Below are 72,089 nucleotides of genomic sequence, written 5' to 3'. Positions count from 1 at the left end.
TTTTGTTGTGGTCAATTCAAGTCTAATATTTTATTAATTTATTTAATTTTATTTTGACATATGAAATATTTGATACCTCAACTGTTATGAAAATTGGTTGTGTTTTAACACAATTGAAATTTTTTTAAAGTAAATTTCCATCTCCACGTGTCCCACTCCAGGAGGCAAAAAAAAAAAAAAAAAAAAAAAAATTTCTAGACCTTTTTTCTCATCCACACGTTTCTTCCCCCATTCACATCAAATATCTTTTCTTTTCTTTTCCTCCACTCACTAGTCACTCTCTTGTCTCTTCTCTTCTTTAAGTCTTCGTCCTCACCCAAAATACACAGAGAAAGCAACCAAAACACAAACACACACACACACACACAGAAAAAAGAAAACACTGAGAGAGCGAGAGAGATTTGGGGACGAAATCAATGAAAGAGCCATTGGAGAAGACGAAGGTGGTGGTACGGCACCTCCCTCCATCACTCACACACTCCGATCTCTTCGTCAACGTCGACGAAAAATTCTACGGCCGTGTGATTCTACTGTGCTTGATCTTTGCTGCGTGATTTTATTGTGCTTGATCTTCCTCCAGAACATTCCAGTTTCATTCAGCAGAGCTCTTTCTTTTTTCTTTTTTTTCTTCTTCTTCCTGTGTGATTCTACTGCTTGATCTCTTCTGATTTTGCTATATTCTGATTTTTTTTTCTTTTTTTTTTGCATTTTGAGGAATCCTAATTTGCAAGGGATGGATTTTTTATTTTCCTTAGCTGATTTGGGAATTTGTTATAGATTTTTTTGTGTTTGGATTTGAAAATTTGTTATTGAGAGGTTAGAGGGCAGAGCAGAGAGATAAGAGGAATGAGGAATGGTGTGAAAGGGTAATTTGGTAATTGCCTTGTGAGTCCAACGGATAGATTCAAACGCGCACCAGCTTTTTCCAAAATGGAGCTCTGAGCTCCTTTCAGGATATGCGCGTTTTTTCACAAATATAAAATGCAACTTTTTTCAAAAAGTTGCATTTTGTGCTGAACCAAACGCACATAAAGGGCTGGCCTTTTGAGCTCAAAACGTTGAAACAAACGGGCACTTAAAAGGGAATCAACTTTCATTTCACTTAGAGAAGATGGCAGTCAAGAGAAAGGGATTCATTGTGTCATTGTGCTGATCGGGAATAAAAACTTCTTGCAAATGCTCCTCAAAGATGGTTACATATACTGGAGATTGAAACCTGTTTTTGAACATATAAGGGTATTAAGGATGGATTTTGGTAATATACTTAAATATGTAGATAGAGAATACTGGAATGGATGGTTAAATTAGCTTCAAATGCGTTAGATTAAGTAAATGTAGCTTGATTGGGGCATATTTTGTTTGTAATTGTTAGGTTCTAAAAGATTAGAACAATTGACAAACCCTGAGCACAAACTTGTCTAGATATAGATTCTTAAATCTATAGGTTTGATTAGACAATACTCAAGATGTTACAAGTCAAAATACAAGAACATTCAAGCTGCACAAAGGAAAATTCAAATTCAGTGGAATCCGACTGATCGAAAATTTGATTCGATTGATCGAAAATCGCCGACATGAAATTTCTGTAGAATTCTATTTCAGCCCAAACTGTGCTTAAACGTTTTGGGTTTCAAGTGAAACACTTCTAGTATATAAGGAAAACCATAACTACATTTTTAGAGCTCTTAGAGAGAAAAGAGTGCATCATGTGCCTCAAATTGTAGATCTAGAGTTTTTGTACCCAAACCTCTCTAAAGTCTTCTACCAGTAATATTCCTTGAAGAATCTCAAGATTTGGTGTTGTAGAAGTTGCTGCATACAAGATTAACAAGTGAAGGTGATCGGAAACCTTTGTGTGGGATCTTAAAATCACAAACAAGGCAGCTTTTGTTGGTGTAAATCCAAGAAAAGAAGGAGTCCGTGAATTTGGAGCTTGCACGTGGTCGTGTCAGTAAGTTACTACTAAAGGTAGCAATAGATTTAGGGTTAAATCTGATTGTAAAAATTTCAATTCTCTTATGGTGGATTTACTTTACCTTGAGGATAATTAGGTCAAATCCTTTCTAAGTTTTTACCTTGAAACGGTTTGTTTCATCGGTTTTTCTAGATCATCATATCGTGTGTTATTTACTTTTCCACATCTTTGCATGATATGATATATTTTTGTTTAACCTATATTTAAATAATTAATCTAAGTAATTACTTGGTTAATATATTAGGTTAAACAATCTAATTTAAGAGGTCTAAACGAACAAACAGTAATGTTAATGTATATACCTTGTATAATACAATAATTACTTTTCTAAAGGACTCCCCTTATTTATAAAATATTGTTCTTGCCCTACTCCTCAATAACCCAACATGTACGAGATTTTCCGCCCACTTTACCTTCTAACTTTTTCTAGATAGCTCAGCTATATCAGATTATAAAAAATTTTGGAACTATTTGGTATACATAAAACACAGCGATATCAATGCAGATGTCCCAACCATGTTACCATTGGCACCTAGGCCTAGTGATTAAGAGCTATGGGCATATGGTTAAAAAATAGAATTCACAAGAGAGGAATTGGTTTGGCAAGCAATCCCACATGTACAAGGAGTCGCTGGTGCTAGAAAATGTAAATTCTTAACCAAAATAGGAGGGACTCTTTTTCTATAGGCTCATTGATGGAGAAGTTAAGTGTTGCATGACACCTTGAGCTTTCTTTAATTTGCTTATCCAGTCATTCTTGTAAGATTTATTTTTTGTAGTTTTCATCATATATTGGATTATTAGTTTTTTATAAATTATAGCCTCGATTCTAATTCATGCAAGGTTTGAGGTCTCATGCAAAATAGTCCAAATGAGAGAATGGTGCTAAAGAGAGAGACTAAATGTTAGCTAATTTCATCGTGAGCCTATTGATGACTTTGTTCCTCAACTAAATGTTGAGTTCTGTCCAAACTTTAAATTTTTTCTTATATTCACTTGATTGATCATAAGTTCGTTTGATCAAAATTTGTAAATGTGTAAAGTTGAGTGAACAACATACTTTTGACTTCATCGTCAATTAATTACACTGAGTGATTACAAATAAAAGTTCTTAAACAAAATACAATGAAACTTTTCATTACAAAGAAATTTCTATCTTGGAATTTAGCTTTCACAAAAACCCAAACAGATTACTTAAGGCTATAACAACTTGTGGCTGGAGAATGGATTTGGATTTGGACTTTCGATTGTCTGTGTGGTGGTTTGTCATGAAGCATCAAGTTATGACTAATAATACATGCAGAGTATGACCAAAATTGTAACGCTGCTTTCTGGTACAATTTGCAACAAAACTCCAATTAGTATCAATTAAGAATTTTAGGTTATTGGTAAGATTAAGATTGCTCCCTGATGAGTATTTGGTTCAACTTTGGTGGCCTTTCTTTGAAGGTACTTGAAATTCCCCCTTTTAATTCCAAATGTGAATTTTCTCCTCTACTCATGATATGAATTACGGAGAGTTAACAATCCACTTAAAATGGATTTAGGCCAATTGCTTATTGTTATGTAAATATATCATGATTAGCAAAGACTTAGTTCTAGTTTATTTTAGAGGTAATTTTAGTTAAAAGATACATGTGCTTACTATACTCTTATTTGTTGATGTAGGTTAAGATTCTCCTGAATACTCTCTTACTGCAAGTTATGAGTCTCTGGAATAGCATATGGGGATGATAAAAGGTGAGAAAATCTTAATGTATTTTAATTCCAAATTAACAATAACATCAAGAAACTATTCCACTATCTTTATGTTTTTTTTTTTGGAGATTATGTACTATTTGATTTTTATAGAAGAAATCTGAGATGGAATATATGAATTGATAGTCACTTGTTCAATGATTCTATTGACAGAGAAGAAAATCAAGATGTAGAAAGCAATGCAGGTATTTGAGGCCAAAGAAGAGTACGTCATCGGCAATGGAGCAATCTTACTAGAGAAGCAAATCTCTTGCAACCAAGGTAGAGATATAGAGACGATCAGGGTTTTCTTTGCCAAGGACATCAAACAAGCTACAAATAACCATGATCCTGATCTAATACTTGGTACTGAAATTGCAACTGTCTACAAAGGAAAACTAGATGATAGGAAAGTTGCTATTAAAGTTAAAGGCCCTCTTAGCCTTTGGTCCTTTGAGAAGACAATAGATTTCTTCTTAAATCAAGTCACAATAAAACAATTGATCAGCCACAAGAATGTTTTGAGACTCTATGGTTGCTGCCTAGAAACTGAAATTCCTATCCTGGTTTTTGAGCTCATCTCCACCAGCACTCTCGTATATAATCTCCATGGTAAAGGCAAATGGGTTTCTAGCCTGATCTTGTGACTTGACTGCGTGAGAATTTTTGTGGAGACTTCCTATGCTATTTGTTACTGTGGTAGGTCAAGGCCAATAATACATTTGAATAACAAATCTTCAAAAAGTATATTTTTGGATGAGTATTTCACTGCCAAACTATCTAATTTTGGTTTTGTGCTTCAGTTGCACCTGGAGAAGACTTTTTTCAAGGTAATTCAGTTGAGGGAACCTTTGGATATGTTGACCCTGAATATTAAGAGACATTACGAGTTGCAAATATGTGTGATGTTTATAGTTTTGGAGTTGTACTCATGGAAGTCTTAACTGGTCAAAATCCCTCAGAAATGTTAATGAGGCATATGAATTTGGTTGATGACTTTGTTTTGTCAATGGAAGAGAACTGTGTATTGCAAAATTTTGACAATGTGGTGCTAAGCGAAGGAAGCAATGAAGACATTCAAGTATTCGCAGATCTTGCGTTGAGATGTGTCAAGAATAAGGGAGATGAGAGACCGACCGTAAAAGAAGTAACACTATAGCTTATGCGAATACAACATCTTGTAAGGTCAAAAGCAGAATAATGGAACATTCAGCAAAAAAGAACAAGCAGAATAATGGAACAATTACAACAATATGTCAGTATCAGCTCAAACATGGTTGGTAAAAGTAATGTCAAGTTAAGTAGTTACTAAATTGTCGTTGGTGGCATAAAGAACCCAACATGTGAGAATTTCCACTTTGAAAGCTCAATTAGTATGAAAATACTAATGCTTGTTTAGATTTCCAATTTTACTTGCTTACTTATTTTCTCTCTGAAAAGGATTCCTTACAATTTCATGAGTAATGAGGGTATGTATAGTGTGTGTAAAGAATTTAGGAAAACACTCTTTATTTTTGCCAAATAGAAAGTTTCATAGGTATCTCGTGAGATGACCTTTCTCGCGAAGTACTCGTGAAATGACAGACTAGTATGACTCTTCAGTATTTAGTCATGTGCTTCTCACGTGGCCTTTTCGCGAGTTTCTTTACCCGTGAGCTACTCGTGAAACTACATTGATCTTCATAGCAATCTCGATTTTTCACCAATCTCTCACACTCATCCCTTACAATTAAACCTACATAAATACAGGGAAATGATTGATTGAATTACTACCAAATTTGGCATGGGACTAAAGCCAACAAAGGCTAGTTGGAAATCACAACTTTACACACTTATTTCACCTTCTAAGTTTTGAAGTTAGCTATATCATATTATTAAATATTTTGGTACAAATTGTTTTACATGGAACAAAACCATATCAATGCAGATGTCCGAACCATGTTACCATTGGCACTTTAGCTAGGCCCAGGGAAAAGGCACACATGGGGCTCAAGAGCATGCTAGACATCTTGAAAAGATGGTTGAGAGCTATAAGCATATATGGATAGAAAAAGAGAATTCACAATAGGGGAATTGCGCTGGCAAGCAATCCCACATGTACAGGGAGTTGCTGGCACTAGAAATCGTAAATTCTTGCCAAAATAGGAGGGACACTAATTCTATATAGGGTCATTGATGGAGAAGTTAAGTATTGCATGACCACAAGAGCTTTCTTTAATTTGCACAAATAAGTAACACAAATCACTGAACCAAAATGACCCGTCGCAACCAAAGAAACTACAAATAAGAAGAAAGACAATGAGTTACAGGTAATCAATATTATATATATATATATATATATATATATATATATATATATATATATATATATATATATGGGGTGGCAACGGGCAGGTTGTGTCATAAATAGTTTGGGTGTGTAATTACCCATTTATCAATTTATGACCTGTTTATATATAAATTAATTATCCATTACCAACCAAACTTATTTAATTAGTAACCCACCCATTTAACCCAATATGACCCAAATACCTCTAAACTACTTGAATCCCCTCTTAACCTCCAAAATTATCAAAATACCCTTAAATACCTAAAATGATGCAAATACCCCTACACTTTCAAAATTACCAATATACCCTTGGACATCCAAAATTATCCCAAAAATCTCTAAAATGAGGAAAATATTGCCAAAATTTCTAAAATGAGCAAAATACACATGAAACCTTTAAAATAACCAAAATACCCCTGATATCTCTAAAATTACCAAATATGCTCAAAAACCATTAAAATGACCAAAATATCCCCAAAATCTCTAAAATGAGCAAAATACCCCCGATATCTCTAAAATCACAAAATATGCTAAAAAAACCACTAAAATGACCAAAATACCTCAAAAATCTCTAAAATAACCAAAACACCACCTAAAATCCAAAAAATAACCAAAATACCCCCAAAACCCAAAAAATGACGAAAATACCCCCGAAACCAAAAAATTAACAAAATACCCCCAAAACCTAAAAAATGACCAAAATACCTCCAAAACCTAAAAATTACCAAAATACCCTAAAAACCTAAAAAATGACCAAAAAATGACCAAAATACCCCTGAAACTCAAAAAATGACCAAAATACCCACGAAACCCAAAAATGACCAAAATACCCTCAAAACCAAAAAATGACCAAAATACCCCCTGAAACCCAAAAAATGACCAAAATAATCCAAAACCCAAAAAATGACCAAAGTACCCTCGAAACCCAAAAATGACCAAAATACCCTTGGAACCCAAAAAATGACCAAAATACCCTCGAAACCAAAAAATTACCAAAATACTCCCGAAACCCAAAAAATGACCAAAATACCCCTGAAACCTAAAAATCACCAAAATACTTCCACAACCCAAAAAATGACCAAAATATCCCTGAAACGTAAAATGACCAAAATACCCCCCTGAAACCCAAAAAATTATCAAAATGCCCCTGAAACCCAAAAAATGACCAAAATACCCTCGAAACCCAAAAAAATGACCAAAATACCCTCGAAACCTAAAAATGACCAAAATACTCCCGAAATGTAAAAAATTACCAAGATTCCCTTGAAACCTAAAAAATTACTAGAATTCCCTCGAAACCTAAAAAATGAATAAAAGACTCTTAGAACCTTTAATTTGTCAAAACAATCCTCTAAACATCCAAAATACCCTAAACCGCTATTTCGGTAATTTTAGATGTTTCAGGTGTATTTTGGTCATCTTACATGTTTAGGGGTATTTTGGTCATAATTTGGGTTTCAGGGGTTTTTATCAATCATTTTTTTTTAGGTTTTGGGGTTATTTTGGTCATTTTTTAGATTTTAAGGGTATTTAGATCATTTTTTAAGTTTTAGGGTATTTTGGTAATTTTTTTAGGTTTCAGGGGTATTTCAGTTATTTTTTAGGTTTTGGAGGTATTTCAATCATTCTTTAGGTTTAGGGAGTATTTTGGTAATTTTTTAGGTTTAGGGTGTATTTTGGTAATTTTTAGGTTTTAGGAGTATTTCGGTCATTTTCTTAAGTTTTGAGAGTATTTTGGTCAATTTAGGTTTTGGGGTTATTTTAGTCATTTTTTAGGTCTTGGGGTATTTTGATCATTTTTTAGGTTTTAGGGTATTTTGGTAATTTTTTAGGTTTCAGGGTATTTTAGTCATTTTTTAGGTTTAGGGGGTATTTTGGTAATTCTTAAGTTTCGAGTGTATTTCGGTCATTTTTTAGGTTTTGGGAGTATTTTGGTAATTTTATGGGTTTTAGAGGTATTTCAGTCATTTTTTAGGTTACGGGGTAATTTGGTATATTTTTCAGATTTCGGGGATATTTTAGTCATTTATAAGTTTCAGAGTTATTTTGATCATTTTTTAGGATTCAAGGGTATTTTTAATAATTTTAAGGTTTTAGAGGTATTTTGGTCATTTTTAAGATTTATGGGGTATTTCGGTCATTTTTTAGATTTATGGGGCATTTTGGTCATTTTTTGAGTTTTGGTGGTATTTTTAATTTTTGGGTTTTGGGGATATTTTGGACATTTTATGGGTTTTGGTGGGTATTTTTTGGTCATTTTATGGGTTTTGGGGGTATTTTGGTAATTTTCTGAGTTTTGGGAGAATTTGGTCATTTTTTGGAGTATTTTGGTCATTTTTTGGGTTTCTGGGGTATTTTGGTCATTTTTATGTTTCGAGGGTATTTTTAATAATTTTAAGGTTTCAGAGGTATTTCGGTCATTTTTAAGGCTCAGGGGGTATTTCGGTCATTTTTTAGGTTTAGGGGGCATTTTGGTCATTTTTTGAGTTTTGGTGGTATTTTTAATTTTTGGGTTTTGGGGATATTTTGGACATTTTAGAGGTTTTGGGGGGTATTTTGCTCATTTTATGGGCTTTGGAGGTATTTTGGTCATTTTATGGGTTTTGGTGGGTCTTTTTGGGTTTTGGGGGGTATTTTGGTCATTTTTTGTGTTTTGAGAGTTTTTTGGTAATTTTTTTTTTTTTTGTGTTTTTGGGATATTTTGGTCATTTTTTGGGTTTTGTGTGTATTTTGGTAATTTTTTGGTTTTGAGGGTATTTTGGTCGTTTTTTAGGTTTTGGGGATATTTTGGTCATTTTTAGGGTTTTAGGGGTATTTTGGTCATTTTTTACGTTTCGGGGGGTAATTTGGTCATTTTTTGGGTTTCGGTGTATTTTGGTCATTTTATGGATTTTGGGGGTATTTTGGTCATTTTTAGATTTTGAAGGATATTTTGGTCATTTTTTAGGTTTTGGAGGGTATTTTGGTAGTTTTTTGGGTTTTGGGAGTATTTTGGTCATTTTTTGAGTTTTGGGAGTATTTTGGTCATTTTTTAGGTTTTTGGGGTATTTTCATTTTCTTGAAATTTAGATTTTTTGTTGTTCATTTAAATTTTAGATGGGTTTAATGGGTATTAGTGGATTTATCTATTTATACCCATCTAATTAAATAAGCAAATGGGTCTTTACCCATTTAACCCAAATATTCAAATGGTTTGGGTTAAGACTTATCCAAATAAGGTGGATAATGGGTGGGTTCGTGGATATGAATAAAAATTGCCACCCCTAATATATATATGTGTATATATATATATATATATATATATATATATATATATTGAGTATTGTACGTTGAAAAAATTAAATGCCCCAATTTTCCCTTTTACTCCTTTTAGTTTACCACCTGGTCTTGTGCTATGATCGATCGAGGGGCAAATTCGTCCATAGTAACCGCTCTAAACCAAAATAGGCTCCACCAGTTTAAACTCTCACTTCAACCCATCAAAGGGTAGAGCCGGGAGCCCATTGGACATGAAAAACTATCTAAACAAACTACTATCTTCTCCTTAATAAAAAATAGTATTACTGTTGAAAAAATTATTTTCATCATCTAACTTACCTTTTTTTAATGACAAAAGTTTTTTTTTATATATATAAAATTTAATAATAAAAGGTAGGTAATACATTTTATGTTATAACAATTTTTTTTTGATAGAATGTTATAATATTTTGATTAAATGTAAATATTACAATATAAATTAAGGAGAAAGTTTAGTTACAAAATTAGATATAGCTTAAGTTATAACTTTATTCTATATCTTTTTGCTGGATGTGAATTTTGATAAATCCACTATTGGATTACATCTTCTTCTTATATCCTCTATGCTTGCATAGTTTCTAGAAAATTAAAGATCAATAGTTATGTCATAATAAATCGTTTAAATTGCAAGTTTTTGTAGTTTAAAATATAAGCTCATAAATCATATAGTAAACAAGTATCCAATTGACACAAAATTTGACATGTGCATTAAAAGTGTAGAGAACATGCAATTTAACGGTTAGATTTTTAAAATTTGTAGTAATGATTATTTTATTGAGTTACAACCAGTTTTGTAACTAAACTTTATTCTTAAATAAATGTAATCGTAAGTGTGTTTTCATCATATGACTTGCTATGAAACACTTTAAAATCATTTTAAAATTTTGATCTAAAAAATATTTTCCATATATATTTTTTTTAATTTAGCAAAAGTTGATGGAAATGCCGTAATTGATTAAATCTAAACCTTAGAGGATTAAAATGAATAAAAGCAAATTTAGAGTACTGAAATGAATTCTGGAGAAACTTAAAGGATGAGCTTTGCATTTTAGCCTCTTTTTTTTTTATATATAAATTTAAAAAAACAAAAACACAAGCCAAAGAATCCAAAACAAATGTAAGCAGAAAAAGAGAAAAAAATAAAATAAAACGAAGGAAAAATACAGGAAAAGGGAAAAAAAAAACAAAGAAAAAGAAAGAGAAATCAATTTGATATAATAAAAATAAGAAAAAGCCATGCACATAGGTTTTCTTTAGTCAACCTCTTTCTCCCCGGTTGATCTAAAAGCCATGCACATTTCGGTTGATCTAGGTCCCACCAACATTCCCTCATTTACTCTTTCCAACCAACTACTAAAAAAAAAAAAAAAATACTACATTCTTTTCACTTTTTTTTTCTTTTGCTTTTCATTTTCCATCCCCTTTAAATATGATTGTATGGTGTAGCTTTCTATTGGTGAGTTCTAGTCTAGTTGTTGGGAAATTATCATGTTTGCTTTTGCTTAAATAATTAAGAAGAAGAAGTTTCTTAATTGGACTTTCTTGTCCACTTGTTGGGTAATTATAACGTTTAGCTTTTGCTTAAATAATTAGGACAAGAAGAAGAAGTTTCATAATTGGACCTCCTAGTCCACTACGGAACTTTCTCTTTCTTCTCTTTTATTTTGTTATTATAGCGCTAATTAAGTTGTTCCCACGTAACACGTTTAAAGAAACCAAGAAAGCAAAGTCAAGAGTCTATTTGCTGTGTACATACTTGGTTTGCATTTGTTAAAAAGGTCAAAGATAAATGCAATTGTGTACATACTTTGAAAAGAACCAAATCCAATGTAATCCGATCTGTTCACTTTTTAATTCATGAAAAATCTAGAAGTTTAGCTCTAAAGATTCAGAAATCAACTATTGATCACGGGTGAAGAATTAGCAGATTTGGAATCATAAACTTATTACTTATTAAGAAGGTAAGGTACCAATTAAGTTGGTACTACAAGAGTCTATATGCTGAACACGCATAAGTTGGCTTGTTCAATTTTTCTAAGAAAAAATGGGTGTTTGGAGCAAGGAAGTCAATACCGTACCGGAGGCTATACCGGTTTGGCCACCGGTACGATATATTTCGGATACCGGTTAATACCGGTGTACCGTTTCGGGTTTACCGCTATTTTATATATATATATATATATATACACACACACACACCAAAATCTTTAGAACCATGTTTATAAACATATAATATTTCACTTATATTATAGTAAATATAAAAGTTTATTATAAAACATTACCTCAATTTAGAACAAATTATTTATAGTTTTAGACTTTAGTATCAAATAAAAGAAAAAAAAAACATAATATAAAAAATAGAAAGCTTAGTTGTTCATTGCATACTAAGAAAACAAATAATACTAAGAAGTTAATGTAAATAAGTTACCATTATGCCTTTACAAAAATTCAAAAATTACAAAACTAAAAAATAAAAATAAAAAAAAAACTTTTTTTTTTTGTACCGGCCGGTACTGGCCGGTATTGCCCGAAATTGGCCGATATGACCGGTACGCAGCCGGTACAGCCGGTATTTTTTCCGGTACAATATAGAAGTGTACTGGTACCGGTGCATTGGCCGGTACGGTATGTACCGGCCAGTACGGCCGGTACCGGTACGGTATCGGCCACACTGGTTTGGAGATTGATCTCCTTTTGCTTCATCTAATTCCTACAATTAAAAAAGCATAGTTGTTAGTTTGATCATTGGTATAAATACATGGTATAATTGATCTCACAAAGAGATTTTCTATGAATGTGTTTTTCTTCCTGCTCTTATTTTCAGTGGTTTTTCCTAGAAGATGTCAAGAAGAGAGATGACCACTTGCATACCTACTCCATTAAAAAATTTCTTGGTTCTTTGTTGTTTCCTTTTTTATTTTTATAAATAAATTTGATTACTTCTAGTCTTACTTTTGAGTTAAAAAAAAAACAATTTATTGACTTGACTCATAATAGGTAAACAACCAATTATTGTTTTGTGTCTGTAAGCTTTCTCAAAAACAAATTCTATGTGATTTATTAGTCATTTTGCATCTTAATATATCATATCACATTTATCATGCATGTAAAAAGTTCTTCAATGAGGTATGAATTTTACGCTATATAGAACTAGTGTGGCTTACTCTATTCGCAAGCACCATCATGAACAAGAACATAGAGGTGTGGTTTGCAACATAAAAATGAAAACCACAGATTTTGATAGATCTGGTAATTGGTTTGCATTATCAATGACCATATACAGAACTTTCTCCAAAAAAAAAAAAAAAAAAAACCCCATATACATAATGCTTATTTTGATGGATCGTTGAAAAGTAGCACACAATTTTCTAATGAGTCATTTGGTAATAAAAGGCTGGCCATATATAAGTCTAGAGATTATTAAATAATGCAACAACTCGGTTATTATAGCTCAAGAATTAGTGTAATTAAACCACAGCAACCATTTTTTTTAAAAAAAACTAAGCTATCGGGTTTTTTTTTTTTTTAAAGATACTGAACTGAATGAAATCAGTTAATCAAGTCTAGAAAAACTTGATTAAACTGAGATTAAATCTTGATGACAGGAATTTTGAGATCGCTCATGATGTGTAATACTCCAATGGAATCTTGGGAAATGGAGGGATCTATCATCTATTTGAGCTTCTAATCATGAATATGATAATTGGGATACAAGGCCACAAGCAGCCCCCAAAATGAAAGCACAAGCTAACTTCAACTATTCTGAAAAACTACAGATTTTATTTTCTCAACTGGTTTTCCTTAATTTCGCCACAAAAATGGTATTAGTGTGACTTCAAGAACAATTTTCTAACTTGGTTTCCTAATATGTAAGCCAGCAGTACCCCAAGAAATAAGCAAGATCAGTTTAATTGTAGAGATCAACCAAACTGTAAAGAAACTTGTTATAGTTTTGTATCGCTCAATATTTGTGCATTGATTTATTACCACCAAAGAAATAGTAGCATTTTCATTGGAATATGAGATACTACAAGCATTTTAAGATTGCCAGTATTAACATAATGTGAGAGGAATAAGAAGAGTAAAAAGGAAGCAAGATGACGGGTGTATTGTAATGATACTTCCTAAGGTATAATAATTTTGAGAGTGGTAAGGCATAACATATGCATTTACTAAGACGATCAATCCTGTGCACCAATTGCCATTCAACTTTGCAATAATCCCTCGGTGTCACACCCTTGAGTCGTCCTTGGTAGCAGATGTGCTCCCTCCTTTGCTTGTACTAGTGAACTGGATTTGGTCGGCAGTCATCGCTTCAGGGGCATAATAATACGATGTCAGAGGCATTTTGGACGGAAGGGAAGGCAATGATGTTTCATAATTAAGAACCCTGATTGCTTGCCTTATAGAAGGTCTTGAAGTGTGATCTGGATGAGCACACCATAGCCCAATAATCATCAAACATTGCATCTCATCCATGTCATAATCCCCATTTAGTGTCTCATCCACTGCTTCTAAAAGCCTTCCCTCTCCATATAGCACCCACACCCATTCGAGTAAATTAATCTTTGATTCTTCTACCTTTAGCTCCACTGCTCTCCTCCCACATGCAATCTCTAGTGCCACCATCCCAAAACTAAAAACATCTGATTCCTTACTAAACTTGCTTGTATTAAAACACTCTGGAGCAATGTAGCCTTTGGTTCCGACCAAATCCGTTGTTTGTGAGCTAAGTCCGTGGTCCACAAACCTCGCTAGACCGAAGTCACCAAGTTTTGCGTTGAAGTTTGAATCTAACATCACGTTGCTAGATTTGATATCTCTATGCACTACACATTGCCCCCATTCCTCATGGAGATAGAGTAATCCAGATGCTAACCCGTGAACAATTTTGGACCTCTCTGGCCACAAGAGGTGACTTTTCTTGCCAAATAAATGTGAATCTAGACTTCCATTGGGCATGTACTCATAAACCACTACAAACTCCTGTTCGTGGCTCCAACCAACGAGTTGAACCAAATTGCGGTGTCTCAAACGACTTATAGTTCTCACCTCGGAAGTGTACTCCTTTTTTCCTTGCTTAGAGTTGCTTGATATCTTCTTCACTGCAATTTCCATGTTCGTTTTTGCCAAGAAACCTTTGTAGACGCTTCCAAAACCTCCTTGCCCTAGCTTCCCTTCCTCTGAAAAGTTATTAGTTGCCACAACTAAGTCCTTGTAGGCAAACATTTTTGGTCCAGTTACTTCTATTAGTTCTTCATCTTCTTCTACTACTTTTCTTTTGGAATTTCTCCACAAAATGTAAGAGCCAAAACTTAACCCAACAACCAAAAGTAGTACCAGTCCTATTATTAATCCTATCAACCACATCTTAAAGCTCCCTTTCCCTCCATTTTGGGTCGAACCCAAATCCAAAGTTGAACTGAAATTCCAACTTCTGATCGCTTGGACTGGAACTCCTCCTCCAGTTGCTGCAGAGAAGCCCATCATCACTTTTTCTGGGAGAACATCTCTCAACTTTACATTATGAGTAAGATTCAAGGGTAGGTTTGGAAGATTCAAGTATTTCAAAAATACACTGAGAATCTCGGAGGTTCCATCATAGGAGACTGTTGCTACCAAAATGTCCCCGGAGGTTAGATTCCAAGTACTGTTAGCCTTGGAGACAAGGGAGTTCACATCAATACCAACATGGTTGTCACTAGGAGCATCCCCCCACGCTTGATCTTGCCAGGTATCAAACTCCACCGCTACCATCTTGCTTGATGATTTGCCCTCAGTTGTGCCATTGAAGAGACCCATGTAACTTCCTCCGGAATCCGTAGGAGCATCAACGGAATCTTCTGAAGTGATAAAGAATGCAATTCCACCACCAGAGCTATTGTACGATGACTCCCGTTACGAGTTCTGATTACAAACTCAAAAGTAGTTGTGAAATTTGTTGTGGCATTTGTAATGAAATCCCATAGTGGGATGGGTTTGTAATAGTATGCTCGGCCTATGGCAGAATATTTATTGTCACTTAAGTCATCCAAGTTATCGGTGAGTCGTATTGATGGGTGCTTATCAACTTGAGCTTTCGAGGCTGTACCAGAAACTATGATGTTGTTATCATTGGGTAAGAAGTCCGGGAAAGAAAAGCTTATCGTGGAGGTGGTGTAAGGAAAGCAACAAAAGAAGAAGACACAAAGGAAGGGAAGAGAATATAAGGATTGAGAATCCATGCGGTGAATCAGTGAGGAAGAGGCAGGTCCCTATCAAAAAAAAATGAGGAAAACGAAGATAGCTATAATAATTGTGATTGGAGGTATATATAAATATAGGAGAAAGCTCAACGTGCATGGTACGGTTTAAATAATTTGACATTTTCATTGTTGTATATCATTTCGATAATTTTAATGAGCATGTCAAATTTCATCCAACTTTATTTTTTTTATGATTTAAAAACTTATTTTTTATGTATAATTTTAAATTACGAAAATTTGAACTTTAAATATTTGATTGATAAAATAGTTATTAATATTTTATCTTTCTGAAATTTTTGCAAGCATAAAAAATATATAAAAATAATATAATTTAATGGTCAATTTGTTAAAAATTCGCATCTAATAAAAAAATATTAAATAATGTAATATTCTTAAAGTTACACAATATTTTTTTTTCCTTTTATGAGTTTCAACATGTTCGCTTTTAATGATTGTTCTTTATCATTAAACAAAAACACCAATCAATTTTATTGCTCTGAAGTATTTGACGATAGATTGTTCGAGTACCATACGTTGAAAAAATTAAATGCCCCAATTTTCCCTTTTACCACTTTTAGTTGCCACCTGGTCCTATGCTATGATCCAGGGGCAGATTCGTCCATAAGAACGGCTTTAAACCAAAATAGGCTCCACCACTTTAAACTCTCACTTCGGCCCATCAAAGGGTAGAGAGCCGGGAGCCCATTGGAGATGAAAATCTACCTAAACAAACTAGTATCTTCTCCTAAAAAAAAATAGTATTACTGTTGAAAAAATTATTTTCATCGTCTAACTTACCTTTTTTTTAATGACAAGGTTTTTTTTATATAGAAAATTTAATAATAAAATGTAGGTAATACATTTTATGTTATAACATTGTTTTTTGATAGAATGTTGTAACATTTTAATTAAATGTAAATATTACAATATAAATTAATGAGAAAATTTAGTTACAAAATTAGTTATAGCCTTAGGTTACAACTTTATTCCATATGTTACTGGATGTGAATTTTGATGAATTTGTTATTAGATTACATCTTCTTCTTATATCCTCTATGCTTGCATAGTTTCTAGAAAATTAAAGATCAATAGCTATGTCATCAATAAATCGTTTAAATTGCAAGCTTTTGTTGTTTAAAATATAAGCTCATAAATCATAAAGTAAATAAGTATCCAATTGATACAAAATTTGACATGTGCATTAAGAGCGTAAAGAACATGCAATTTAACGGTTAGATTTTTAAAATATATAGTAATGTTTATTTTATTGAGTTACAACCAATTTTGTAACTAAACTTTATTCTTAAATAAATGTAATCGTGAGTGTGTTTTCATCATATGACTTGCTATGAAACACATTAAAATCATTTTAAATTTTTGATCTAAAACATATTTTCCAGATTTTTTTTTAATTGAGCAAAAGTTGACGGAAATGCCATAATTGATTAAATCTAAAACTTAAAAAAATAAAATGAACAAAAGCAAACTTAGATGACTGAAATGAATTCTGGAGAAACTTAAAGGATAAATTTTGCATTTTAGCATTTTTTTTATAAATTAAAAAAAAAAAAAACTCAAGCCAAAGAATCCAAAAAAAAATGTAAGTAGAAAAAGAGAAAAAAAAAAAAAAAACGAATGAAAAATACTGGAAAAGAAAAAAAAAAAACAAAGAAAAAGAAAGAGAAAATCAATTTTGTATAATAAAAATAAGAAAAAGCCATGCACATAGGTTTTTTTTAGTCAACCTCTTTCGACCCGGTATTCTTTCGGTAAAAACATTTCGGTTGATCTAGGTCCCACCAATATTCCCTCATTTTCCATCCCCTTTAAATATGACTTTTAAAGTGTAGCTTTCTATTGGTGAGTTCTAGTCTAGTTGTTGGGTAATTACCATGATCTGCTTTTGCTTAAATAATTAAGAAGAAGAAGTTTCTTAATTGGACTTTCTTGTCCATTTGTTGGGTAATTATAAAGTTTAGCTTTTGCTTAAATAATTAGGACAAGAAGAAGTTTCATAATTAGCTTTCTTGTCCACTACGGAACTTTCTCTTTCTTCTCTTTTATTTTTTTTAATATAGCACTAATTAAGTTCTTCCCATGTAACACGTTTAAAGAAACTAAGAAAGCAAATTCAAGAGTTTATTTGCTGTGTACATACTTGGTTTGGCATTTGTTCGAAAGGTCAAAGATAAATGCAATTGTGTACATACTTTGAAAAGAACCAAATCCAATATAATCATATCTGTTCACTTTTTAATTCATAAAAAATCTAGAAGTTTAGCTCTAAAGATTCAGAAATCAACTATTGATCGCGGGTGAAGAATTGAAAGATTTGGAATCATAAACTTATTACTTATTCAGAAGGTAAGGTACCAATTAAGTTGGTACTACAAGAGTCTATATGCTGAACACGCATAAGTTGGCTTGTTCAATTTTTTTAAGAAAAAAATGGTGTTTGGAGATTGATCCCCTTTCGCTTCATCTGATTCCTACCTTTAAAAAAACGTAGTTTTTAATTTGAATTGCATAATTGATCTCACAAAGAGGCTTTCTATGAATGTGTTTTTCTCCTAGCTCTTATTTTCAATGGTTTTTCCTAGAAGATGCTAGGACGAGAGAGATGACCATTTACATACCTACTCTATTAAAGAATAAAAATTTTCTTGGTTCTTTGTTCTTTCCTTTTTCTTTTTATAAATAAATTTGATTACTTCCACTCTTACTTTTGAGTAAAAAAAAAAAAAAAAAAAAAAATTATTGACTTGACTCATAATAGTTAAACAACCGATTATTTGGGGAAGGGTTTATATATATATATATATATATATATATATATATATATATATATATATATATATATATATATATATACATTACAATTAAAAAAGAAAATCATCGACCAGGACGCTTCTTGGAAGAGTGTTATAGAAATACCAGATTATCTTTGTGGGGAATAAAAATTTGATAAGGATGCATTGCCATGTGTCATACCTAAGGCTGAGGAGGCCACTGCAGTTCTGAGGAGGTCACACCCTCAGACAGTAGGGCCACATCAATGGCACGTTATCAGAGGAGGTCATACTATAGAGAAAGAGCTTCAAAGAAAGGGTTAACATTGACATGACCGAAGGGATGATGGTTGCCACCGCATTTAATGCGTCCCACCAAACCTTCTGGTTGCATTTATGCGAAGAAGACCCCTGAACAGTGCTACCTTAGTTGCCGCAACTTACAAGGAGTTTGAGAAGGTGTCTAATGAGACAATCACTCAAGTAGTGGCCTGGACAATCAACAGATGGAGGGCCAAGATCATCTAAATAGAGCTTTATAATGAGAGAGACCTCCAAGGAAAGGGGATCGAGAGTTCTAGGGAGGGAACACTATAGCATGAGAAACTAAAAACTGTAATCAAGTCTTGGAGGGATATATTTAAGAACTACTTTTCTCAGACTTTGCTGAGGAGGAATTTTTTTGCAAAAGATTTGTTTTATTTTGTTCGTCTTTGCTTTCTTATTATCTTTGGTCCTTTGTAAGCGTTGTCCAATCCTTGAAAGTCTAGTTTTTCAGCCCACTCTCTAGAAATTCATTGTGTTAGGCTCCTTAGGCCTAGGTCCTTCCCTTGTTTGGGCTTAGGAACCAAAGCCTGCCCTTACAATTGGCGTTGTCTATGGAAATTACTTGAGCTTCGGTGAGTTTAACGACCAACAATGGTAGGTTCTGGGCCAAACTGGGAAGAGTTCGTCAGTTCCCAACGTCATGACCAGTTCCTCAACCTTAAACGAAGGATGGACTGAGAGGCTAGTATGCATACCACGCATACTAACAAGAGTCAGTCTCGATGTAGAAGTCATCTCTCTCATGAAAGAACACTAGAAGCATGCAGTTGGAGATTGATCGCTTATGTAGGAGGTTGTGCCGTGAGCGACTGAGAAGGACTCCTTCATACTCTGACCCTTCTTTCGATGAGGATAGGGACGATAGCTACAGGCTTAGGTTTAGGACTCCTTCTAGTGAGTCTTTTTCATACCAGGAAGATCACCATTATGAGCGCAGAAATAAGAGCCTGTCTCGCAAAGGTCTGGGAAACGATGCTATAAGTAGAGCATTGAATCAAATTTCCAGGTCGCCTTTTACTCGCAAAATTGAAGGAGGAAAACTTTCTCATCGATTTACTCAACCAACGTTCACCATGTATAATGGCAGAACTGACCCTGTGGAGCATGTGAGTCACTTCAACCAGAGAATGGTCGTTCACTCCAAAAACGAGGCCTTGATATGCAAGGCGTTCCCATCCATTTTAGGACTTGTAGCAATGAGGTGGTTTGATGGCCTGAGGGAAGGCTCTATTAATTCCTTGAAGGAGCTTACTCGGGCGTTTGGAGCTCGATTCATTACTTGCAGTAAGGTTCCTCGACCTTTGGATTCTCTACTATCCATGGCCATGAGGGAGGGGGAGATCCTGAAAACGTACTCGAACAGATATTGGGAGATATTTAACGAGATAGATGGGAACTTTGATGACGTGGCCATAGGAACTTTTAAGGTCGGCTTGCTTGTCGAGCATGACTTAAGGAAGTCCCTGACTAGAAAACCGGCTAGGAGTGTGCGTCAGCTCATGGATCGTATTGATGAGTATAAGCAGGTTAAGGAGGACCAATAGTAGGGGAAGGGAAAGGCTAAGGTAGTTCTGCAAGATCAGGAGGGATTTCAGGTCAGACAGGTATAACAACAGTTGACCTCAGAGGGATATTGCTGGACAATCTGGTCTAGCTGCAGCTTAGGTGGTCGGCACCATATTTCGAGAGCCCGTGCACCAGATTCTGGAAAAGATTAAGAGCGGGCCATACTTTAAATGGCCAAACAAGATGGGAGGAGACCCCACGAAACGCAATCAGAGCCTTCACTCCCAATACCACCAGGAATGAGGGTATACTACCAAGGATTGCAGGACTTTGTGAGGTCACCTAGAGCAATTGGTCAAGATAGGGAAGTTGAAACAATTTTTGTGCCATCCTAATGCGCAAGGTGGCCAAGCCGAGTTAGGAACGTCGAGAGATGCTTCTTCAAGGCCCCCATTAGGCACAATCAGTGTTATTCTTGTTGTTCCAAGGAGAACCAGATCCATACCTTTAGAGTGATGTCCGTAGATCGCTCATCTACCGAGAACTTAACCCCTCATCTGAAGAGGAGCAGGGTGGAGGTCTGACCAACCTTGAGCTTTTCTAAAGAGGACAAAATTGGGACTGTGCAACCACATGAAGACGCCCTTGTGGTTACCCTGAGGATAGGGGATACGATGTGAAGAGGGTGCTAGTAGATCAAGGTAGCGGGGCCGAGATCATGTACCCTGATTTGTACAAAGGGCTTAAGTTGAAACCTAAGGACCTGAATCCTTATAGTTCCCCTTTGGTAGGTATTGATGGGAAAACTATTATCTTAAAGGGCCAAATTAGACTACCTGTTTAGGCAGGATTAGAAGTAATAAAGGTGGACTTTATTGTGGTGGATGCTTACTCCCCTTACATAGCCATTGTGGCAAGACCCTAGCTTCATGCCTTGGGGGCCGTTTCTTCCACCTTGCACCTGAAGGTGAAGTATCCATTCGAGGATCGGGTTGAAGAGCTGGTTGAGAGCCAGTATATAGCCAGGCAGTGCTTGGTGGCAGCAATTAGACATCAAACTAGAGGCGAGTCCTTGGCCTCTGTTGGGCAGGATTTATAACAATCAAAGGTGCTAGTGCTATCGGCGATTTTAGTGTCAAGTGTGGCAGAGTGTGAACAATTGGAGAAAGTTATTATTGGTAGTGATGAGGAGAAGTTTTTTCAGGATGGAATTTAGCTACATCCTCGGGAAAAGGAAGAGCTGGTGAATTTTCTTAGGAAAAATATGGATGTATTTGCGTGGAGTGCCTACGAGGCTCCCGAGGTGGATCCCAGTTTCATTTGCAATCATTTGAACGTCAATCCATCTGTCATCCCCAGAAGACAACCATCTCAGCGTTCATCTATGGAACATTCTAATGCCGTCAGGGAGGAGATGCTCAAGCTTAAGCGAGCTGGGGCTATAAAAGAGGTCTTTTACTCTAAGTGGCTGGCCAACATAATAGTAGTTAAAAAGAATAATAGGAAGTGGCGAGTATGTGTAGACTTCACAGATCTAAATAAAACTTGCCCAAAAACCCTTTTCCCCTACCCGCAATTGTAGGCCATCCTTGGATAAGCTTCTTAGTTGCCTTTCAGGTCTACCATCAGATACTATTAGCGCTAGACAATCAGGAAAAGACTGCTTTTCTTACACCTACCGGGAATTACCACTACAAAATAATGCCCTTTGGGTTGAAAAATGCAGGGTCTACCTATCAAAGGATGATGACTAGGATGTTCAAGCCTTAGTTGAGCAAAACTATTGAAGTATATATAGATGATATGGTGGTGAAGAGAAAAATAGAGTCTGAGCACATGGATGACCTCAGGAATATCTTTGAGATACTCAGGAATCATGAATTGCGTCTCAATGCCGCTAAGTGCTCTTTTGGCATCGGCTCAGGCAAGTTTTTGGGTTATATGGTTACCCATCGCGGAAATGAGGTCGACCCTAATCCGATTAGAGCAATCAATAACCTACAGCCTTCTTGGAATCCCAAAGAAGTCCAGAAGTTGACAGGAATGACGACCGCTTTGAAAAGCAATCCACTATAGTAAAGAGAAGTTTCAGATCTAGTACAAAACCTTTGTCCCTAGACTCCACAATCTCCGTAGATGAATTCACAGCGGAAACCTTCTACCGCTTCAGAACCTCTGAACTCTTCAATATATGAACGCCACCCTTTTTGATGCACGGATCCCAGTACGTGACTAACTCATTTGTACGAATCCCAGTACGCAACTTTAATCACCAACTTGAGAAAAATGTTGGTTGCAAAGTTCTTCAGTTCATCCACACGATAAAGATCAAGAAGATGCTTGGTTGCAAAACCCTATGGTGCACAAACACAGCAGCTTTTTCACATTAGAGATGAACTAGGGCAAACTTTGTCTTCGGTCACAAATAGCTTGAACAGACTTTGTTTAATGCTTGTACAACTTGTGTTCTCAGCTATGCAACTAGATACGGTCCTTAAAATAATCCTTTTATATGTCTAGGGTTATGAGAAAAGAAGGCCCAAAGACATATCCATGGATTGGAATCAAAACAGATCTGAAATTCTGTTTTTCTTAAATCTCGACAGATAGCAGGTGTCGAGATGCTGTTGAGTAGTTGTCGAGCCACGGGGTTGGAATAGCTTCTTAAGCTCGATAGATGCTATTTGTCGAGCTTTAATGACAGACACTTCTTCAGCTTGTTTCTTGGACAGACTTGCATGGCTTTAATACTTGATCTTGAAACCTTGTTTCTTGGAGTATTAAAAACATTCTAGATCCACCTAAATACAAGCAAAGTGTGTTTTGTTAAAGGATTAGCCAATTACATAAAAGAATGACATATGTTCTTAACAAGTGAACCACATATGTCCTAACAATCTCCCCCTTTGGCAATCCGTGACAAAACTACAACAAACAAATGAACATATGAGAGAAGTCATAAAACACTCAACTCATGCTCACTTGTTAAATACAATAAAATCTATTCTAACATAAACTCTTGAAAAATTTTGCAAGAAGAGAGTTTATGACAAGTAGACTTTGACAACTTGTATTTTTGAAACACTTTAAACAAAACACATCAAGGCATTTTTGTGTGAAGCAGAAATAATAGATTGCATACAAAAATAAGAAACATGTGTATAAAAAAAGAGAAGAAACAACACATGTAGAGATAGGTGAAGAAAACATACATCATCACATATATATCAAAGATAAGCACAATGTATGTAAACATGGTCACAAGACAGTTGTACAAGAAGAAGAAGCTAAAAATAGCTCCTACAACAACAAGGAGGTAAACACTCCCCCTAACAAGATGAAACACATCTCCCCCTTACAAGGGTATGTATTTCTCCCCCTAATTTGTAGAATCTTAAAAGGAAACCACAATTTTTCCAATTTCTCCCCCTTTTTGTCAAGATTGACAAAGGGTACAAGAAACTATAAAGCCTCACCCGAGAAACATAAAGATGATAAAAAATGATCAAGGGGGCACAAGGAATCCATAAAAATGCATGAATGTAATGAAACAAGATGCTATGAATGAAAAAATAGAAGAAAGATGCAAAATATGTAAAAAAACAATGCATGCAAGAGAATCTCGATCGATCGAGAGGTGTCGAGAAGCTATTGAGCCAATCTCAATGGATCGAGAAGGTGTCGAAGATCTATCAAGTAGACAAAAATTTTCTCGATGGATCGAGAAGCTATCGATGAGCTATCGAGATTGCGATAAGAAAAGTTAAAGAGCTCGATAGATAGCCTAGCTGTCGAAAGGTGTCGAGGAGCTATCGAGATTGCTTAAAAACAATTTTTCAAGAAAAGAAAAACACAGATATGAATGCAATCAAACATGCAACTTAATCAAGGATCCAAATAACATTTTGATCTCTCAAAAACATGTCTCAACAAGAAAAATATCATGCATTTTGATCCCGAAACACACACACACACACACTAAACACGTCTAACCAATTTTATATTTCAAAAACAAGTTAAGGCAGTTTAGTGAGCATACATCAACACATGTAAACCTTGTGATGACCAAATCACATTGTACCTGCACATGTATCAAGAGTAGCACAGAATATTGCGTGTTGTGTGTGACAAACATTGCAAGATTGCATAAGTGTCTTAATGTTATGATGATTTGAGATATGAGAAAATTACTTTAACTCACACATAATCATAACTGTTTGATGGGGACTATCACCTTCAAGGTACATCCTATAACTCTCACATCTTTTAGAAAACACGCTTGTAATCATGTTTTAAAACATTTTGTTCTTTTTACTTTTATTTTATTTGCATATTTTTCTTTTACTAAGCATATCATGCATGGGTATATAAAAGAGAGAAAAGAGATACCCAATTATGTTAAGATTTTTAACATTGCACTTTTGCTATGCCGAATCATACGGATGTCATTGACATTGCACTTTTGCTATGCTGAAGCATACAGATGTCATGTCATAATTGGAGGGTAATAGTGGTGAGATGGTTATTTATGCCTTTCTCTTAGGATTTTCTAGTCCTTCCGGTCAAAAAGAGTGATACGAGTGTTAAGTATAAAAGATCACTTAACCTTACTCATCACAAACAAAGAGCCACAAAGCTCACTTGCTTAGTTGTGCATAGAGATGCTCATTTAAGTTACAAAAGATAAAAAATTTAGAAAACTCTGTTTTAATGGCCATTTTAAGGTTCACAAGAACCAATGTACACAAACACACACTGTTTTTGTATTTTTCTGATTTTTTTTTATTTAAAAAAAAATAAAATAAACAACCAAACAAAAATAGACAAACCACATGAAAGCATGAAAGAAAGATGCATATGCATGAAAGCATGATAGAAAGGTGTAGATGCATGAATGCATGATTCCAAAAGCAGATAAGAAATCAAGCAAAGAGATTCCTACTTTAGATAGAAAGAATTAAAGTAGAGTGCAAACAAAAAAGACAATTAAATCTTAGGCTCCTTTCTCACCCACACAACACGAGTCTTTGGCCGTGAAGATGAAAATACACGTGTTCTAGTATATCTACTAAAGGACATAGAAGAATTAAGATCCTCCTGAAATTGAGTTAAAAAGCTTAAAGCTTGTAATAACTCTCCAAACAAAGGTATCGATCCTTGAGAGGAAACCTGTGACCGTTTGGACACTTGCTTTTGAAGATACAACTTAAAGCAATTAGGATGAATGTGTCCAGAAACACCACAATGGTGACAAACATGAGGTCTAACAAAGGATTTAGAATTAGGCAAAACAGTTTTGGATTTCATACCTTTATTACCTTTCTTAGATTGGGGCACAATGACAGTCCTTGATCCAGAAGCTGTGGAAGAGGAGGGGCCGGAGGAGATAGCATATCCTAAGCCAGTCTTATCTGAACTGGGCTTTTTAGCACTCAAGACCTCTTTAAGCTTTGCACTAGACATCCTCTCTACTTGAGTTCTAGCTTGACTAAGCTCTTCCTTAAGATTCTTAATCTTCTCTTCTAATGAGGTGTTCTCTACAACAAGAGTCTCAACTAACCTTGTAGTCTCATCCAGTTTGACTAATAAATCAGCTTTTTCAATTTTTATCTCATTAAGCTCTTTTCTACAAAGATGAGAAGTCTTTTAAGATTTTATGAATGCAGTGCATAGCTTATCATAGGCTTCCTAAAGGGTCAACTTCTTGGGTACTTTCTCATCAGAAGAATCCTCACTATCACTAGCACTCTCCACAATCACCTTATCGGTTGAGGCAGCAAAGGCCATAACATGACTATATTCATTTACATACTCATTAAAAGAGTAATTATTAGTGTCACTCCAAGTAGCAACCAACCCTTTATCTTCTGACTTCTTGACCTTTTCCCTTATAAGGTAGTTTGAGCACTCTATCCTCATATGAACAAAACCCTTGCACTCATGGCATTGGATGATGGGTTTCTCATTCTTACCCTTTCTAGAGGATTTAGATTTCCTAGAAGATTTGCCTTTATCATTTTTCCTAAATTGAAGAAGTTTGATAATCTCTTCAGTTATGAAGGTTAGATCCTCATCCTCATCCTTATCATCATCCTCATCCTCATCCTCATCATCATCTTCATCTTCATCTTCAGAGTCCTCAATCTCTTCCTTTAAACCCTTAGAGCCAAAATTTTACTTTTTTCACCTTTTTCCATTGAGTCTAATCCTATCTCATAGGTTTGAAGGTTCCTTACAAGCTCAGACCAAGGAAGTTAATTAATGTCCTTCACTTCTTCAATGACAGAGATCTTGGGATGGAATCTTTTAGGTAATGACCTAAGGATTTTTCTAAAAATTTTGGATTTTGCTATAGATTCTCCAAGGTTGAAGGCAAAATTCACAATATTCTTGAGTTTCGCATAGAACTCATCAAAGGTCTAATCCTTCTCCATCCTTATTTCTTCAAAGCTACAAGTGAGTCTTTGAAACTTCACAGTTTTTACTACCTTGGTACCTTCATAGGTGGTCTCAAGGATGGTCCATGCTTCCTTGGCAACTTCTGTGGAAGATATTTTCTTGAATTCCTCATTAATTACCCCACAAAACAAAGCATTCAAGGCCCTATTGTTGAAATTTGCTGCTATGATTGTTTCATTATCCCAATCCATCAGCGATTTCTTTAGCTTAATCCTGTCAACTTCAACAGCTTGCCATACCTGTTCACCAAGAGCCTGCAAAAAAACTTTTATACGAACTTTCCAGTACGCATAATTAGTGTCATCAAATAAAGGAGAAATCAAAAGAGATTGTCCATGATCCATGACAATGGGGGTCAAGGATCACACTCAAGAAATTAATACAATCAGAGTGTACTTGCTCTGGTACCACTTGTTGAGAAATTTAGACCCTAGTTGATAGGATTAACAAGTTTTAAACCCAAGTTGTTAATTAGATTTATTATGAATAAAACTTTGTTGAAACAAACAAACATCAATATTATGTCAAAATCATATGCAGCGAAAAAGTAAATAAGACAAGATATGGTGACCCAAGAAAATCAATGAAACAAACTAGTTTCACAGTAAAAAACCTAGGGGGAAACCTTCCCGAAAAGCAATCCACTATAGTAAAGAGAATTTTCAGATCTAGTACAAAACCTTTGTCCCTAGATTTTACAATCTCCGTAGATGAATTCACAGCAGAAACCTTCTGCCGCTTCAGAACCTCTGAACTTTTCAATATATGAACGCCACACTTTTTGATGCACGGATCCTAGTACGTGACTAACTCTTTTGCACGAATCCCAGTACGCGACTTCAATCACCAACTTGAGAAAGATGTTGGCTACAAAGTTCTTCAGTTCATCAGCACGATGAAGATCAAGAACATGCTTGGTTACAAAACCCTATAGTGCACAAACACAACAGCTTCTTCACATTAGAGATGAATTAGTGCAAACTTTGTCTCCGGTCACTAATTGCTTGAACAGACTTTGCTTAATACTTGTACAACTTGTGTTCTTAGCTGTGCAACCAGATACGACTCTTAAAATAATCATTTTATATGTCTAGGATTATAAGAAAAGAAGGCCCAAAGACATATCCACAGATTGAAAACAAAACAGATCTGAAATTCAGTTTTTCTTAAACCTTGACAGATAGCAAGTGTCGAGATGCTGTCGAGCAGCTGTCGAGCCACGGGGCTGGAACAGCTTCTTAAGCTCAATAAATGCTAGTTGTCAAGCTTTAATGATAGGCACTTCTTTAGCTTGTTTCTTGAACAGACTTGCATGACTTTAACACTTGATCTTGAAACCATATTTCTTGGAGTATTTAAAACATCCTAGATCTACCCAAATACAAGCAAAGTGCGTTTTGTCAAAGGATTAGCCAATTATATAAAAGAATGACATATGTTCTTAACAAGTGAACCACATATGTCCTAACAAGAGGAATGTTCCTTGGCCTTCCAGCAGCTAAAGGAATATCTTTCTCGATCGCCTATTATGTCCAAGCCCGAGGGGGAAGATATCCTATTTGCTTACGTTGTTGTAGCCCCTCATGCAGTGAGTCTGGTACTGATACGGGTAGATGATGGGGTGCAAAGACCAGTTTATTATGTGAGCAAATCATTACACAAGATGGTTCATTACTTACCACTAGAGAAGGCTAACCTGGCAATGGTACATGCTATGCAGAAGCTCACTCATTACTTTCAGGCTCACACTATTTTGGTTCTAACCTAGCTCCTTCTTCAATCACTCCTTCAGAAATCTGACTACACCAGGAGGATTACAAAATGGGAAACGATCCTAGGAGCTTTCGATATTAAATATATGCCTCGCACTTCTATAAAGGCCAGGTCTTTGCAGATTTGGTGGCCAAGTTTGCTGACCCATTATTAGAAGAAGGTGATGAAAGCTAGAACATGGATGGAAAATCAGTTGGGATGATTTCCTTATAGGAGCCTTTATCTTGGGAGGTATACGTTGACGACATAGCAAATCAAAGGGGGTTTGGAGTGGGGCTAGTTATAGCGATCCCTGAAAGGATCACTATTGAGAAATCCTTAAGGCTAGGCTTTTTAGCCACGAATAATGAGGCTAAGTATGAAACTTTGTTGGTGGGAATGGCTATGATCCAGAAAATGGAAGCGACAACAATGGAGATATTTTCCAATTCGAGATTGGTTGTAGGCCAAGTAAAGGGAGAATTGGAGGCCAAGGATGTGAGAATGTAGGACTATTTGAGCCAAGTTAGGCGTTTGCAATCGGGGTTTGAATCCTTCTCCTTACAACAAATCCCAAGGAGCAGAAACACGCATGTTGACTCTCTTGCCACTCTTGCAACCTCCTCGGTGCAGGGTTTACCCCCGGGTTATCCTGGTTGAAGATCTATGCAAACCTACTGAAATGAAGGAGGAGAGGATCATTATTCACCAAATTAGGGTGGGGCCTAGTTTGATGGATCTCATTGTGCTGTTTCTTAAGGATGACATCTTGCTTGAGGAGAAAGGGGAGGCTGATAAAGTGCGAAGAAAGGCCTTTCGGTTTTGGCTGTCTGAGGATCAGAATTTATACAAGCGCTCTTTTTCTAGGCTGTACTTGTTATGCATTCACCCCAAGGCAGTGGACCCACTCTTAGAGAAGCTACATGAAGGAATTTGTGGAAGTCATACTAGGGTTTGGTTGCTGTCTCACATGGCTGTCACCCAAGGATATTAGTGGTCAAATATGCAAAGGGATGCACAGGACTACATGAAAAAATGTGACCAATGTCAGAGATATGCCCCGAATATTCATCAGCTAGGGGGTGTTCTCAATCCTATGTCTAGCCCTTGGCCTATTGCTCAGTAAGGCCTAGACATTGTGGGGCTTTTTCCCAAGGTAGCAGGAAACTGTTGGTCGGCACTGACTACTTCACCAAATGGATGGAAGCCCCCTATCAAATATCAGAGATGTGGATGCTAGAAATTTGTATGGAAAAATATTGTTACTCGGTTTGGGATCCCTCATACCCTCATCTCGGACAATGAGCTTCAATTTGATAGCAAAGCATTCAGAAGGTACTATGGTGAATTGGGTATCACAAATAGGTACTCGACTCCGGCCTATCCACAAGGGAATGGGCAGGCCGAGGCTGTCAATAAAGTCATAGTGAATAGACTCAAGAAGAGGTTGGATGATTCAAAGGGTAAGTGGGTGGAAGGACTGCCCTATGTCCTTTGGATGTATCAGACCACTCCTCGTAGGTCCACAGGAGAAACCTCCTTTTCAATGACTTATAGGGCCGAGGCTATGATCCCTCTGGAAACGGATTGCCAACACTGAGGACAAGCTCATTCGCTCCGGACAGCAATGACCACTTGCTAGAGAAGAGCTTGGATCTAGTTAAAGAACGGAGGGAAAATGTCATAGTTCAGCTCGCATACTATCAGCAAAAGCTCAAACAGGAGTATGATTCAAGTGTGAAGTTAAAGTTGTTATCCCTAAACGACTTGGTATTAAGAATGGTAGTGGGCACTGCAAAAAACCCAACATGGGGGAAGCTAGGTCCCAACTGGAAAGGGTCGTACCGTATCACCTCGGTAGCTAGTATAGGTGTATACTTTCTAGAAGACTTAGATGAAAACACTATACCACGACCCTGGAATGGAAATAACCTACGAATGTACTATTATTAATGAAAGGAAGCTTCGCCATGTTTTTGTTTATGAAATTATACGTTGTGTTCATTACTTGTTTGAATATTAAACAGAACCTTGTTCATGCTTGGTTCCTCGGACCACATACCTTGGGTAAATTAATATTCCTTATCACTCGTTTGAATGTTAAACAGAACCTAGGTCATGCCTGGCTCCTCAAACCACATATCTTGGGTAAATTAATATTCCTTATCACTCATTGGAATGTTAAATAGAACCTTGGTCATGCTTGGGTAAATTAATATTCCTTATCACTTGTTTAAATATTAAACAGAACCTTGGTTATACCTAGTTCCTTGGACCACATACCTTGGGTAAATTAATATTCCTTATCACTTGTTTAAATATTAAACAGAACCTTGGTTATACCTGGTTCCTTGGGCCATATACCTTGGGTAAATTAATATTCCTTATCACTTGTTTAAATATTAAACAGAACCTTGGTCATGCATGGTTCCTCGGACCACATACTTTTGGTAAATTAATATTCATTGTCACTTGTTTGAATATTAAACAGAACCTTGGTTATGTCTGGTTCCTCGGACCACATACATTGGGTAAATTAATATTTCTCATTACTTCTCTAAGTATTAAATAGAATCTTGGTCATGTTTGGATCCTCGGACCACATGCCTTGTGTAAATTAATACTTCTCATTATTTCCTTAAGTGTTAAATAGAACCTTGGTAATGTTGGGTCCCTCAAACCATATGCTTTTGGTAAACTAACACTTATAATTATACAATCCTACTGAGGAATAGAGTACTAAGTGAGATTCTAAGTATGATGGTTTTCTTGGATTATGAACCCTGGATAGACATGAACTTCACTATCATTTGAGGTGAAGAAGAAATTCCAAAAGTACACTTCATCCTTTAAGCTATTCATCTGAGGTACACAGAGTGTGTTTATAAAGTTGAGTTACTAGATGCCAAGTGCCACGGACAAGGTTAAGTTGTCCAACTACACTGCTAATCACGTGAAAGGTAATAGTCGGACCATTAATTGCATGAGTTACTGTTAACTTTAGGGGTCAGAATATATATCTTGGTCAAGGTGATGGTCATTCTTCTCACGGTTTACATGGCCATAATTCCCTCGGATCAACAAACAAATCATTACTATTAGCTTTTGTTAATGTATGGGTGTTCACCTTTAGAAGCATCATCAATTTAACCTTTCAGCAAAGGATAACATAGTAACTACAGCCAATTAGACATAAGTATAGCAGGAAAAACAAAGGTTCATAAAGCAAAAGCTGATATCTTTTCATTAAACAAAAGGGAAGTACATTTTAAACAGGGCAAATTTCCACAACAAAGGCAAATTACATAAATAAAAAAAAACACAAACACAAAAAAAGAAGAAGGGTCCTAAACTGGGCCTTGGTTAGAGGAAGATCCACTTTGCCGTTTGGCTGGGAGATGAGGGGGAGGGGGGGTCAGCTACCATGGGGACAACATCTCTGGCCTTGGGTACAACATCCTTAGCCTTGGAAGCAACCTTAGGGCCCTTGGTCTCTAGCAGGGGCTTGGCCTCCTTACCCTTACCCTTGTCCTCTAGCCGAGAGCCACCCTGGCCAAGTCCCTTTCCCTTAGCCATCTCTTCTCCTTGGCCTTGGTCACTAGCCTTACCAGGCCTTTTGGAAGTCTTAGGAGGAGGAAGAGAGACCTGGGTAGTAAGGGGCTGCTCAGATGGGGTAGGCATAGTGGTAGTAGGAGGAGGAAGTGCTGGTGGGGCCTCACGGATGTCTAGGGGATAGTAGACGTTCTCAACCGTCCTCCATTTCGAAGTAGTAGGGACTTCTGCCAGATTAAATGCCTCTATCCGCACTTGCTGGCAGTAATCCCTGTAGACCTCGGCCAACTCATTCGCTAGGCAAACCTCAGTCTTTTACACCTAGAAGTTGTAGCCTTTCTGTTCTGAAGCCTCTGCCAATTCCTTGGCCGCCTGAGCAGCCTCCTTGGCCTTCCCTAACTTGGCCTTTAAGTCCACGACCTGCTGCTTAGTCGTGGCTAGCTCTATCTCAGTATGATATAGCTTCTTGCATTGCTCCTCAGCCTAGTCTTCAGCGTTCTTGAGGCTGGCCTTAGCACTCTTCCTTTCCCTCTCCTCTACGACCAGCTTCAGCGTAAGCTTCTGGTTCTTCTGCTCAGCTGTGGCCAAGGCCTTCCTGGTCTCAGCACAAAGGCTGTCCTCGACCCTAGCTTCATTGCGGGTGCAACTTTCACCCACTTCTCAGCCATGAATACCTCTTGAATGGCTTGCACAAGAACAACAGAGGAATATGTTATCAAATTTTTAAAAAAAAGAGATAAAATAAAATAATAACTTAGTGAGATATCAGTAAAGCGTGCCAAGAAACTCACCAAGGCCAAGTCCCTCTTTAGGGACAGAAAAAGATCTTGCTGCCTCATAGTCTGCAGTGCAGCCATATCTTTGGGCAGCAGCAGGGGCTGTTCTAGGGCTTCGGCCAGGTAATGGGTGTGCCCTTTCTAGAACTCCCTGATGAAGGAGCTCCGCGATATGGCTACCCCCTCCAACTTCAGCTGAGGATCCCATATCGAGTTTTGGGGGCGCACCTCAGCCATGTTAGGGTCTTCCTTGCTCTTGACCGAAGAGGCCCTCCCCTTACCCTTTGTTGTCTTTTGCCGCTTAGGCCCCTTTTTAGGGACTAACTCCCCCTCCTCGACCACCTCCTTCTCCTTCCTCTTCTTTTGCAGGTTGGCCACAGTGAATGTGTTGACTAGAGGAGGAGGAGGAGGAGGAAGGGGGGCGGTAGAGTAGGAAGGGATTGAGACCCCCAGTCATCCACAGGTGTCGTCCCCTGGTTCCTACCCTTGAGAAGCTCACATAGCCCCTTTTTCTTGTTGTCCAATGGCATTTCATCCTCTTCTTCCGAGCTGCTGTCCACGCGTTCAATAATAAGTCTAGGGGAACGGACGATGGAAAATCTGTCAAGCTCTCCTTCGGAGTCCGAGACTTGGATCATAGGCTCTCCCTGTTCCTCCCTATCCTCCTCAAGCTGAAACTGGTCTATCTCCGCCTTGAGCGACAACTATGAGGAAGTTGTCTCTTCTCTTGGAACTGCAGCTTCACGAGGAGGGCGACAAAAGGGCAGGTCAACTTGCACGATATCTTTTTGGGCTAGGAATCCTTGCACCGTAACGTCAATCTGAGCTTACCGGGGATCACCTGCCCTGATCGCGTGGCCTACATCCTAGAACTTGTCGGACAAGGGCTCGAAGTCGAGAATGTGGTAGGCAACTCTTAATTGCCTATCATCACTTACGAACACTTCGGACCTTAGAACTCTGTTAAGGTTTGGAACATTGACAAAATTAAGGTTGGGCATCACGTATCTTTTATTTGCAAAAATAGCCGAGAAGCGAGACCACGGTCAGAATAATGAAACCTTCAATCGAGAAAAGATTGAATATTAAAAGAGAGAAGAAAGTAGCAAAGCCACGAAACTAATGCCCATGTTAAAATGCCTAAACCTAGGGTACTCCATCTGTCTCTCCCTCTTGGACTGGGTAGTGGAGGCCATCATGCCAGTCACCCAAGACAATTAGAAAGTCATTTTTCATACCCTTGTTGGATTTAGGGTGGCATGAGATGAACCTAACAATGGAAGACCTAGACTTGAGGTAGTAGCCTGAATTTGCGAGTAGATGACACTCATACATCCAGACAACATCATGTCAGGTGAGCCCTAACCCCATTTACTCGTTGAGAGTGTCTACACTACCTAAAACTCTAAATAGGTTAGGCGCGCACTGGTGAGGGCAAAGCCTATGGGCTATCAAGTAGTCGCTAGTCACCCACCCTATGGGTAGCCTCATCCCCCCTTTTATGAAGGCAATCATGGAGATAACTACTTTTCCCTCCCTCCTAAGGTTGATCCATCCACGTAGAGGGCAGTACTATAGGGAAACGCCCCGGGGAATCTGATATAGGGCCCTAAATCCCTCCATACCCGCGAGGGTATCAACTAAATGAGCGAACCTACCCATCGGAGTGAACTAAAGAAAAGTGAAAGAAGCATTTGCGATGAAGAAGTAAAAAGTAGAAGGCTGAGGAGACTAGCCGAGGAAAAAGAAACCTAAGAATGGAGGGACTTACGAGAATAAGCACAAGAGCAACTTTAGGAGCTTCTTGAAGATTTGAAGATTCGAAAAATGGGAAAAATGAAGCCCCTCTGGCTCTTCATATAAGAGGCAGTGTTGGGTGGGAGTTACCCCACCCAAAATTTGAGGAAAAATGACAACCGTAGGATCTCCATCTCGCCATAGGATATGGGGAACAAAGCGCCGCCTAGAGAATTTAATGAAGCATTGTGGACTTTGAAGCGTCAGGGACGGTTACGTGACACATGAAGCGACGTTCTCACGTGGAAATAATAGGGAAACATGCGGAGCTCATCACCTAGGGCCAAAACTCCAGTTTTTTGCCTCAGACAGAAGGGAAATTCAGAATTTTGAGGGGCTATTGTGGGGAATATAAATTTGATAAGGATGCATGGCCACGTGTCATACCTGAGGCCGAAGAGGCCACTGCAATTCCGAGGAGGTCACACCCTTAGACAGTAAAGTCATATTAGTGGCACGTTACCAGAGGAGGTCATACTGTAGACAAAGAACTTCAAAGAAAGGGTTGGCCCTGACATGACCAAAGGGATGATGGCTGCCACTGCATTTAATGCCTCCCACCAAACCTTCTACCTGCATTTATGTGGAGAAGACCCCTGAACAGTGCTTTCTTGGTTGCCGCAACTCACAAGGAGTTTAGGAAGGTGTTTGATAGGACAAGCACTTAAGTAGTGGCCTAGGCGATCAACAAATGGAGGGCCAAGATCATCTAAAGGAAGCTATATAATGGGAGAGACCCTCTAGGGAAAGGGGATCGGGAATTCTAGGGAGGAAACACTGTAGCATGAGAAACTGAAAACTGTAATCAAGTCTTGGAGGGATATATTTAAGAACCACTCTTCTTGGACTTTGCTGAGGAGGGATTTCTTTGCAAAAGATTTGTTTTCTTTTGTTCATCTTTGCTTTCTTATTATCTTTGGTCCATTGTAAGCATTTTCCAATCCATGGAAGTCTAGTTTTTTAGCCCACTCTCTAAAAATTCATTGTGTTGGACTCCTTGGGCCTGAGTCCTTCCCTCGTTTGGGCTTAGGAACCAAAGCCTGCCCTTACAATTTTCTTTTCTTAGTGGAAAATTATGATTACTTGCGATCAAGAATAATCTTTTGGGAGGAAGGCCACATTGTTTCAAGCAGATTTTGTGCTTTACCACCACTGCTGCTAGTCAATTTCGTCAATCTTAAAAATAATTAGCTAATTAAAAAAAAAAAATTGTTGTTGCCTTACTCCTCAATAACCCAACATATCCGAAAATTTCCACCCACTTTACCTTCTAATAAGTTTTTCAAGTTAGCTCAGCTATATCTGATTATAAAATTTTTTGGAACTATTTGGTATACATGGAACTCAACGATATCAATGCAAATGACCAACCATGTTACTATTGGCACTTTAGGCCTAGTGAAAAGGTACAGATGGACTCAAGAGCATGCTAGTCAAAATCTTGAATAGATGATCGAGAGCTATATATCCCGTTGGAGCATTTTTGTTCAATTTACTCTTAGTATAGACCACAAATTTTTTTTTTTGGGATAAATATTTCTTTTTTCCTGAGAATCTTTTGAGAAATTTTCACATGGCATTTGATAATAATATACACTTTGTACAAGTTATGCTTGTCGCTTAAGCATAATTTAAAGGCATCTTTTGTTTTGTTCTGTTTTTTTTTTAGAAAGACAAAGGCGTCTTTTGGAACATTTTCTAATTAAAAAATGATTTAAATGAATTAATTAAAAAAAATAAGTTGAAAAATTAAATGAGATAAGTTTCTTGTGGCTAATAAGTCTTAGAGTGAGAAGTTAGTATTTTTGTAAAAAAGAATTGAATCACGAATTAACAAGGAGAAAGAGTCCTTATTAATTAATAAGTTTTTTTTTAGATGAATTGATAAGTATTTTACATTATTAGTAAGTAGGAGAATGAGGCCTTGTTTGGATTTAGTGTTTTCAATCACTCATCATCCTATTTTCATCACTCATCACTCAAAAACTATGGATCCCATGCATGCACCCCTTGTTTGGATGAGTTTTCACCTTCTGTTTCCATCGCTCATATCTCAACAAATTGAGTTATGAGTGTTAGAGAACGAAAAAAAAAAAAAAAACTGTTTTTGAGTTATAAAAAACAGAGTTATGGTAGCACAATGGTAATTTTCCTCACATAATGGGACCCACCGTCATAGTGTTGCCATGGTCATTTTCTTTTTTTCAGCTCCCAAACCCGTTGCTCTGCTCCCTCCCATTCCGATCTAAGACTCCATCTGAAGGAGAAGTTTGGTGCTGGTCAATTTGTTCATCTAGCGTCCTCTACTCTTCTACATAGATAAATTGAGTATGCTTCAGACGTATACCAACGAAAATGAAGAGTTACAATCAAATGCTTGAAGGTTCAAAGAAATGCTTAAAAGTTGGAACCAATACCAAATTAAAGAACATAGTAAAGAGCATCCATAGTAAAGTTACAAACTAGAATCTACAGTGCAATTAACTCATCACACTACAAACCTGCTTGATACAGAACAAGTAGTGAAATTCAACTCAATAATCAACTTAATTCCTTTGCCATATTCTCACCCTTTTATTTCCTCACCAACAACACCACATGGCAAATTCCAATCTCTACCCAATATTCCTAGCCAACATGAAATCCCAATCGAATCATTACAATTTGAAACCAATACCACATCAAAAAAAAAAAAAAAAAAAAAACCCATGTATACTAGTATCCATTCCTCATTTCATTGATCAACACAAACACAAACAACAACAACAACAATAAAGAAATAAACTCTATTGAATACCATGACATACCCAGAAAAATAAGCTCATTTTTTGCCAAAAATTTCAGAAAAGATGAGGGAAAAATTCATGCATTGCTCTTGGTAATTTTCCTCCGAGACAAACACCTCGCAAACGAAGGGGTAAGAGTGATAGTGATCGGAACTCTACGAGCGATGAAGGGTTAAGAGCGACGGCGAGTGCGAAAGCTCCAGCGGTCGATGCAGCGAGCTATCCCATTTGATTCCTCATGTTGTCGACCACCACCTATCTGATTGAGGAGCAAAGCACGTAATGGAGTTTTTTGGGTTCAGTTTCAAGGCTGAGGATTACGGAAGGAGGTCTAGAATTACTTTCTGGGTTCAGTATCAGGGATGAGGACGGAGGAATACTATGTATAGCAAATTTCTAGCTTCCCCGTAGTTGGGTGAGGGTGGAAGAGTTCCTGGGAAGGGTTCGGTGCAGTTGGGTTATGGGGTTTAAAGGAAATAAGTGTAAAGGAGAATATGTGGGCATGAAGGGCTTCATGGGTAGCCATTCTGTGGCACTACATAATGCCCAGTCCGTGAGTCCCACAAAAGGTGAGTTTTTTGAGTTTTTGAATTGAAAACTCAACCGGGTTTTAGTGCCAAATGTATGTGGGGACTACTTTGAGGATTTTTAAGCTATAAGTTATGAGTTATAGGGTGATGATATTTGAGTGATAAGTGATACATAACTCAATATCCCAACAAGGCCTGAGTGTCTAATGAATGAGAAATGAGTCCAAGTAATGTGGGTAGGAGAAGATGTAGTGGACGAGATGGTATGAAATAAGGAAGTGATTCGTCATTGACCTACTAGATGCACTACATATTGAGCCCATTAACTCTCTTTGGAACTCTTTCATCTGACCCAATAGTTAATGTAACTCCAGCCCATTTGATTAAGTACTAGCATTAGTCATTAGAAACTCCCGTAACTTAGAATCATGTGCCTCGTTAACCATAAGAAACTAAACCAACATTTTATTAATTAGGGCCATTACAGTTGGGACTTGGTAGGCCCAATAAGCCTATAAATAGAATAGACCCTATTAACACCAGTACCACACACTTAACAACAAGCTATTCTTTTCAAATATAGAAAAAAAAAAAAAATTTGATATGACCTTAGCCCAACCCAAAAATATAGATTTCTAAGAATGGAGTGAGTTAGTATGAATATGTGATATGACCCTTAGACAAGCCCAAATGTGTTTCAAATGATGTGGGAATTGGGACAAACTTTCATCTCTCTTCTTGTCTAGTCTTGCTCTCTCGTCTCTCTTTGTCCTTTTATTCTTGGTTGATTAGGTTTTTATAGTCTTCTTTCCATTTTTGTCTAACTCATCAGTTGGACAAGCTCTTGATGGTCACATCGGGGGTGGACCTCACAAACTCCTTGATTTCTATCAGACTCATCCACTCTTCTTCAATGCAACATTTGGGCTCGTGAAGTTGAACTACAATGATCAAATCCCACAGTAAGCTATCCACCAAGGATTGTCCTTTTGTGAAAATGTAGTAATACTCCTCTATTCATTGTTGTGGCAGTTATACACAAACTTGTTTGTTCGTTTAGACCCATAAAACCAGATTATTAGTTAAGTGATTATTTAGGTTAATTATTCAAATCTCGGCTAAACAATAATAAATCATATCATGCATAGCAACAGAAAAGTAAATAACACCGACCCAAGAAAACCGATGAAACAAACTGTTTCAAGATAAAAACTTAGGGAGGATTTGACTTAACTATTCTTAAGGTACAGTAAATCTACTATAAGAGAATTGAAGTTTTTACAATTAGAATTAACCCTAAATCTATTGCTACCTCATGTAGTAACTTACAGACACAACCACGTGCAAGCTCCGAATCTACAGACTCATTCTCTTCTCAAATTTACTACAACACAAGCACTCACGCTTGTGACTTTGAGATCCCACTCAAAGGTTTAGCAACATAAACTCTCTAGTTTGTGACTCCAAGACCACCCTTGAAGGTTTAGATCATCAATAGTTGTTGATCTTGTTGCAGCAACTTCAGATCTACTAGATCTAATGATATGAGAATGATTTTCGGTAGTGACTTTAAAAGAGGAAGGCACAATACCTTTTAGATCTTACAAGAGCACCTCCAAAGTCTCTTCAAAATGTGGCTTAGGATTTCTTTTATAAACTAGGAGAATTAGATTTGAAACCCTAATCACTTAATGGGCCAATAGGCTTAATTAAAATTCTGCAGAATCTGATTTTTTGTGATTTTCGATTGGTCGGATCTAATTTTCGATCGGTTGGATTTTATAGAATTTGAATTCTTCTTTCTACAGCTTATATGTTCTTGTGTTCTGACTTGTAACACCTTGAATATTGTCTAATCAAACCTATAGATCTAGGAACTTATATCTAGACAAGTTTGTGCTCACGGTTTGCCAATTGTTCTAAACTTTTAGAATCTAACAAAAGTACAAAGTATAAGAATTGAGTCAAGTCAATGGTGGAAGACTTGGGAATACACGTATGTGAGTAAATTTCCACATTGAACAAGAATGAGAAGAGTAAGTAGTTAATATAATATAGTTGGCCATAAACTCATATATTTAAGTCTTTTGGGTTAGATGGTTTTGTTATATATTATACTTACGTACTATTCAGTTGAAGACTCCCCTAAAAGTATTATTTCGGCAAGGAAAGGGGAATGAAATTATGGACAATAAATTTATGAAGGCAGTAGGTACGATAATTGGGTTAAGTCATGACACCCTTGTCGTTTATTGTCAAGTCATTTACTATTGTTGTGCTTATTGTTTTAGTTCATATTTTATTTCCTCACAAAGTCACAATATAGAGAGAGGTGAATAAATCTGTGAAGAAAAAAACAAAAGGATCATATATATTCTTTGATAGATAACGCGTGAAAGTGATCTTGTTTGAAAATTGAAAGTAGAGAAATATACTATTAAATTGGGGACTCTAATTTTTGCAATGAAAAAGACAGAGCGGGCCTACATCCGTTTTATTAATTTCCTTCAACTTACAAAATACGTCCTAAATAATTAATAACAATATGGGTCATTCACTCGATGCGATAGATTTCTACATTGACGTGATCATTCAAGAATCCACGTTCATATTTTGATTAGGCCTTTATTTATTTATTTACTTTTTAAATAGATGCATAAAGATGTAGTAGATAGTTTGTTACTTTCAACATTTGCATGGATTTGTATATTATACTTTACATGTAATTTTCTATTTGGACTTTTTTTTAAGGATCTTTCTGGAATAATTCACAGAATTTAGCTCTCATTTTCAATGGTTTTTCTTAAAAGACGATAGAAAACGTGTGATGACCACTTGCATGCCAATTCTAACATAGAATAAAAATTTTCCTTGGTTTTTTCTTCTTTCCTTTTTTTTTTAATAAATAAATTTGATTATTTCTAGTCTAACTTTTGAATGGAAAAAAAAAATGATTTATTGACTTGACTCATAACAGTCAAACAACCAATTACTTGGGAACAAAATTTATCTTCAAACTAGTTTGGAGAGAAACTCTACAAACTCCTCGTATATATCTTTTTTTTTGTGAATTTTGAAAATCTAATCGTTGAATATCATGTTCCTTATGTTTTTAACCTGCATATCAAATTTCGTTCAAATTGGATATTATTTACTATTTGATCAATAAACTTATTTTTTATACACAGTTTTAGATCATAAAAATTTGATATTTTAACATTTATTTGATGAGATAGCAATTGATCTTTGATCTTCTTGAAATTTTTCATGCATGAAGAATATAATAAGAACATGCAATCTAACGGTTAAATTTTCAAAATTCACACTCAATGTAGAAATATACGAGGTGTTTGTAGAGTTTCTCTCCAAACTAGTTTGGAGAGAAACTTTGTTCATTACTTGGGAAGGGTCTATCCTCTGCATATAATCATTATAGTTAAAAATAATTTTCAGTCAATGTTTTTCCAGGACGATTCCTGGAAGAGTGTTATAGAAATACTAAATTATCTTCTTAGTGGAAAATAATGATTACTTGCAGTTAAGAATAATCTCCTGTGAGGAAGGCCACGTTGTCAAGCAGCTTTCTTCAGTCTTAAAAATAAATAGCTAATTAAAACATAATTGTTGTTGCCTTACTCCTCAATAACCCAACATATCCGAGAATTCCCTCCCACTTTACCTTCTAATTTTTTCAAGATAGCTCAGCTATAGCAGATTATAAAAAACTTTGGAACTATTTGGTATATATAGAAATTGATCTTTTGTTTACTTTATTATATTTAAGATTTCTGCTATCAAAAGCTGTAACTAATATAATTCTTTTTTTTTTCTTTCCTCTTGTCAAGAGCATGGTTGTCAAAATCGCGATCTAGATCGTAAAATCGCATGATTTTACGATCCTACCTCACCAAAAAGTTTTAAATCGTAGCAGGATCGCAAAAATGTTAGGATCGTAGGTAGGATTGTGTAGGATCGTATAGGACCGTAGGATCGTATGGGATCCTACCGATCCTACCATTTGTCTTGAATTTTTTTTTTTATTTTAAGTGGGATTCATTTGGGTAAACCTAAACCCACAAGCCCAACAGGTTTTAGAAGCCCAATAATGAATTGAAGTCCCAAATTTACCCCTATGTCAACATAAAATCTCAAAAAAACCAATGGTATAAGTTTAACGTTTTCAAAAACAAAACCTAAACTATTTAGAAACACAAAGCTCCAGCACGCACCTCTGTCCCGTACGTGCCTCCTCAGCCCTTTGTCAAAAACCCAGCACCTTTTAGCCCTGTTAATGGTGAGCCATCACTGCCTTTAAGCTTTCTTAACTTAAGTTTAACATTTTTTAAAATAATAATAAATAAAAAACTCAGTCAAAAACCCAGCACCTCTCAGCCCTCTCAATAATGTTGCTATGAGCCATTGCTGCCTTTAAGGTTTCTAGTAATTTGTTTTGGTAGTTAGTACTTAGTAGTTTATCATTTATTTGTACTTTGATAGCTTGATTTCATATTGTTGTGTTGTGTATATGATTTTGACAAAGCTTTTAAGGTTTTTATTTTTCTATTTTGTTAACTAAATTAAGTAAAATTTGAAAAATTATGAAACAGGATCTTCATTATTTAATTAGCTAGTTTACCTTAGATTGAGAATTCTCTTTTAGATTACATATTGTAAAATTGTAGTTAGCTAGTTTTTATATGCTAACTAGTCTAACTTATTTTGGATTTGGAACTTAGAATTTGGAAAACATTTTTCATATGCGTAGATAATATTTTGGTACTTAGTTGCTAGTTAAATATGTATTGAACTTTTTAGATACATTATGTCAAAAATTAAATATATTTTGCTTCGTTAGAATGACATAAGTGCGTGCAAATTACATTTTATGATGCAATTTTTTTTTAATGGATGGATTCATATTTTTAAGTAATTATATAACATACAAAGTCACTATTAATAGGTTTTTTGCTTAAAATCTGAAAATAAGTAGGATCTTACGATCCACGATCCGATCCTACGATCCACGATCCGATCCTACGATCTTCGATCCTACTTACCTCCCACGATCTTACGTAGGATCTCGATTTTGACAACCTTGGTCAAGAGTCATTTTTTATGTAACAAATATTTCAAATCAATGAAACATAGCTACCTTCTTCTTTTCTTTTTTTATTTAATAATAGCCACACTCTTTATTTATGTGATAGAGATCTCTCATCTGAACTTGAATTAAGGTTAATTTTTAAGAGTAATTTTATGTTCACAATATTTTCACAACAATTCTAAGTTATCGATTGTGATTGATTCTAATCTGGGCTCACCGTTGATATCACTTTTTTACCTACCAATAGCAATTTGTTATACTTAAGATTTATTGTGAAAAAATTATTGATGTGTGACGTTACTTTTTGAGAGGAAGTCTACAATCATTACGAAATACATCAAATTCATAAGGATTTTTGTGCATAGAGCACAGACAAAAGATGAGTCTATCCAAATAATGACATTATCCAAGTATGAAAAACTACAAGCTTTTGGTTAGTTCATTACAAGCTCTACGACAAGGTTTTGAAACTCGGACGGTTTAATGAACCATAAAATAGAGAGGTTCAAGGTTTTTGAGGCCGAACCGAGGTTAAACCGTGATGACATCATAATTAATTTAATAATTATTTTAAATATATTAAATTAATATAAATACAAAATTTGACTAAAATAATCCCTAAATAAATATAAAAATCTATATTTCAAATGTATTTTTTATATCATAATTTTCTTTAGATAAATAAAAAAAATTAAATTCAAAGAAAACATAATAAATAAACAAATTTATAATTAAATGCATAACAATATCAAGGTTGATTTTCTGATTATAAAAAAACGTAGTTGATATAATTAAATCACTAACCAAACCAAATAGTAAACCATTGTTATTAATTTTAAATCTAATATAAAATATTATTAAAATATTAAAGAGGACAGTTGATGAAGCTTAAGCTACTGTGGTAGAAGTGCTATATCAATCTCATAAAAAAGAAATGAATAAATAAATATATCAATACTTATGTGATTCCTATCCAAAAAAAAAAAAAATCAATACTTATGTGATTTGACGTTTGTGGTACACGATGGCCAAGAAAGTAAATGTGTGTGATTAGTTGCTATTGATTTAAATTTGTCCTTAACATTAAGATTATTTTTTTGCTTCAATAATAATCACTAGTAACAACTTATTACTTAAAATTTGTTATAAAAATGTTATGAAAATACTATGGACATCTCATTTCTCTTTTTAATTTCTTATACTTTTCAAAGAGAAATGATATGTCCACAATATTTTTATAACAAATCTTAAATAGTAGGTTGTTACTTATTATTATTGTTGGGTTAAACAAGTAATCTCAATGCTAAATTTAAATTTGAACCAATAACAACTAATTACCTATAATTTATTGTGAAAATATTATAAAAATGTTGTGATCTCAAACTTTTCAAATTACCTAAATACAACCCGTTTTTCCATTTTCTGTTTCTTTTATTTTTTATTTTTTTTTCTCCACTGTGGATTGATTGATTTATCCCTTACACCATTTATAATTCTACATCCTTATCTTCTTTTTTTTTTTCTTTTTTTTTTACTAGTATCTTAAATTTTTCTCATCCACTCATTTAAAAATTTACCTTCCCAACTCCTCTTTTACTTTCCCAATGTCTAGTTGCCTACACATTTCTTCAGGGAAGTGGGAACTCTTTCTCTCTTTTGATGAACGCTCCTCTCTTTCTTCTTCACAAATCCCCTTAGGGTCTATTTAGATAGAACTTATTATTGAAAATTGAAAACTGAAAACTGAAAACACTGTAACAAAATAATTTTTAAATGTGTAAATAGTATTGCGGGACCCACTTTTAATAAAAAAATTGCTAAAAAAGTACATGCACAGTGCGCGCACAGTACGCGCACAGTGCCGCACAGTACGCGCACAGTGCCGCACAGTGCGCGCACTGCGCACATGTCCCCTCTACAGCAGAAAAAAAAAAAAAACCAAAACTTAAAACGCAAAACGTGGAAACGCAACAACTGTATCCAAACCCCCTCTTAGTCCTCACAAAACTTTTCCTCTACTCCTCAGTCTCACTCACGAAAACAATCAGGTTTTCTTTTTTTTTGGGCTCAAAATCTCTTGCAGAGCATTGCATTGTCATCGTCCAGTGGCTGCTACTTTTTTTTTTTTTTTTTGGTCAAAATTTTTTTGCAGAAGCACTCATTGTTGAAAAGAAATTATCGCCTGAAACCTATGAAGCATGAGTGCGGCAAAATGGGTGCCGCACCCGCATTCGACGCGGCTCAGCGTGGCGACGTACGAGCGACACCGCTGCCTGCGCGTCGATGCCGTGTCTTAGTTTTTTTTTTTTTTTTTTTATTTATAGATTCGCACCGACTCGGCTTTGACTCTCGCCGATACGCGCCGAACCAAGCCGATTCGGCCAGAATCAAGTCGTATCGGCCGAATCGGAACGTATCGGCCGGCGGCCGAAACTAACTGAAATGGCCGAAATCGGCCTTGGATCATGCATTGCACCAACAAAAACCTGAAACCAAAGCATTTTCTGTCCAAAAACTGAAACCTAAGCCTTACCGTTGAGTTGAAACCCATGAGAGATAGCCACTGGGTCTGCTACTCTGTTTTTTTTTTTGTTTTTTTTTATTTTATTTTTTATGGAAACTGCTACTCTGAGTTTTAATATAAACTGTGACTACCCAAAATGCCCTTTGTTTTGTATTCTATTGGACTTGCACCCAAAGTCATGTGGCTGTTTTGGTCATTTTATCTGATATTGTTGATACCTGGTATGATTAGGTGAGACTGCAGGACATTTCTTTTTTGTTTTGTGTTTCTTTTTTTCTTTGTTTTGTGAATCAAATGTATTTTTTTAAAAAAATTTTAATAGTAAAAATATATAAAAAGATATAAAAAAATATTTTTAATAAGTTTTTAATCGCCGCACCCCGTCGCACTTGCAACTTACTTTTTTAAAAATTACCGAGTCTAGGCCCCGCACCCGAATCCGAAAACGCATCCGTGCTAAATAGTAATTGGAACACAAGGCCACAAGCAGCCCCCAAAATGAAAGCACAAGCTAATTAACTTCAACTATTCTGAAAAACTACAGATTTTATTTTCTCAACTGGTTTTCCTTAATTTCGCCACAAACATGGTCTTAGTGTGACTTCAAGAACAATTTTCTAACTTGGTTCCTAATATGTAAGCCAGCAGTACCCCAAGAAATAAGCAAGATCAGTTTAATTGTAGAGATCAACCAAACTGTAAAGAAACTTGTTATAGTTTTGTATCGCTCAATATTTGTGCGTTGATTTATTACCACCAAAGAAATAGTAGCATTTTCATTGGAATATGAGATACTACAAGCATTTTAAGATTGCCAGTATTAACATAATGTGAGAGGAATAAGAAGAGTAAAAAGGAAGCAAGATGACGGGTGTATTGTAATGATACTTCCTAAGGTATAATAATTTTGAGAGTGGTAAGGCATAACATATGCATATTACTAAGACAATCAATCCTGTGCACCAATTGCCATTCAACTTTGCAATAATCCCTCGGTGTCACACCCTTGAGTCGTCCTTGGTAGCAGATGTGCTCCCTCCTTTGCTTGTACTAGTGAACTGGATTTGGTCGGCAGTCATCGCTTCAGGGGCATAATAATACGATGGCAAAGGCATTTTGGACGGAAGGGAAGGCAATGATGCTTCATAATTAAGAACCCTAATTGCTTGCCTTATAGAAGGTCGTGAAGTGTGATCTGGATGAGCACACCATAGCCCAATAATCATCAAACATTGCATCTCATCCATGTCATAATCCCCATTTAGTGTCTCATCCACTGCTTCTAAAAGCCTTTCCTCTCCATATAGCACCCACACCCATTTGAGTAAATTAATCTTTGATTCTTCTACCTTTGGCTCCACTACTCTCCTCCCACATGCAATCTCTAGTGCCACCATCCCAAAACTATAAACATCTGATTCCTTACTAAACTTGCTTGTATTAAAACACTCTGGAGCAATGTAGCCATTGGTTCCGACCAAATCCGTTGTTTGTGAGCTAAGTCCGTGGTCCACAAACCTCGCTAGACCGAAGTCACCAAGTTTTGCGTTGAAGTTTGAATCTAACATCACGTTGCTAGATTTGATATCTCTATGCACTACACATTGCCCCCATTCCTCATGGAGATAGAGTAATCCAGATGCTAACCCGTGAACAATTTTGGACCTCTCTGGCCACAAGAGGTGACTTTTCTTGCCAAATAAATGTGAATCTAGACTTCCATTGGGCATGTACTCATAAACCACTACAAGCTCTTGTTCGTGGCTCCAACCAACGAGTTGAACCAAATTGCGGTGTCTCAAACGACTTACAGTTCTCACCTCAGAAGTGTACTCCTTTTTTCCTTGCTTAGAGTTGCTTGATATCTTCTTCACTGCAATTTCCATGTTCGTTTTTGCCAAGAAACCTTTGTAGACGCTTCCAAAACCTCCTTGCCCTAGCTTCCCTTCCTCTGAAAAGTTATTAGTTGCCACAACTAAGTCCTTGTAGGCAAACATTTTTGGTCCAGTTACTTCTGTTAGATCTTCATCTTCTTCTACTACTTTTCTTTTGGAATTTCTCCACAAAATGTAAGAGCCAAAACTTAACCCAACAACCAAAAGCAGTACCAGTCCTATTATTAATCCTATCAACCACATCTTAAAGCTCCCTTTCCCTCCATTTTGGGTCGAACCCAAATCCAAAGTTGAACTGAAATTCCAACTTCTGATCGCTTGGACTGGAACTCCTCCTCCAGTTGCTGCAGAGAAGCCCATCATCACTTTTTCTGGGAGAACATCTCTCAACTTTACATTATGAGTAAGATTCAAGGGGAGGTTTGGAAGATTCAAGTATTTCAAAAATACACTGAGAATCTCGGCGGTTCCATCATAGGAGACTGTTGCTACCAAAATGTCCCCGGAGGTTAGATTCCAAGTACTGTTAGCCTTGGAGACAAGGGAGTTCACATCAATACCAACATGGTTGTCACTAGGAGCATCCCCCCACGCTTGATCTTGCCAGGTATCAAACTCCACCGCTACCATCTTGCTTGATGATTTGCCCTCAGTTGTGCCATTGAAGAGACCCATGTAACTTCCATCGGAATTCGTAGGAGCATCAACGGAATCTTCTGAAGTGATAAAGAATGCAATTCCACCACCAGAGTGACCCCATGATGGCTCCCCATTACGTGTTCTGATTACAAACTCAAAAGTAGTTGTAAAATTTGTTGTGACATTTGTAATGGAATCCCATAGTGGGATGGGTTTGTAATAGTATGCTCGGCCTATGGCAGAATATTTATTGTCACTTAAGTCATCCAAGTTATCGGTGAGTCGTATTGATGGGTGCTCATCAACTTGAGCTTTCGAGGCTGTACCAGAAACTATGATGTTGTTATCATAGGGTAAGAAGTCTGGGAAAGAAAAGCTTATCATGGAGGTGGTGTAAGGAAAGCAACAAAAGAAGAAGACACAAAGGAAGGGAAGAGAATATAAGGATTGAGAATCCATGCGGTGAATCAGTGAGGAAGAGGCAGGTCCCTATCAAAAATATGAGGAAAACGAAGATAGCTATAATAATTGTGATTGGAGGTATATATAAATATAGGAGAAAGCCCAACGTGCATGGTACGGTCTAAATAATTTGACATTTTCATTGTTGGATATCATTTCGACAATTTTAACGAGCATGTCAAATTTTATCGAAATTTATTTTTTTATGATTTAAAAATTTATTTTTTATGTATTATTTTAAATTGATAAAATAGTAATTAATATTTTGAAATTTTTGCAAGCATAAAAAATATATAAAAATAATTAATTTAAAGGACAATTTGTTAAAAATTCACATCTAATAAAAAAATATATTAAATAATGTAATATTCTTAAAGTTACACAGTTTTTTTTTTTTTCTTTTATGAGTTTCAACACATTAACTTTTAATAATTATTCTTTATTATTAAACCGAAACACCAATCAATTTTATTACTCTGACGTATTTGATTATAAAATTTTCAAGTACCATATGTTGAAAAAATTAAATGCCCCAATTTTCCCTTTTACCACTTTTACTTGCCACCTAGTCCTGTGCTATGATCCAGGGGCAAATCGTCCATAAGAACGGCTTTAAACCAAAATAGGCTCCACCACTTTAAACTCTCACTTTGGCCCATCAAAGGGTAGAGAGCCGGGAGCCCATTGGACATGAAAATCTACCTAAACAAACTAGTATCTTCTCCTAAAAAAAAAAAGTATTATTGTTGAAAAAATTATTTTAATCATCTAACTTACCTTTTTTTTTTAATGACAAAAGTTTTTTTTTATATATAGAAAATTTAATAATAAAAGGTAGGTAATACATTTTATGTTATAACATTTTTTTTTTGATAGAATGTTATAACATTTTGATTAAATGTAAATATTACAATATAAATTAATGAGAAAGTTTAGTTACAAAATCAGTCTTAACCTTAGGTTACAACTTTATTTCATATTTGTTTACTGGATGTGAATTTTGATAAATCTATTATTGGATTACATCTTCTTCTTATATCCTCTATGCTTGCATAGTTTCTAGAAAATTAAAGATCAATAGCTATGTCATTAATAAATCGTTTAAATTGCAAGTTTTTGTAATTTAAAATATAAACTCATAGATCATATAGTAAACAAGTATCATATTGACACAAAATTTGACATGTGTATTAAGAGCGTAGAGAACATGCAATTTAACAGTTAGATTTTTAAAATATGTAGTAATGTTTATTTTATTAAGTTACAATCAGTTTTGTAACTAAACTTTATTCTTAAATAAATGTAATCGTAAGTGTCTTTTCATCGTATGACTTGCTATGAAACACATTAAAATCATTTTAAAATTTTGATCTAAAAAATATTTTCCAGATTTTTTTTTTTAATTTAGCAAAAGTTGACAGAAATGCCATAATTGATTAAATCTAAAACATAGAGGATTAAAATGATCAAAAGCAAACTTAGATGACTAAAATGAATTTTGGAGAAACTTAAAGGATGAGTTTTGCATTTTAGCCTTTTTTTATAAATTAAAGAAAAAAAAACAAAAAAACAGAAGCCAAAGAATCCAAAACAAATGTAAGTAGAAAAAGAGAGGGAAAAAAACGAATGAAAAATACGAGAAAAGAAAAAAAATAAAACAAAGAAAAAGAAAGAAAAAATCAATTTGGTATAATAAAAATAAGAAAAAGCCATGCACATAGGTTTTTTTTAGTCAACCACTTTCTCCCTTGTATTCTTTCGGTAAAAACATTTCGGTTGATCTAGGTCTCACCAATATTCCCTCATTTACTCTTTCCAACCAACTACTAAAAAAAATACTACATTCTTTTCACTTTTTTTCTAGTCTAGTTGTTGGGTAATTATCATGTTCTGCTTTTGCTTAAATAATTAAGAAGAAGAAGTTTCTTAATTGGACTTTCTTGTCCGCTTGTTGGGTAATTATAAAGTTTAGCTTTTGCTTAAATAATTAGGACAAGAAGAAGAAGTTTCGTAATTAGACTTCCTAGTCCACTACGGAACTTTCTCTTTCTTCTCTTTTATATTGTTAATATAGCACTAATTAAGTTCTTCCCATGTAACACGTTTAAAGAAACCAAGAAAGCAAATTCAAGAGTCTATTTGCTGTGTACATACTTGGTTTGGCATTTGTTCAAAAGATCAAAGATAAATGCAATTGTGTACATACTTTGAAAAGAACCAAATCCAATATAATCATATCTGTTCACTTTTTTAATTCATAAACAAATCCAGAAGTTTAGCTCTAAAGATTCAGAAATCAACTATTGATCACGGGTGAAGAATTGGAAGATTTCGAACCATAAACTTATTACTTATTAAGAAGGTAAGGTACCAATTAAGTTGGTACTACAAGAGTTTATATGCTGAACACGCATAAGTTGGCTTGTTCAATTTTTTTTTCAGAAAAAAATGGTGTTTGGAGACTGATCCCCTTTTGCTTCATCTGAATCCTACCTTTAAAAAAGCGTAGTTTTTAGTTTGAATTGGTAAAAATAAATTGTATAATTGATCTCACAAATAGGCTTTCTATGAATGTGTTTTTCTCCCAGCACTTTTTTTTAGTGGTTTTTCCTAGAAGATGCTAGGATAAAAGAGATGGCCACTTGTATACCTACTCTATTAAAGAATAAAAATTTTCTTGGTTCTTTGTTCTTTCCTTTTTCTTTTTATAAATAAATTTGATTACTTCCACTCTTACTTTTGAGTAAAAAAAAAAAAAAACAATTTATTGACTTGACTCATAACACTTCAACAACCAATTATTTGGGAAGGGTTATATATATATATATATATGATCATTACAATTAAAAAAAATCATCGACCAGGACGATTCCTGGAAGAGTGTTATAGAAATACCAGATTATCTTTATGGGGAATAAAAATTTGATAAGGATGCATTGCCACGTGTCATACCTGAGGTCGAGGAGGCCACTACAGTTCCGAGGAGGTCAAACCTTCGGATAGTAGGGCCACATCAATGGCACGATACTAGAGGTCATACTATAGAGAAAGAGCTTCAAAGACTGGGTTGGCTTTGACATGACCGAAGGGATGATGGCTGCCACCGCATTTAATGTGTCCCACCAAACCTTCTAGTTGCATTTATGTGAAGAAGACTCCTGAACAATGCTACTTTGATTGCCGCAACTCACAAAGAGTTTGGGAAGGTGTCTGATGGGACAAGCACTCAAGTAGTGGCCTGGACAATTAACAAATTGAGGGCAAAGATCATCTAAATGGACAATTACCATGTATACTAGCAGGAGTCAATCTCGAGGTAGAAGTCATCTCTCTCATTAAGAGAACACTAGAAGCATGCAGTTGGAGATTGACCGCTTACGTAGGAGGTTGCGTTGTGAGTGACTAAGAAGGACTCCTTCAGACTCTGACCCTTCTTCTAATGAGGATAGGGACGATAGCTACAGGCCCAGATCCAGGACTCCTTCTAGTGAATCTTTTTCGTACCAAGAAGATCACCATTATGAGCATAAAAATAAGAGCCCATCTTGCAAAGGTTTGGGAAACAATGCTATAAGTAGAGCATTGAATCAAATTTCTAGGTCGCCTTTTACTTGCAGAATTGGAGGAAAACTTCCTCGACAATTTACTCAGCCAACGTTTACCATGTATAATGGCAGAACTGACCCTGTGGAGCATGTGAGTCACTTCAATTAGAGAATGGCTTTTCACTCCAAAAACGAGGCCCTGATGTGCAAGGCGTTCCCATCTAGTTTAGGACCTGTAGCGATGAGGTGGTTTGATGGCATGAGGGAAGGCTCTATTAATTCCTTTAAGGAGCTTATTCGGGTGTTTAGAGCTCGATTCATTACTTGCAATAGGGTTCCTCAGTCTTTGGACTCTCTATTATTCATGACCATGAGGGAGGGGGAGATCTTGAAAACGTACTCAGACAGATATTGGAAGATGTTTAACAAAATAGATGGGGACTTTGATGACGTGGCCATAAGAACTTTTAAGGTCGGCTTGCTTGTTGAGCATGACTTGAGGAAGTTCCTGACCAGAAAACCTGCTAGGAGTGTGCGTCGGCTCATGGATCGTATTGATGAGTATAAGCGGGTTAAGGAGGACCAACAGTAGGGGAAGGGAAAGGTTAAGGTAGTTCCACAGGACCGGAGGGATTTTAGGTCGGACAGGTATAACAACAACTGACCTCAGAGGGATATTGCTGAACAATCTGGTCCAGTTGCGGCCCAGGTTGTCGGCACCATATTTCGAGAGCCCATGCACCAGATTCTAGAAAAGATTAAGAATGAACCATATTTTAAATAACCAAACAAGATGGTAGGAGACCCCAAGAAATGCAATCAGAGCCTTCACTACCAATACCACCAGGAACGAGGGCTTACTATCGAGGATTGTAGGACTTTGTGAGGTCACCTGGAGCAATTGGTTAAGATGGGGAAGTTGAAACAATTTTTGTGCCATCCTAATGCGCAAGGGGGCTAAGCCGAGTTAGGAATGCCAAGAGATGCTTCTTCAAGGCCCCCATTAGGTACAATCAGTGTTATTCTTACTGCTTCAAGGAGAACCAGATCCTTTCCACCTAGAGTGATGTCCGTAGATCGCTCATCTGCCAAGAACTTAACCCCTCATTTGAAGAGGAGCAGGGTGGAGGTCCGACCATCCTTGAGCTTTTCTAATGAGGACAAAATTGGGACTGTGCAACCACATGACGAAGCCCTTATGGTTACCCTGAGGATAGGGGGTATGATGTGAAGAGCGTGCTGGTAGATCAGGGCAGTAAGGCCGAGATCATGTACCCTAATTTGTACAAAGGGCTTAAATTGAAACCTGAGGACCTAACTCCTTGTAATTCCCCTTTGGTAGGTTTTGATGGGAAAACTGTCATCATCCCAAAGGGCCAAATTAGACTACCTATTTAGGTAGGACCAGCAGTGGTAGAGGTGGACTTTATTGTAGTGGATGCTTACTCCCCTTACACAGCCATTGTGGCAAGACCTTGGCTTCATACCTTGGGGGCAATTTGTGGCCAGGCAGTGCTTGGTGGCCGCAATTAGACATCAAACTGGAGGCCAGTCCTCGGCCTCTATTGGGCAGGATTTATAACAATCAAAGATGCCAGTGCTGTCGACGGATGTAGCGTCAGGTGTGGCGGGGTGTGAACAATTGGAGAAAGTTATTATTGGCAGTGATGAGGAGAAGTTTTTTCAGGTTGGAATTCAACTACATCCTTAGGAAAAGAAAGAGCTGGTGAACGCCTTTAGTAGATGCAACTGTAGGCCAATTAGTAGATGCAACTGTAGGCCATCCTCGAATTAGCTTCTTGAACGCCTTTCAGGGCTACCATTAGATACCATTGGCGCTGGAAGATCAGGAAAAGATTGCTTTTCTTACACCTACTGGGAATTACCACTACAAAGTAATGCCACTTGGGTTGAAAAATGCAACGTCTACCTATCAAAGTATGATGACCAGGATGTTCGAGCCTCAGTTGAGCAAAACTATTGAGGTATATATATAGAAGATATGGTGGTGAAGAGCAAAATAGAGTTTGAGCACATGGATGACCTCGGGAATATCTTTGAGATACTCAGGAAACACAAATTGCGTCTTAATGCCGCTAAGTGCTCTTTTGGCGTCGGTTCGGACAAGTTTTTGGGTTATATGGTTATCCATCGTGGAAATGAGGTCGACCCTAATTAGATTAGAGCAATCAACAACCTTCTCTGAATCCCAAAGAAGTCCATAACTTGATAGGAATGACTACCACTTTGAATCGATTCATTTCTTGGTCAGCAGATAGGTGTAGCATTTTTTCCACTTATTGCATAAGTGGAAGGGATTTGACTAGACAGAGAAATGTTCCTCGGCCTTCCGGCAGCTAAAGGAATATCTTTCTCGGCCGCCTATTATGTCCAAGCCCAAGGGGGAAGAGGTCCTATTTGCTTACATTGTTGTAGCCCCTCATGCACTGAGTCTGGTATTGATACGGGTAGATGATGGGGTGTAGAAACCAGTTTATTATGTGAGAAAATTATTACATGAGATGGTTCATTCACTACAAAAAAATGGGGCTATCCCAGCGTTTTTAAAACCGCTGGGATAGCCCCAAAAAGCGCTGGGATAGGGTAAAAATTCCTATCCCGGCGTTTTTTTTCCCGACGCTTCAAACCGCCGCGCAGTGATAGTCGGTATAGGGTCGCTGGACCTGTACCAGCGCTTTTCAAAAGCGCCGGAAAAGGACATGCCCTATACCAGCGCTTTTTAAAGCGCTGGTATAGGCCTTTTAAATTATATTCATTTAAGACCTATTCCAGCGCTTTTTAAAGCGCTGGAATAGGTAATGCCTATGCCAGCGCTTTCAAAAGCGCTGGCATAGGTCTTGAATGAATATAATTTAAAAGACCTATACCCGCGCTTTTGAAAACGCTGGCATAGGCAGCACCTATTCCAGCGTTCTTCAAAACGCTGGCATAGGTCTTCAATGAATATAATTAAAAAGACCCTATTGCAGCGCTTTTCAAAGCGCTGCTATAGGGCCTTTTTAAAAAAAAAATTTTAATTTTATAGCACCTGAAATGTACCTACAATACATATTTTATAAAACCTGTAATGAACCACAATTCATATTTTCCAATAGCAAATACAATACCACATTAAACCAACAAACTAAATATATTTAATTACACCATATCAATAATTACATCCCAAATGTCTAGAATGTTATACACAAAATAAATACATTCCAAGTGTCTAGAATGTTATGAGGTGCACCTACACTACAATTTCACCATTGCACATTGAGTTTAAAAAACAAAAAACACTCCTAATAGAAAATACTCCACCTTTTCTCTCCATTTCTCTCCATGCAAGCCACCCGCTTACTCCCAAACAACAACCCACCACTACTATATGTATTTACTTAGACAAAATATGAGAAATTGACAACAAATTGAACAACAACCTCACAAACCATAACTAATAACCTCATAATCACATATATCTTTACAATAAGCCCATCATCGTCTTAGTAGCTCCTAAAATTTCTATTGATGAATCACAAACTGAATCACTTAAATGACTTACCATTTGTTAAGAACAGAAAGGGTACCTTCAAAGCACCTGCAATGGAAATCAACCGAGTTAGATACAACAACAGAATAAAAAGAAACATTATTCATTAAGACTGGCAACCATAATAGCATAATTACCATTCCCAAAACCAGAAACTAAAACATTCTTTGTATAACCATCCTTCCTTACTCTTTCACAGTTCTCATTTCACAACAATTTCAGCATAGGTAAGTTTAATTTCCCAAAATTTTCAAAACACACACACACACACACACACACAAAACACTAAACATGTGTCATGAATTCTATTTTCCCCTCCTTTTCTACTCAATTTTCCCAGCAACCAAACAAAGTTAGTTCTATAGAAAATTCACAATTCACTTAAACACACGCATAGAGTCAAAAAGGTTTAAAAGGGAGGATGAAATGTTTGAGAAAGTGTAACAATAAGTTAAGAAAATTAATAAGAAAAAAAATAGTTAAAAGCGGGAAAGATAGAGTTGGAAGTAAGTAGATGATTTGCATAGATAAATACAATACAATGCAGTAATGCACCAACTAACTTAATGTGATTTTCAAAATAATAAATTTGGGATTACCTGAATGTCCCTGGCCCAATCTATAGGATCACTGACAACAATATAAAGACAAGTGGATAAGATTAGGTGATGTAGAGGTACCACACCCCTCAAGCAGCCTATTTGAGAGGGGCAGCTAAGTGGGTATGTCACCTCCCCCCCACCCCACTTGTCAAAATACCCCCACTCCCTTTGGAAAATTCAAGTACAAAAATTCCCTTCTCTTTTTTTAGGCATTTCTCCCTCTCTCTTTCCCCTTTACAAAACCCCTCTAAAACTGAAACTCCAACCCCTTTTCCTCCACTTTTCCACTATCAAGAACCCATAGGAAGCTTCTAATGCCCTTTGTAAATGTGAGATGGTGTAATTTCTTTCATAGCCACACCATCCTCATTTTTATGTTGTACATGAATACTTAAACAATAGCTACCTATATAACTCATTGATGGAAGGAGTGTTAAAAAAATCTAAAATTTAAATTGAAGGAGTCCCTAGTCTAGCCTAAAAGAAGGTTGGGTTCTCCTTCAAAGAGTTTTCTATAACGAAACAAGAAATATTGTTATCCAAGTTTGCATTACAACCCAAAAGAACTATTCCAATCACAATATAAGGTTTTTATAGTTGTTTATAAGGCCATACAACGATGGGATACTTGGTTGGCTTTGATACCATTAAGGGGGAGTTTGAATCCACACGTGAATGGAAATGTTAGAATTATAGTTAAATGATTAAATTCACCAATTCCTAACAACTTAAGTTTTTGAGACAAGTGGTAATTTAACAAGAATGACTGCAAAGGAGCACGCAGTCACTGTTGCTCAGCTAAAGCTACAAACAAGCAAAACATGCCTCCATCCAAAATAATAAAATAAAATAAAATAAGCATCTCCCAGCTGTCATAAACCATCATGCATGCTTGCTACAACAAATTACAAAATACCAAGGGCTACAGTTATCATCAGTTAAACAAAACTTAGGGGGATAAAGAAGAATCTACCTAAACCAATACAACATTGAGTTTGTTGACATACAATCGTTCAATTCGAAAAGAGGCCTCATTACTAGAAAGCTGTGCAAGAAAAATTAAAAGGTAAGAATAAATATAGTTGTGAAAGCATGTGATGCCAACAGAAAAGACACAAACTAACAAAACTCCTCTCCTGGGGAGAAAAAATATCACTATATGAGCTGCACCTGCACAATGACATCAGATATGTAATTTTACATTACATCTCGCTATTCCACAGGCAATGCATTCCACCGATACTTAATAACCCTTTCTAGGACCTGGAATAGAAGCACAAAAATACATACTTTGATCAGCATTCAGAATAATAATTGCAAATTCGAAGAAATATTCTAACACCCTTTCGAACAGAAATTCAAGAGGAAATATTCTCTCTCAAGTAGAATGTAGTAGTTTTTCAGAAACAAAAACTAAAACCATTACTTGTCCAGTTAAATGCATATGCAACAAATTAAAAACATCGATTCAATTGTGCCAAGAGTCACTAAGTAGATGATATGAAGACACAGAAGTGATCCTAGAATCATCAACATCAACAATTAAGCCTGTATAGGCTCTACAAAAACTTTATATGAGATCTTATTTCCCCATGTGGGCTTGCAAGACCAATCTGTACATGTGTCAAAAAGCCTTTTGGCCAAGAGAAGAGTCAAAGATCTTGAGTCCAAGGCTAACATTTTGAACATCTAAGATGCCTTTTTTAAGTATTTTTATCATGCACAAGGACTGTGTAATCTTTTTGGATTCAGGCAAGCCTATGAGCTATTTCATTTAGCTACATACACTATATGTGAAATTCAAATGCATAAATCTGATAGACCTAATAGCAATTTATTTCCAAGCAAATGGCATACATTATTTTCCATGAAGCTTGACCCATCAAATAAATTTACAGGTAGATACAAACACACATTACTGATATTGATCCTTGACCCCATCCCCACGCCTTTATTTATGAGGAGAGGTGCCATTTGGTCCAAGGCCCATATGTCACATCACACAGAAAAATTATAAGATAAAGTTTTACAAAACTACCAACATATGTAAGAAAAATACTGATGAAGCACTACTCCATTTGCATAAGGAATCCATTGATAGGTTTTGGAAAGATTGAACACAGATGCAACAACAAAATTGAAGAATAGAAAATGAAAGATTAAAAAATACCTAGACACCTAGTGTTGGTTAAAGTTAAAACCAGACCATTGAAAAATTTCCATGAGATATTTCATTAATCAATTAAACTGTATAATAAAACTGAACCCAGGGTTCCTTAAATAGAGTTGCAATCTTCTTATCCTAGTAGGAATAGAAAATAATTTTACTACCCTATTAAGAAAAGGAATTAAACTCCTAAGCCAAATAGGAAAAGAAAATAAACCAATTAAATAAATAAATCCTAAACATTTAATTAATCAGGCTTAGGTCTTAAGGCCTAATTAGTAGCAAGCTCCATCCATAATGCTGCAGGTGGAGTCGTCTACTCGCTCTTTTTTTAATAGATACGAAGGAATTTCAACCCTATGGCATCCTGTAGACAAACTTTCAAAGAAGTTTATATAATAGGGGGGAAATGTCAACTTTTATTAAACATAGAAGTTAAATTATGCAGCCAAGTTTAGTAGGCATTGCGCTATTGGGCTATTTCTCTGGGATGGGTTAGCATATGTGGATATTCCACTAAAAGTTCCACCATTCCAAAGATGATTAACATGTGGCAATGGCCTACACTGCTTTTTTTTTTCTTTTCTTTTTTTAACTCCGAATTCAAAGGTGATAATTGATGGTAATTGCATGGTGCGTGCAATAGCCCTAACCATATTGATCCAAACCCTAAATCAAAACCTACCTAAGCAGTTTTACCATAGTTTTTATAGAGTTAGAGGACAAGGGCTGAAATTTAAGTCTTAAGTTAAAATAAAATCTTGTATAAATAAAACAAAATAAAAGTAAAAAACTTAACAAGACTAGTATTACAAAATTTGAAATCAAGTAAAAAATTGAAACTTGGAAATATATCTGCCTTACTTCTCAAGTGATTGCAAAGGAGGCAGACTTGCTTGCTGCTGTAAGCAACTACAATATAGGCTCCAGTTCTTCTAGATCTTTTGGAAAGAATGAAAAAGAATTCCAGACTATGATATAAAAATTCCAAGCATATTTAATTAAAACCAAACACAAATACCAGCACCATTCTAACGCAGTCATTAATAAAACAAAGCCACCGCCATTTCGAAGTATCTCAATATTAACTTCAAGATAATTCATATAACATCACCCATGGGCTTTGTTTTTTTTAGCTGTGTGCTTGAGATGTGTATGCATGAAGCAACACACATAAATTTAAGGTAGCCAGTATTGTCAAGGAGTAAAATACTGTGCTCATTTTATGGATTTCATATTGCCGATTAGTTTAATTAATATGCTTAAATCATACCTACTGACCAAGGTTTGGCTTCAAATTGTGTGAAAAACAAAATAAGAAATGGGTGTCATAAAGCATGCAAGTATATATTATTTCCTCATTGGCTTGATGTGCCAGAGGTTGGAAATAAAATAGGCAAACACTAGTGAAATTAATTGAGCTTAACCAACTTTGTATAGCAAGTGACAACTTTATTTACTCGTTTGGTATGAGAAAAAGACATGGATTAATAAATTAAAACTGTGTGGTAGCTTCGTATTGCATTAATATTTAATAAAAAGGCTGATTCTAGCGTAGGAGTTTTCAAACATCTAAATTTTAAGAAATTAAACAAATTGACACCTGTGGTTGTGACAGAAGCATAAATAAGTATATAAATATAAAATTAGTAATTATAAGAAGTGTGTGATAGTGGGGAATTTATGCTAGGATGAGCCAACAGAGTTTGGGTAGAGTCATCTAAACGTTGAATAGGTAAACATATTGTACAAGTATTAAAGAAGAGACTAACCAGTGCGGCAGTGCCTGTTGGCGTTTGGTACAGTTCTTTGCCCTGTCAAAAAAGCATCTCTTCCAAATTGGAAAAAAAAAAAGGGCAAATCACTAACCAAAAAAAAAAACCTTGGGATGGCGGCGACACCAAGCTGACGGGGTTTCCAAGCTCCAGTGACGAATCCGGTGAGTTGTGTGTGCGATCGGGTGGTGGAGTGATCGGAATAGATTAATCTAGAAACGAGCAGAGAGAGAGAGAGGTTTGCTTGTGAGAAATGAGAAAATAATGAGGCGGCTGAAGTGAGAAATGTAGAGATTAGGGTTTTTTTTTTTTTTTTTTTTTTAAGTTATTGTATAAAACGACGTAGTTTTATGTTATAAAGAGAGAGAAAAAAAATTAAATGTGTTTATTAGGGTTCGAACTTGGGCAACATATTACTCCACGCTTAGCTTACCACTAAACTACTAGTACTCTTCTTTAAGCATTTTATACATAATAATATTTAATACATATCGAGTTTTTTTTTGGAGATATTGTTCATTATTAAAAATAATTGATGTTTTAAAAAGTAATACATAAATAAATAAATTATAAAAAAAAACTTCAAAAAAAATTGTTGATAAAGACACCCCTCAAACCAAAAAAAAAGAAAAGAAAAGAAAAAAGAGATGATAATAAGTAATTTATAGTGTGTTTTTTTCCTCAAAATACTTTGGTAGATTATTTTTTATTTTGATAATTCAATTGTTACAACAAACTAAAGGAGAGATTTAAATTATAATTCTCCTCATAAAAGAGACTAATTAATATCACCAAATTATGAAAAATTATTAAGTGTTCTCTAAATAAAACGACTTTGTGCTCTCTTATTTTACATTAGTAAAAATAATTATTACATAAAAATAAGAAATACCATATGAATATATCACTATATTCTTAAAATATTGAATAATCACTATTAAATTATAATTCTCCTCGTAAAAGAGACTAATTAATATCACCAAATTATGAAACTCATTTACTCATTAAAACCCATTTAACTAATTGCTTCTAACTCAAACCATCAACAAAGATGGAAACCCCATAAAAAATTATCACTTCACTCACACCCATATTTGCCAAAGTCATTTAAAATGCAAAGAATAAATTCCAAAAATCAACTCATATCAACATATGCAACAACAAGACCCATATAGTTGATCTAGCAAACCAACCTTCAAATACCCATTAGCAAACTAATCAACCAAAACTTTTTATCAAAGCAAAAACTCTTTAAATGATATGAAATTTTCGGATTTTAACAAAGCCATTGGTACCCAAATCATCTTAACCCTCTAATCTAACATTATTCACCAAAACCCATCAAGTATTTACTATAATAATCATTGAATAGCAAAACCCAAAGCAAAAACTCTTCAAATGATATGAAATTTTCGGATTTTAACAAAGCCATTGGTACCCAAATCATCTTAACCCTCTAATCTAACATTATTCACCAAAACCCATCAAGTATTTACTATAATAATCATTGAATAGCAAAACCCAAAGCAAAAACTCTTCAAATGATATGAAATTTTCGGATTTTAACAAAGCCATTGGTACCCAAATCATCTTAACCCTCTAATCTAACATTATTCACCAAAACCCATCAAGTATTTACTATAATAATCATTGAATAGCAAAACCCAAAGGATTTCATAAAAGAAATTGAGCAAAAAGCTTAGATTTTTACCTTAAAATCTTGTTGGGAAAAGCCACAAATGAAGGAGTATATGGAGGCTAGAGGGATGATCTAACGGTGGCTATTTATGAGAGATGAAGAGGGAGTAAGATTTGGGTGAGAGGAAGGGAGAGGCTGCAGCACAAGAAAAACAAGAGAGAGAGAGAGAGAGAAAGAGAGAGACCAACATGAAAATGAGGAAGAAAAGGGTGGGTTAGAGGGAAAGGTCTGAAGGAAAGAAGTGGGAGACCAAAAATGAGAGGCCAAAGTGGTGCCAAGCTAAAAAATATAAGAGGGAAGTCTGAAATTTTTTCAGTGGTACGAAGGACCTATTGCAGCGTTTTTTGACCCTATCCCAGCGCTTTTTGAAGCGCTGGAATAGGGTCACCCTATTCCGGCGCTTCAAAAAGCGCTGGGATAGGCCTCTCTCCATTCCCTTATGGAGTGACCCAATCCCAGCGCTTTTTGAAGCGCTGGAATAGGGTGACCCTATTCCAGCGCTTCAAAAAGCGCTGGGATAGGCCTTTTTCCATTTCCTTATGGGGTGACCCTATCCCAGCGCTTCAAAAAGCGCTGGAATAGGGTGACCCTATTCCAGCGCTTTAAAAAGCGCTGGGATAGACCTATCTCCATTTCCTTATGGAGTGACCCTATCCCAGCGCTTTTTGAAGCGCTGGAATAGGGTCACCCTATTCCAGCGCTTCAAAAAGCGCTGGGATAGGCCTCTCTCCATTCCCTTATGGAGTGACCCAATCCCAGCGCTTTTTGAAGCGCTGGAATAGGGTCACCCTATTCCAGCGCTTCAAAAAGCGCTGGGATAGACCTATCTCCATTCCCTTATGGAGTGACCCTATCCCAGCGCTTTTTGAAGCGCTGGAATAGGGTGACCCTATTCCAGCGCTTCAAAAAGCGCTGGGATAGGCCTTTTTCCATTTCCTTATGGGGTGACCCTATCCCAGCGCTTTTTGAAGCGCTGGAATAGGGTTACCCTATTCCAGCGCTTTTCAAGCGCCGGGATAGGATAATTTCAAATATTAAATTAATTAAAAAAAAAAAGATTACCCTAACCTATAGCGGCGGTTATAAAACGCTGCAATAGGGCATCCTATACCAGCATTTTTAAAAACCGCCGCTATAGGTCTCCTATTGCAGCGATTTATAAAGCGCCGGTTTTGAGCTGCCGTAATAGGGTTTCCTATACCAGCGCTTTTAAAAAGCGCTGGTACAGACTTATCTATTACGGCGTTTTTTAAAAGCGCTGGGAAAAAAACGCTGGGACAGAACGATTTTTTTGTAGTGATTACTTACCACTAGAGAAGGCCATCTAGGCAATGGTACATGCTATGTGGAAGCTCCCTCATTACTTTCAGGCTTACATTGTTTTGGTTTTAACCTAGCTCCCTCTTCAATCACTGCTTCAGAAATCTGACTACACCAGGAGGATTGCAAAATGGGGAACGATCCTAGGAGCTTTCGATATTAAATACATGTCTCGTACTTCTATAAAGGGCCAGGTCTTTGCAGATTTTGTGGCCGAGTTTGTTAAGCCATTATTAGAAGAAGGTGATGAAAGCCTGAACATGGATGGAAAATTAGTTGGGATGATTTCCTTATAGGAGCCTCTATCTTGGAAGGTATACGTTAACGGCGCAAAAAATCAAAAGGGGTCTAGAGTGGGGCTAGTTATGGTGACCCCTGAAAGGCTTACTATTGAGAAATTCTCAAGGCTGGGGTTTTCGGCCACAAACAATGAGGCTGAGTACGAGACTTTATTGGTGGGAATGGCTATGGTCCAGAAAATGGGAGCGAGAACAATGGAGATATTTCCAATTCAAGATTGGTTGTAGGCCAAGTAAAGGGAGAATTGGAGGCCAGGGATGTGAGAATGCAAGACTATTTTAGCCAAGTTAGGCATTTGCAATTGGGGTTTTTGCAATTGGGGTTTGAATCCTTCTCCTTACAAAAAATCCCAAGGAATAGAAACACGCATACTGACTCTCTTGCCACTCTTGCAACCTCCTTGGTGCAAGGTTTATCCCGGGTTATCCTGGTTGAAGATCTATGCAAACCTACTGAAATGAAAGAGGAGAGGATCCCTATTCACCAAATCAGGGTAGGGCCTAGTTGGATGGATCCTATTGTGCTATTTCCTAAGGATGACATCTTGCCTAAGGAGAAAGGGGAGGTTGATAAAGTGCGAAGGAAGGCCCCTCGATTTTGGTTGTCTGAGGATCAGAAATTATACGAGTGCTCTTTTCTTGGGCTGTACTTGTTATGCATTCATCCCGAGGTAGTGGACCCACTCTTAGAGGAGCTACACAAAGGGATTTATGGAAGTATACCGGAGGCAAGTCATTGTCTCACAGGGCCCTCACCCAAGGACATTGGTGGCCAAAAATGCAAAGGGATGCACAGGACTACGTGAAGAAATGTGACCAATGTCAGAGGTATGCCCTGAATAATCATTAGCTCAGTGAGGCCTAGCCATTGTGGGGCTTTTCCCCAAGGTACCAGGAAACTGTTGGTCGACACTAACTATTTCACCAAGTGGGTGGAAGCTGAGCCCTTATCAAATATTAGAGATGTGGATGCCAAAAAATTTTATGAAAAAATATTGTTACTCGGTTTGGGATCCCTCATACCTTCATCTTAGACAATGGGCTTCAATTTGATAGCAAAGCATTTAGAAGGTACTATGGTGAATTGGGTATCATGAATAGGTACTCGACTCCGACCTATCCACAAGAGAATGGGCAGGCCAAGGTTGTCAATAAAGTCATAGTGAATAGACTCAAGATGAGGTTGGACGATTCAAAGGGTAAGTGGGTGGAAAAGTTTCCCTATGTCCTTTGGACATATCAGACCACTCCTCATAAGTCCATAAGGGAAACCTCATTTTCAATGACTTATGGGGCCGAGACTGTGATCCCTCTAGAGACTGGATTCCTAACACTAAGGACAAGCTCATTTGCTCCGGACAGCAATGACCACTTACTAGAGAAGAGCTTGGATCTAGTTGAAGAACGGAGGGAAAATGTTATGATTCAGCTTGTATACTATCAGCAGAAGCTCAAACAAGGGTATGATTGAAGTGTAAGGTTAAGGCCGTTAGCCCCAGACGACTTGGTATTAAGAAAGGTAATAGGCACTGTAAAAAACCCAACATGGGATAAGCTAGGTCCCAACTGGGAAGGGTCGTACCGTATCACCTCGGTAGTTGCTATAGGTGCATACTTCCTAGAAGTCTTAGATGAAAACGCTATACCACAACCCTAGAATGTAAGTAACTCGCGAAGGTACTATTATTATTGAAAGGAAGCTTCGCCATGTTTTTTATTATGACATTATACATTGTGTTCATTACTTGTTTGAATATTAAACAAAACCTTGTTCATGCTTGGTTCTTTAGACCACATACCTTGGGTAAATTAATATTCCTTATCACTTGTTTGAATGTTAAGCAAAACCTAGGTCATGCCTGGTTTCTTGTGTTAGGATTAGTGCCCTTAAATCCTATTGTATGATGCTATGTATGACATTATATATGACATGATGTATGACTTAATATTGTGATTGATAAAGTTATTTTATTATTATCTAAAATAATGGTAACATGAATATGGGACATTATCATATAGTCCATGAGATACATTGTATGTGATTTATGTGAAAAGTCACAGAAGATGTAAATCACAAGTTCTTTGTAAACTCAGAATTAATAGTTCGTAGTCGGTGATGAAATTGGGCATTTCATCTGCGAAGACTATAATGTGTCAACTAAGATGATTTGTCTTGATCATGGAAGTGGAAGCTTCTAGTTGATATGTTGATATGTTTTAAGAGTTAAAACATATTGAACAAGACTGCTGTGAGATTTATTATTCTCCTAACGACTGTCAAATGAATAATAAATCTCACGACTTCTATTTGTATGAACTCTTAATCCTGAGAGAATAATGGACATGATTATGAAGTGTAGGTTGCTTTGATATATCAGGAGTGAGATCTGAAGTGACGGTCAAAACCTCAGTATATTAGGCAGTCACATTTAGTGTTGATGGAACATATATTCTCAAGATGGAATTCATAGTCTCTTGATGGAGATATAAAATATTCCCTTGAGATAAGTTTAATGGGTTCAGTTATTCAGAGAGTTAGGCCTAACCACTTTAGTAAGAAATTACTAAAGTATATATTTATGAAATTGGATTTCATAAATATATAATGAATAACTTTAAAGGATTAAACTGGGTACTCAAGGATAAGATGTAGTAATTTACAAAGTGACAGTCTACATTTATGACTTTGTGTTACTACGAATATTTTATGAAGGGGTTACGTGTATAATAAAGTCTTGGGATATAATTTATTAATAAGGCCTAGAGTGCAATTATATTTATATAGTGGTATTAAATATAATTAATGTTAACCTTGGACTTGTCAAAAGTTGACGGAAAAGCCCAAGGCCCATTGGAGCTAGTGTCTTATTGGTTCCTTTTGGTCCCACTCCAAGCCACACACTAAAGCTCAATTGGAAAGGCCCAATAGGCCAGCCCAATTAGATAATCAGTTAGTTATAAAGGGAGAAACATACAGAATTTTTTTTTAGTTATTAGAAGAAGAGATTAGAAAAGAAAAAGAAACGGTGTGTGAGAGAGTGTGAGACACACTTTCATTCTCCCTTTGAAAAACTGATTGAGAGACCACACATCTTGGGCGTAAAGTGGAATTGTAGTGAAGATTAAAAGTGTTCTTAAGTGCTTCTAATCTTTGTTTTGAATTTCTCCACACCAAGGTACGCTATCTTGTTCTTAAATTCTGAAATTTACATTGTGCACATTATCAATCATGAATGAAATAGATCCTTGTTTGTTGCTTCCGCTGTGGGTTTTGCATGAGATGCAAAACCAGAATTTTTCCTTCTATTGGTATCAGAGCCAGGTTTTCATATCATGATTGTATAACGTGTAATTGAATTTTAGAATTTAAGAAAATCGTCATCCTTGTGTAGACTTGGTTTGATAATCATGGTTTTATGAATTTATGTTATTAGCGTTGGAATTCATATGTCATGATTCATATATGTGATATATAGATTGAAGTTTATGAAACTTCAAGATGATTTCTATATTTAATAGCCATTACAATTCTACACTTCAATGTCTATGGCCGTGATATGCATTTGAAAGGAGTAGTTATTACTATAGGGGTAGTTATTCTCATTGTACCAATATATATAAATAACTACCTTTTGCATGTATTCATTCCTTGCACCGTTTGACTTGGAAGTGGGAATTGTTGTATGTCCGTGTATATATATATATCTATATATATATATATATATATATATATATATATATGAACCCATGTAAAGAAGTGTTATAAGGATTCAATGACTTGGATATTATTTTTCCTTGCATCACTTGGTCTATTCCTTGCACCGTTTGACTTGGTCAATGAAAGTTATATTATGTAAGTTATATATGTAACTTACATTGACCAATTGTAAGCCAATTGTAAGTTATACGTAAATGATGTTTTCATGCATGGCTTAGGCTTTGTTTTATGGCTTGGTCTATTTAATGCATGGCTTGAAAATTTATTGCACTCCTGGACTTTGATGCATGTAGTGCATGGCTTGAAAATGGCTTGACCATTTTGCATATGTTAGTCTTCTTGGTTTGTAAGGATTCCTACAATCCGTATAGTATATATATATATATATATATATATATATATATATATATATATATATATATATATATATATATATGTAATATATGAGTTTATATTACGTTATATATATATTTATATATGTTAATGTTAGTTTAATGAAATTTATTCCTAATGAGATTAGGATTATTTTTTTTTTTAACGTGTCTAGCATTATTATGGTTCTTAACCTTAAAAACCTTTAATTTAAAATATCTAGTGGAAGAGAGATACAAGGGTTGTATCTCACAGCCTCCATTGTTAATTCATAGTAGTGTGAAATATATACTTTGTCTTTGTCTCGAGTTTAGCATTCCATGCGGAGAGTGTTTATTTCATAGTCCTACAAGATTGAATTTCTTGGTTTATAGTGGTTTGATAAACACCTTGTCTTAGCTTCGAGCTTTGCATTCCATGCGGAGGGTGTTTTATCATGGTACTACAAAATAAGCCTGTTAAAGGGATGAAATGTGGTTACACATACTTCTAGACAATGGTATACACTAGACTAAGTATTATAGTATTCTCTAGGCTGAGTTCTTACTATTATTACTTAGAGGCTAAATGTAAAACGGCATATTATTAGTGTTTGATAAGAGTTATCATGATAGCACTAATAATGAGAATAGTTCTCAATCAATCATAGTATTTTATGTTCACTCTATGCTGAGGGATATTGAATATGAGATTGGATTGTCGTTGCATATATTATTTTATGGTTTTATTAAGGTTCCATATTATATGCTTATATGCTAAATTGATAATGTCCAATTTACTTATTATATTCATGTTTATTATTTTCAGATTTTATCATGGCATCATTTAGCCCACTTGTTTCTATTCTTAACAAAAACAAACTGACTGGATCCAACTATGTTGACTGGAAAAGAAATTTGGACATTGTTCTTACTGCTGAAGAGCACAAGTATGTGCTTACTCAACCATGTCCTAACTTTCCTTCATTAGATGCTCCTCTTGAGGAAAAACAGCGATATGATCGTTGGCAGAAATCTAATGAGATGGCCAAGTGCTACATCCTAGCATCTATCTCAAATGTTCTACAACATCAAATGTAGGATGTAGAACTTGCTTCGAACATAATGCATATTCTGAAGGAGATGTTTGGTGAGCAAGGCCGTTCTGCAAGGCAAGAAACCATGAGGCAAATTTATAATACCAAAATGGCTGCAGGAAGTTCAGTGAGAGAGCATTGTCTTAGGATGATTGCTAATCTGAACACATTAGAAGTTTTAGGTGTCGACATTGATGGAGAATCCCAAGTGGATATGATACTCCAGTCACTACCAGAATCATTCAAGGAATTCAGACTCAATTATAATATGAACAAAAAGATTTATTCTTTGTCTGAATTAATAAATGAGTTAGTGGCGGCGGAAGGCATCCTTGGTACTTCTAGTGTTGAAGTCAATGTGGGTGAAGCTTCTACTTCTCAACCTAAGTCGAAAGGCAAGGGTAAGAAGAAGAAGAAGGAGGACTTCACTAAGAAAGATGGTAAACAAATTGCCTTAGGGGTTGCCAACAAAGGAAAGAAAACCAAAGGAAAGTGTTTCCATTGTGGTGAGAAAGGACATTGGAAGAGGAATTGTCCAACATACAAGGCTGCCAAGAATAAAGGTATGAAAAGTTCATTTCTTCTTGAAATATGTTTGGTACAGAATCCAACAGATTCCTGGTGTGTGGATTCAGGTTGTACTAATCATATCTGCAATTCTTTGTAGGGGTTCCAGGAGACCAGAAGACTCAATGAAGGGGAATTATTTCTTACTTTGGCTGTTGGGAGCAGGATTCCGGTTGTAGCTGTTGGAGTGTTTAGTTTATGTTTTAAGTCTAGAGTTTTAATATTGGAAGATTTTTTGTATGTACCTAATGTTCGTAGGAATTTAATTTCTGCAACTTACTTAGGTAAACATGGATATTGTGTTATCCTGAAAGACAATGTTGTAATTAAGAAGGATAAAGTGTTTATCTGTTCTGGCAATATTGTGGATGGTCTTTATATTTTAACTCCTGATAAGCATGAATTATACAATTCTGAATTAGATAGTAACTCTCATGTGAAATCATTAAAGAGAAAGTTTCCTTCTACTAGTGATACATATCTATGGCACTTGCGTTTAGGTCATATTAATTCAAGTAGGATTCAAAGACTAATCAAAGATGGACTTTTACAGCTCATGGACTTTGATGGTTTTCCAGTTTGCGAATCTTGTTTGGAAGGTAAGATGACCAAACGACCTTTTAATGCAAAAGGTAGAAGAGCGCAAGATTTGCTAGAACTAGTACATTCAGATGTATGTGGTCCTATGTCAATCCAAGCAAGAGGTGGCTATGAGTATTTCATTACTTTCACTGATGATTACTCTAGATTTGGTTATGTGTACCTAATGAAACGGAAGTCCGAAACTTTTGAAAAGTTCAAAGAGTTTAGGGCTGAAGTTGAGAATCAATTGGGTAAACACATAAAGGCCATTCGATCTGATCGAGGTGGCGAATACCTTCTTGGTGATTTTAAGGATTACTTGACTGAAAATGGGATTATATCCCAGTTGACTGCACCTAGAACTCCACAACAAAATGGTGTAGCAGAAAGAAGGAATAGGACTCTTTTAGATATGGTTAGGTCCATGTTGAGTTATTCGACTCTACCAATTTCTTTTTGGGGATATGCCTTAAATACTGCAATGTATCTTCTGAATTTAGTACCTTCGAAGTCTATTCCTAAAACACCTGTAGAGTTGTGGAATGGGCGTAAGCCTAGTATGAGACCTCCACATTTGGGGTTGTCCAGCACATGTGTTGAAAGGAAAGTCTGACAAGTTACAGTCTAAAAAAGAAGTGGTATTTTTTGTAGGGTATCCAAAAGGAACAGTTGGAGGTTTATTCTATAGTCATAAGGATAATAAAGTGTTTGTTATCACAAATGTCAAATTCTTGGAAAATGACTATATGAATAATTTTACTCCTGGAAGTAGAGTTGTCTTGGCTGAAATGAATGAACCTGTAGTTGAACAACCAATAGATGAAACTAGGGATGATGTGACTGTATTAGATACACCACAAGATACTACTCATGAGATGTCTAGTACACAGGTGCCTCATCGTAGTGGGAAAATTGTTCGGCCTCTTATAAGATTCGTAGGTTTAGGAGAAACTTATGAGGCTATCTCAGAAGAGGCTGAATCGGATCCTTACACTTATGATGAAGCAATAAATGATATAGATGCACATCATTGGGTCCAAGCTATGAAATCTGAATTGGATTCTATGGATTCCAATCATGTATGGGATCTTGTAAAGGCGCCTAACGACATTAAACCTATTGGTTGCAAATGGGTTTACAAGAGGAAGAGATGGATAGATGGAAAGGTTGAAACCTTTAAAGCAAGGCTAGTGGGGAAAGGGTATACACAAAAAGAAGGTATTGATTATGATGAAACTTTTTCGCCAGTAGCCATGCTTAAATCTATCAGAATTGTCTTATCCATTGCTGCTCATTATGATTATGAAATTTGGCAAATGGATGTCAAGACTGCATTTCTTAATGTCAATCTTGAAGAAGAAATATACATGTTGCAACCAGAAGGTTTCATAGCAAAGAACCAAGAGCATATGGTATGCAAGTTGAATAGGTCCATTTATGGACTCAAGCAAGCATCTAGGTCATGGAACATCATATTTGATCAAGCAATCAAGTCATTTGGTTTTGAACAAAATCTTGATGAACCATGTGTGTACAAAAGACATTGAGACAAAGTAGTAATGTTTCTAGTGCTTTATGTTGATGATATTCTACTCATTGGGAATGATGTAGGGGTAATGTCATCGGTTAAAGTTTGGTTGTCAAGCCAATTTGATATGAAGGACTTGGGTGAGACTAACTTTATTCTAGGGATCAAGCTTTGGCGAGATCGCAAGAATAAGATATTAGGCTTATCACAAGCTGGATATATAGATAAGGTTCTAGAACGGTTTAGCATGCAAAACTCCAAGAAAGGATTGCTTCCTTTTAGACATGGAGTTCCTCTGTCTGATGACCAAAGGCCTAAGACTCAAGAGGAAGAAAATATGATGAGACAAGTTCCTTATGCTTCTGCAGTGGGAAGTCTCATGTATGCCATGCTTTGTACTAGACCAGATATTTGTTATTCAGTTGGCATGGTCAGCCGATATCAATCAAATCCAGGACCAAAACATTGGCAAGCTGTAAAGCATATTCTCAAGTATCTTAGGAGAACGAGAGATTATATGCTTGTTTACCATAGTGAGGATTTGATTCCCATTGGTTATACAGATTCAGACTTTCAGTCAGATCTAGATTTCAGAAAATCCACTTCAGGATGTGTTTTCACCTTAGGAGGTGGAGCCATAAGTTGGAGGAGTGTTAAGCAATCTTGTATTGCAGACTCCACCATGGAAGCCGAGTACGTTGCTGCTTGTGAAGCAGCAAAGGAGGCTGTTTGGCTCAAGAAATTCGTTTCTGATCTTGGTGTTGTGAGAATGGAGCAAGTTCCCATTACATTGTTTTGTGACAATAGTG

The 72,089-nt window shown here is 36.1% G+C and overlaps 2 protein-coding genes, 1 long non-coding RNA gene and 1 pseudogene across 4 annotated transcripts; 1 reads left to right on the top strand and 3 right to left on the bottom strand.

Moving 5' to 3' along the window:
• Positions 1-13,301: 13,301 nt before the first annotated feature.
• On the bottom strand, positions 13,302-15,622 carry LOC142617632 (L-type lectin-domain containing receptor kinase IX.1-like; annotated as a pseudogene).
• A 3,838-nt stretch (positions 15,623-19,460) lies between these two features.
• On the top strand, positions 19,461-20,243 carry LOC142615956 (uncharacterized). The gene has a single exon (XM_075788854.1). The coding sequence runs from the start codon at positions 19,461-19,463 to the stop codon at positions 20,241-20,243; it is 783 nt and encodes a 260-aa protein (XP_075644969.1).
• A 25,970-nt stretch (positions 20,244-46,213) lies between these two features.
• Positions 46,214-48,539, bottom strand: LOC142617615 (L-type lectin-domain containing receptor kinase IX.1-like). The gene has a single exon (XM_075790531.1). The coding sequence runs from the start codon at positions 48,476-48,478 to the stop codon at positions 46,484-46,486; it is 1,995 nt and encodes a 664-aa protein (XP_075646646.1). The 5' UTR covers positions 48,479-48,539; the 3' UTR covers positions 46,214-46,483.
• Positions 48,540-55,488: 6,949 nt separating this feature from the next.
• LOC142615050 (uncharacterized) lies at positions 55,489-60,295 on the bottom strand. Of its 2 annotated transcripts, XR_012840646.1 has the most exons (5): positions 60,228-60,295; positions 60,118-60,159; positions 57,349-57,441; positions 57,152-57,223; positions 55,489-55,624 (listed from the first exon to the last, which is right to left on the bottom strand). It is a non-coding gene; the product is annotated as an uncharacterized LOC142615050 (long non-coding RNA). The 2 variants fall into 2 exon arrangements; XR_012840645.1 differs by lacking the exon at positions 60,228-60,295 and having other exon boundaries at positions 60,118-60,181.
• Positions 60,296-72,089: the final 11,794 nt, after the last annotated feature.

Source organism: Castanea sativa, chromosome 11 (genome assembly GCF_040712315.1).
Source record: "Castanea sativa cultivar Marrone di Chiusa Pesio chromosome 11, ASM4071231v1".
NCBI classification, from domain to species: domain Eukaryota; kingdom Viridiplantae; phylum Streptophyta; class Magnoliopsida; order Fagales; family Fagaceae; genus Castanea; species Castanea sativa.
This window is presented reverse-complemented; position numbering and strand designations above follow the sequence as displayed.

What these genes read in the sequence shown, in the direction of transcription:
- LOC142617615 (XM_075790531.1), bottom strand. Translation starts at nt 48,478, where the DNA reads ATGGATTCTCAATCCTTATATTCTCTTCCCTTCCTTTGTGTCTTCTTC.
- LOC142615956 (XM_075788854.1), top strand. Translation starts at nt 19,461, where the DNA reads ATGCAGTTGGAGATTGATCGCTTATGTAGGAGGTTGTGCCGTGAGCGA.